Source organism: Hoplias malabaricus, chromosome 4 (assembly GCF_029633855.1).
Source record: "Hoplias malabaricus isolate fHopMal1 chromosome 4, fHopMal1.hap1, whole genome shotgun sequence".
NCBI classification, from domain to species: Eukaryota; Metazoa; Chordata; class Actinopteri; order Characiformes; family Erythrinidae; genus Hoplias; species Hoplias malabaricus.
This window is the reverse complement of record NC_089803.1, coordinates 22,935,355-23,007,443: the sequence shown is the minus strand read 5'-3', so window position 1 is coordinate 23,007,443 and position 72,089 is coordinate 22,935,355. Positions and strand designations below refer to the sequence as shown.

General features: G+C 39.4%; 3 protein-coding genes across 6 annotated transcripts; 1 reads left to right on the top strand and 2 right to left on the bottom strand.

Annotated features, from left to right (window-relative positions):
- Positions 1-18,485: 18,485 nt before the first annotated feature.
- On the top strand, positions 18,486-25,671 carry fgf18a (fibroblast growth factor 18a). The gene is made up of 4 exons (XM_066668300.1): positions 18,486-18,515; positions 18,666-18,843; positions 23,836-23,942; positions 24,102-25,671. The coding sequence occupies exons 1-4, from the start codon at positions 18,486-18,488 to the stop codon at positions 24,369-24,371; spliced, it is 585 nt and encodes a 194-aa protein (XP_066524397.1). The 3' UTR covers positions 24,372-25,671.
- Positions 25,672-30,311: 4,640 nt separating this feature from the next.
- On the bottom strand, positions 30,312-47,029 carry fbxw11a (F-box and WD repeat domain containing 11a). Of its 3 annotated transcripts, XM_066668988.1 has the most exons (15): positions 46,936-47,029; positions 46,430-46,568; positions 43,641-43,745; positions 39,130-39,198; positions 38,202-38,421; positions 37,552-37,738; positions 36,347-36,437; positions 36,016-36,153; positions 35,676-35,794; positions 34,261-34,510; positions 33,626-33,744; positions 33,190-33,300; positions 32,627-32,705; positions 32,266-32,430; positions 30,312-31,454 (listed from the first exon to the last, which is right to left on the bottom strand). In XM_066668988.1, exons 2-14 carry the CDS (start codon positions 46,466-46,468, stop codon positions 32,269-32,271), a joined length of 1,689 nt encoding a protein of 562 aa, XP_066525085.1. In that variant the 5' UTR covers positions 46,469-46,568; positions 46,936-47,029; the 3' UTR covers positions 30,312-31,454; positions 32,266-32,268. The 3 variants fall into 3 exon arrangements, with proteins under 3 accessions (XP_066525085.1, XP_066525086.1, XP_066525087.1); XM_066668989.1 differs by lacking the exon at positions 43,641-43,745; XM_066668990.1 differs by lacking the exons at positions 43,641-43,745; positions 46,430-46,568; positions 46,936-47,029 and adding an exon at positions 46,314-46,408.
- Positions 47,030-48,940: 1,911 nt separating this feature from the next.
- On the bottom strand, positions 48,941-62,451 carry etf1a (eukaryotic translation termination factor 1a). 2 transcript variants are annotated; one of them, XM_066668167.1, is made up of 11 exons: positions 62,433-62,451; positions 61,833-61,956; positions 58,050-58,225; positions 55,601-55,740; positions 54,513-54,651; positions 54,114-54,304; positions 52,962-53,091; positions 52,607-52,780; positions 52,142-52,206; positions 50,844-50,991; positions 48,941-50,320 (listed from the first exon to the last, which is right to left on the bottom strand). In XM_066668167.1, the coding sequence occupies exons 2-11, from the start codon at positions 61,916-61,918 to the stop codon at positions 50,238-50,240; spliced, it is 1,332 nt and encodes a 443-aa protein (XP_066524264.1). In that variant the 5' UTR covers positions 61,919-61,956; positions 62,433-62,451; the 3' UTR covers positions 48,941-50,237. The 2 variants fall into 2 exon arrangements, with proteins under 2 accessions (XP_066524264.1, XP_066524263.1); XM_066668166.1 differs by lacking the exon at positions 62,433-62,451 and adding an exon at positions 62,303-62,430.
- Between the last annotated feature and the right edge of the window lie 9,638 nt (positions 62,452-72,089).

Sequence of the window (72,089 nt, the reverse complement as noted above, 5' to 3'; positions counted from 1 at the left end):
CAGAGCAAGCCATCTCAAACAAAGGCAATACTGGTATGTGTGTGTGTGTGTGTGTGAGAGAGAGAGAGAGAGAGAGAGAGAGCGAAGAGAGAGAGAGAGAGAGAGAGAGAGAGAGAGAGAGAGAGAGAGAGAGTAAGAGTGAGTATGCATGTAAAACGTCTTAGCCAAAGATCAATAGCCCGAAGCTGCAAAAGCAAAGACATGGGCAATCAATACTCTGGCCACAAGCAGTGTGAAAAGGCCAAAGGAGTGAGAGAAAAAAGACAGAAGGAAGAATTAAAGAGACAGAGCAGAAAGAATGAATGAGAAACAGAATGGGGTCACATAAAGCCGTTTACAAGGATGTCTACTGGGAAGGCACAAGAAGTGCACCAGCTGTGGGCTTGAACTTCTGAACTAAGTTGTTTTAGTTTAGACTCAACTAGGCTGTGAATTAGTAGATGGCATGGCATAGGTAAAGTCAGTGTTATCATGCATGAGCCGTCATGCAAGACAATCCACCTTCATGCCCTGTGTTTATTTTTAAAATATCGTTGCAGTCTAACGTACAATAATGTTTCAGGTAATGTATTTGCAACCATTTCAGTTAATATTTCAGTTAATATTTCATTTTGGAAAATATCTCCACTGATCTAAACATAATTTGGATTCACCAGAATGGAGAAAGATGGTCTTGAGGATTTGACGTAAGGCAGTCCCTAGCCAGTGTCCCCATCTCTGCTCTGGCTGAGCTACTCATTAACGTGGTAGTCTCCTAAATAATACTCCCAAGGCTCCCTGCCAAGGCTGTGACCAGAACACCTGCTGCAGCTGTGAATATCCAAGTGGAGGATGAGGGCACATGGGCCATCATCAACATCATGGTGAAGAAAGAAGCAGGATGGTGTGGACCCATCAGTGGCTGCAGGATCAGCAGATCCTGTGGGAAGAGGAGGTGGGTGGCGTGGAGACGGTGTCTATCCCTGAGGCTACACCAAATGACCTCCTCCCTGAGATGATGGACCAGTGATGTGGACACACACTCACGAAGGCCCAAAACAAACACACACACACATCTCTACCATGCTTTCTACAATGTCCTCATCAAATTTCAGATCAACATCATTCTTAAAATTCAGCTTACTTTGTTCATTTAGATTGATGTTCATTCGTGCAGGGTGTCTTTCCCCCTTCTTTTTTTTCTAGCTAATTGGCCTGTTTCTCATATTTATACCATCTTGCACGCAGCTGGGATTGCCAAGATGATAGCTGAGGAGATGGAGAGACAGCAGTTGGTTCTCTAGGTTCCCTGCAGCGAATTGCATGCATTTAATTCCTTATTATTCAACTGATACACCACTGCTCCTTCACCTTTCATGTCTGGGACATTTACCACTGCAATATTTAAAAGGAAAGCATTCTGTGCCTGGTCTAGCCATGATATTTAGAAGTGCTATCACTGCTGCACACATGGGCGTTTTTACCACATATATTTTACTGCTGCTGTTTGTCTCAGTTGCTTTCATTGATCATAATTGGCATTGCTAGAGAGAGAGGAATAGAGATTTAAGCTGTCCAAGTTCTTCAGAGTTCATATTTGAAAGGGACTACAGATCATTTTTCTGGACCTTCAATTATCCATCAAGTATTGCTATAAATAAATAAATAAATCCACAGTTGATCATTTGTACCAATAAAATTACTAGCATTTTAATAGGTGAACTGTGCAGACTGACTTTATGAGACATGTATGTGATTAAAATAAAAATGTTTTTATGTTCTGTACTGCACAGAGGACATTCATCCATCTCTCATTTGTTTAAGACCGTCTTTCTGGGTCCTGAGTATGGTCAAGAGTTTCTCTCCGAGTGCTGCCCCCTAGTGGTGACTTCAGGGCGCTCTTAAGGCACAGTTGACCCCTGGAGCTTGTGCTTGATAGATGCTGAAAGGACGGTGGGGCTCCGGATCCCTGGATGTCAGGTGAATTTATACTGGACCTTATTTGCCTCCATTCTCTCTGTCTACCCTCCCTTCCTTCCTTTCTCTTTTCCTCTAACAAACAACTTTCCTTCCAACACCACATTCTTCATGAGGCGAGAGAGGTCAGACAAAGAGCAGCCAGGTCACAACGAGGAGAGCTTAACACAGACAGACCAGAGAACAGCCCGGACGGTGTGAGGGTGGGGAGTACCAGAGAAGTGACCTGTGAATCCAGTTCACTGACTAACTCTCCCTGATGGTCCCTTATTAATAACTCCCTTTCTGACAAACACAAACACAACAATCTCTCTCACACACATCTATAGACGCTCGAAGAGTGTGTGCGTGCGTATGTGTGTATATGCGTGAGCGCGTTTGTGTGTGAGAGTGTGAGAAAGACAGAAGGAAGGAGGGAGAGCAGGAGGGGAAAAAGAGAGCGTGTTGGCTTGGCTGACCGTCTGCGGTTCTGTCGCGGTAAGAGGGGGGGTTGGAAGGGGGGGGGGGGGGGGGTTAAAGCGGGCGTAGCTGCCGAATTCCCTGAGAAATGTTCCTTTTGGATCCGACCCTATGCTTACATACCTCCCTCTCTCGCTTTCAAACGAGCCGTCTCCCCTCTCCCCTCCTCTAAAACTGGTGAAGCGGAGTCAATGCGGATTCACTTCAGTCTGCCCCGCAGTCCGCACTGGAGGAGGCCCTCTGCCCACAGCGTGTGTGTGTGTGTACGGATCACCTTAACGAAAAGGCAGGGTTCCCTTGAGCCTCACAGCGTCGCCCTGGTGCTTAGAGCAGAGTGAGAAACACTTGGAGTCCCGGTGGGAGACAGAGAGAGAGGAGAGAGAGAGAGAGAGAGAGAGAGAGAGAGAGGGAGAGAGAGAGAGAGAGAGAGAGAGAGAGAGAGAGAGAGAGAGAGGGAGAGAGAGAGAGAGAGAGAGAGAGAGAGAGAGAGAGAGAGAGTCACTGTCCCAGTAGCAGACTGATCTAATAAGTGAAAGTGTATGTTAAAGGAAAAGAGAGAATTAGAGTGAATGAGAGAGAGAGAGAGAGAGAGAGAGAGAGAGAGAGAGAGAGAGAGAGAGAGAGAAAACAGGGGGTGGGGAAGGAGAGTGGATTGATCTGCCGCTGTTCGGATCTTGTTCTGCGTGTGTGTGTGTGCGTTTTTTTTTTCCTGGAGTCAGATCCGTGCTCTCGTCTCCTCATCAGCGCGCGCGCAGTCCGTAAGAGCTGCAGGGGGAAGACTGCACTGACACCGCGCACACGGAAGACGCTCTCCTCCCCTGTTTTCCTCATCGTTGTCCTTTCTGCCTGTGAATGAAGGAGGAAGGAGAAGAGGAGCTGGCTCGGTGTGGCGCTCGAGGCGCGCGGACGCAGACAGACACCTAAACGGAGGCGCGCAACTGAAACGAAAGAGAGAGAGAGAGAGAGAGAGAGAGAGAGAGAGAGAGAGAGAGAGAGAGAGCGAGAGGTGGATTCTTGTCTTTCGATCTCAAAGAGACACTGACTTTCTGCAGCTGTGCGAGGAAGCTGGAAACTTTCTCAGTTTACGAAGAAGACGCGTCAGAACTCCTAAAAGAGAAGAATAATTCACGAAAAGCTCGGATTGCGCTTCTCCTTCTCCACTTCCAAACACTTTCGCGCTGATGTCATCGCCCTGGCGAGCTGCAGACGAAGCGCGGTGAACGTGGAGAAATCAGGTGCAGTGGAGCCGCGGAGTGGCCGTTGAGCCTCCAGTAGGTCACAGCTGCTCTCCTCCTTAACTTGGACTGGTTTCCTGACCTTCACCGGACTTTCCTCTATCTTGGCCATGCTCGCGTCTGTGATCCTCCTTTCCTGGCTGTATGGGGAATACAGTGGGAATAGAGCAGCAGCCTTTAACTGAACGTCAGGTAGCCTGCTTTGCATGGGACAACACTTTGGATGGGACAGCAGGACGCACTGCTCCAAAAATACGCACAGTGTTTGGAGTGTACTTGGCTTGAAAAGGATTAGGGTTCATATCTGTTCTTTCATGGGGACTGAACTCACACAGGACCTTCAGCTTAACATGGGACAGGGACAACACTTGGAGGAGGTGTGGCTGTAAATGCACTGCTCCAGCGACATAATAAACAGGGACTGAACTGACAGTGCTCTTTTATATTTTATAAATATATATATTAAATCTATTATATTTCCCTGGGGATCCTACATCAGGATCTCCAACTTAACATGGGACACGGTCAGCACTTGGAGAGCACGTGGCTGTGAATGCACAAGGAGAGACTGATCGCACAGTGCTTGGAGTCGACTTAAAAAGATCATTTTTGCATCCGCAAAACTTCTAAGCGATCCTCTCAGCCACCGCAGCCAAACTTGGCACTCTGCGTGGCCAGAGGTGGTGCAGAGCTGCTAGGTCTCTTTGGGGCTTGAACTCGGCTTCACCTGTTCCTCACTCCCTGGAGAGCACAGCTGTTATGCCCTAACACAGCCCACCCGCCCCCCCTTCACCCAAACCTTCCCAATTATCCCACCCCTCCTCTCCTGTCTTCATCCCACCCCTCCTCCTCTCCTCTCCTTCTTCCGCACGCTCCCGCTGCCCCACCTCTACCCGTTTACTGAACGCAGCCCGGTGGCACACACTGCGCCGTGCGCTCCTCAAGCCTTCAACCCAGCAACACACACAGACACACACACCCACACACACCTCCTCCTCCTCCCTCAGGGGAGACTATGCTTGCCCCAGGCCGCTGGCGGGAGACTCCGCTGACCTTGTGACCTCGTGGCCATCCTGTCCTGTCCAGACGTCGGATCAGTCTGTAAGCTGGGGAAGCTGCGCTGAACTCCTACTTCTCCCCCTCCCACCAAAAAAGGCGCACAGAGCGACCAGGACTCAGAGGCAGGGAGCGATGTGGTCCTTTCTCTCCACGCTGGCTGTCTTGTAAGTCATTAATGCTGCAAGTCATTACCTAATGCTGAATGGCTGTAAATGCGTGTTAAACACAAATGGTTTCCTAAGCTGTAATACTTCAAATATTTACTCAGTATGAAAGGAGGTGAGAGAGAGAGAGAGAGAGAGAGAGAGAGAGAGCAGCAGTTATGTGGAAATGCCTGCTTACTACACGCTTCATTTAACATGACTAACTGTAAGCCTTGCATACATAATGATGAGGTGACATCACTCTCTCTGGGTTACCATGGTCACACGTGTCAATCAGACATGTGTCAGGTAAGAAAAGCTCTCCAAGGAAAACAAACTTGTAGCAATGTGCTCAGTACTGTACATGCTGAGTTTCTCCCTTTCATTTTTTTTGTCAACTCCCATGACCAGTTATCTTGTGATGGTTATCATTCCTTTCCTTGACCTGTAAATGGGACAGGAGAGGAAGTGCTGATGACCTACTCCACCCAGAACTTTTATTACGGTCCTGGGAGCGACCACATTTTTGCTTTTCTCCATCTCCACTCTCCCCCTAAATTATCTAATAATGTTCAAGGATGTCTGAGCCTACAGGCATGGAACTGGCACCTTATCTGCTGTCTGCGTAGACTGAGAGCCAGCGAGACACTGGGCGAGAGCAGCAGATGTCTACTGGAGCTCTCCAGCAGGAAACGGCTGCCACATACACTACATCTCAGCTCAAGCTGGCTTCTAGGACTCTCAGAATTAGCTGAGGGTTTTTAGAACAAAGAATGGGTTCACTCTTGATAGATTTAGTTGGACAGATTTTTGTGATTGTGCACATGTGTATCTCTTCAAAGCACTAAGATACAGTGCCAGTGTGCACTCTTTTTGTTTCTTGTCTGGTCTGCTGCAACTGCCCAGCGTTGTTCAATATTTTCACTCAAGTTGAACTGGGTCTGCTAGTGCAAGTAAAACACTAAATAGAGCAGGGCAAGGGTTATTCAAGGACCGAAATAAGTATCATTGTTTAAAACAATATGTACATCTCAAGCCCAATTCCACACAAACTGAGAGGTGCAAACGGATCCATTCATTTCAGTTTAACACTTGTATTTCAACACTCTTGTCTCTAGCGTGTACAATCCAGAACCGAATCCTTCCTTCAGGCCCTTGGCCTAAGCCTGCCTCACAGATGTGAAAGGTGTGCTGTGTAATGTGGCAGTAACAGCACATTGCAAGCTGATTAGTTGGCTTGCAAGGCTGCCATAAAGCTTTACCCAAGACAGTCAGTTAAAATTTGTGTGAGGAGGAGTGGAAGAGAATGAAGTATGTTTGAAGGGTGCAGAGGGAAGAGTGTTAGGGGTGATTTGGGAAAGCACTCCACCTCATTGAGCTTGACTCTGCACACAAACACCTTTAGGACAAATCCTGTCTCAGGTCCGATGATGTCACACCGCTTTGCTTGTCTTGGCTTCCGACCACAGAACACAGTAGAGTAAGAGCTCCCAGCTACTCTTTCTCTCTTTTCTCTTCCACTCCCTCTCTCCTCTTTTCCCTTTTCCCTTTCTCTGGCTGTCTGTCTGCAGGCTCAGTGTGGTTTGGGAGGGATAGGGAGAATCCAAAGTTGCAGCCGAAAGGGTTTTTTTTTCCCCCTTTCTTCTTCTTTTTTTATCATTCTCCTTCTTTCAGCGTAACAGGGTTGTTTTAACAGCTGAGAATTCTTACCGAGCTCAGAGTTGCTTTCACCTGCGCTGCCAGTGCTGGCAGGTACATGAAGCATATATACAGCACAACAGGCAGCCAGTGCTCATATGTCTCCAAGTATTATGCAGAAATATAGACATAACATGCATGAATGAATGAATGAATGAATGAATTATTACTATGGAGAAAATCCCAGTAAGAGCAGCCAGAATTATTTCCGTATAAAACATAAAATATAATGCTTACCAACTGAGAAATGTACAGACTGAATGTGTGCAGAAGGCCAATGCAAGTACATATATTGTATATATATTGTAGTATATATATTGTAGACTATAGATATGTAGTATAAGTAGATCATGCTTTGTATAACATTCCATAGAGCCCTCATGTCTACATTTTGACAGCATTCAGACATATGTCTGTGTTTCACAGTTTTGGTAACTTTAATCACCATATATATGTTGCTTAATGTGTCGTGTCACAAGTCACAGATTTAATACCTATATTGCACTCTACAGTCTACACAAAAGAGTCATCTGCATGGTGAAATTTTTATTCAGACTGATGGTGAATGTGTTGTATATGGTTTTATTCAGCACCTTTTTGAAAATTCCAAAAAGTTGGAATGTGGTAAAATAAGAGTCACACTGTTTTGAAGCATTTCATTTTTACCAATTATTCATTTAGCTAAGAAATACCAATGAGTTCTCTGATCTTGGACATCTAATCCAAAAGACACTGGAAATACGTTCTGTGGTCGGACAAGTTTCATCTTGGAAAAATAGACATAAGATTCTACATGCCAAACATGACAAAGACCGTTCAGACTGTAATCAATGAAAGGTGCAAAAACCAGAATCTGTGATGGCAGGGCTGTGCATAAGAGCCCACAGCATTATGTGAAGGTACCATTGATGTGGAGGCTTACACTGGTATTCTGGTGAGACGTACGCTGGTATGCTGTCAAGACATCTTTTACCAAGATCTCTATGTCTATTTCACAGGGACAGTGTCAGGCCTCATTCTGACAATTCCACTTGCCATTCTTGAATTATTTCCAATAAGGTGCTGTATAGAACTATTTTTAAAAAGGTTCTGTATAAAACCATTTACATTAAAATCTCCATCTAAATGGTCTAAAGGACCATTTGATCACGAATCCTTGAAGCACCATCTTTTTAAGACTATAGGCTGTAGTATTGTTTTGAAACATCAACAAAGCACTGTGAAAGCGAGCCAAAACATAGTGCAGCATCAATATGTCATGGTTATCTGTGACCACAAATTTCAAGTAATTCCATACAAGTCCCATGTATTCTCACTGTCCAAAGAAAGACATGTATCTCCAAAATAGTAACTTTACAGAAGGAAAAAAACTTTTAAATTTTCAATATAGGTCAGTGTAAATAGATTTTGTTCCAAGTCATTCTGGAGCATTTCTATTGGTCAATTCCTCATGAACCAGTGAAGGACAGCAGATATATTCACATGATGGAGTAAACTAAAAAGGGACAAAAATGGAGATGCGTGTTTTTATTTGGAAAAAAGCCATACAAAGGGAGTTACCCCACTTTTGGGGGTAACGTGCAATCACCCAGATTTAAGATGTACTAGTACAGGGGAGAGGCGGCACAGTAAATGCAACAGGTAGTGTCACTGTCACACAAGGGATCTGGGGTTGAGAATTCAAGCCCTACTCCAGGTGACTGTCTGTGAGGAGTTTGGTGGGTTTTCCCTGTGTCTGGGTGGGCTTCCTCCAAATGCTATAATATCTTCCCACTGCCCAAAAACACAAATTGGTAGGTGGATTGGTGACTCAAAAAGCAGTTACAAACAATGAATGAATGAATGATACAGAGGACAAAGTTTAGGTTTTCATTTTTACCACAGATGGTAGATAGCCTGAATTTGAATAAAATTATACACTTAAATACTTTAAAATGCACTGAACAAACTCAAAATGTGTTAGCTCCTGCTTCTTCCATACTTTGGGTCACATGGATTTAATATATTGTAACAGTTGCCCAGACAGCATGAATCAGTGCACAAGCAGTATGCATAGACAAGCAGACAGCAGTGATAGATTGAAGACCTGTATGTACAGGTGTACACTTGGTATTGTAAACCACCCCATTATTCTGCAAAGTGTAGGAATGGTCAACATATGCAGCCGAAGCCTTCAAGCACCTGGCCGACACACTCCAGTACCCTTGTAGTCTGTGCCTGCAGGTGTAGAATGGGCACACACAGGTGCAGGCAAATCGCAGACATACAAGCAGTCTGTCAGCAAATACCACTGCTCGCCCCATATCCACTGATCACAAGCTGAACATTCCCAGTGTGCACACATATTGAACCAGTCTGTGGGTCTATAAACGAACTATGCACAGCTATATAGCCAAAAGATGTTTAGTTCTAGGCCAGTTTGTTGAGGGAAAGATGACCAGTGGGGAACTACAGAGACGACCACCCTGTAAAAAGGAAGATAGCCAATGAGATAGAAGGAGACAAACAGCCAGTGCTGTTCACCTCAATTGGCAGCTTGCAATTACACATGGCCTATGAAGGTATTCCCAGCTACACAGTCAGAGTGCAAATACACATTGGCCCAGCATGGGACCGTGTGAGGACAGGATGAATAAGCTAGGTTTGTTATGGAAAAGAGACGAGGTCAGTTCATTCAGACTATTTTCCAGCAGCACCATTCAAACATCTGAAGCATCTGTCTGCCTCTCCTTCTCCCCCACTTTGACTTCCTCTCCCTAATGCAGTTCTGAATCCAAATAACTCTCCCTCATTTTTTGTCTCAGGGAGTCCCAAGGTGCCATTTAAGTCTGAGAAAGATAAAGAAAGAAAGAAAGAAAGTAAGAGAAAGATAAATAGACCAGACAGGAATTAGTGTTAGTTTCAGTGACTAAAGAAATTTTGGAAATTCTGGTCTTGGAGAGATTAAGTGTGTGTGTGTGTGTGCTTTGTTAAGGCTGTCTAATAAGTAGATGTCTACTATAAAGTCTCTCAAAGCTACTTTATAGGGCTGATAAATAGATAGTATGTAATCTGGCAATGAGTCATAATGCCTGCATGTAAAGACACTGATGTGGTTACATAGCCTCAAATGAAAACTTGTAGATATCTTCTAAAATAGCTATTGTAACATTACACACAAATACAAGACTGTTTACAAGAAGCTACAGAAAAAGAGAATGGTACAAATACAGGTAATGCCAGAAAAAAACATCCCTTCTAAGTTCCATATGTAATCATTGTCATGTTAAAAATATTTCTGCATTTCTTCCAAACCCACTTTAGATCAAACAGGATTCTCTTCTTGGACAGCTGGAACTATTTAAAGTTAAATTGAATAATGGTCCATTTTAAAAACTGCAGCTCATTAGTTGTAGTGTGGTTACTAAAGATACTTCCTTCATATTAAAAGAAAAATTCTAATGAAGGAACTTTCTCTATTAAGTAGGTGGAAGAGTCATGTCTGGGCCTGTCACAATAATCATATAATGGCCCGTTTACAATTATTTATTCTGACTGTAGTTATGTTTCAGATATTTCACATTCATATGTATACATCACAACAAACAGAATGTGAATTTAAACAAAGACGATAGGAAACACATTTATTGAGATATGCCATGGTCTGACACATGGCCAATACAAAAAATGTGGTGGTATAACACCTTTAGAGGGCAGTGAGTAAAGTTAGTTTATTTGAGCTCAAACGCAAACTAAAGTAAGAAATGAACAGATTATAGGTCAATTTTGTGGTCTAATTGTACTTTAATAATTTCATTAAATTAACAAAAAAATGTAAATTACAGCTATTTACAACTAAACCTCAGCTCAATGTAACTCTATATATGGAGTAACACTTGTTAATAACTAAATTTCTATCAAACAATATGTAGGTCAACATAGGTTTTAAAAATGATTATTCTTGCGAAAATCTAGCAAAAAAAATTGAGCTCCATTCATACTTTGAATCAATATAATGAATTTTTCATAAAAGACAATCAAATTTTCAGTTTATATGACAATTACAAATATTCATTCATCACCTGTAACCGCTTATCAGGTGATCGCGGGGGTCCAGAGCCTACCTGGAATCATTGGGCGCAAGGCAGGAATACACCCTGGAGGGGGCGCCAGTCCTTCACAGGGCAACACAGACACACACACTTTGGAGTCACCAATCCACCTACCAACGTGTGTTTTTGGACTGTGGGAGGAAACCAGAGCACCCGGAGGAAACCCACACGGACACAGGGAGAACACACCAACTCCTCACAGACAGTCACCCAGAGTGGGAATCGAACCCACAACCTCCAGGTCCCTGGAGCTGTGTGACGGCGACACTACCTGCTGCGCCACGGTGCCGCACCAATTACGCATATAGTAATTAATAATCAGCTAAAACCTCATGACTGTGAGAGGCCTAGGAGTGTCTCTGGATGTTTAAGTGCAGCTGTGGTGCTGGATAGGGGAATGTGTGGTGGTTTTCTATTAAAATCAAAGTGAGTGTCCTTATGGAATGTAGTCTGGAAAGTGCTAAGCATTGTGTGCACATCTGTTATTTGGGAATTACAGAAATTCTGTGTAAAAAAATATGGGTGATATAATTAGTTTTAGGTGGTATTGTTTCATGCTAAATTAATAGTATATACACTATATTGCCAAAAGTATTCGCTCGTCTGCCTTTGCACAAATATGAATATGAGTGACATCCCATTCTTAATCCATAGGGTTTAACGTAATGTTGACCAATTCTTATCATCTATAACAGCTTCAACTCTCCTGGGAAGGCTTTCCACAAGGTCTGGGAGTGTGTTTATGGGAATTTGTGACCAGTCTTCCAGAAGCTCATTTGTGAGGTCAGATACTGATGTTGGACAAGAAGGCTTGGCTCGCAGTCTCCACTCTAATTCATCACAAAGGTTACGTCAGGACTCTGTGCAGGGCAGTCAAGTTCTTCCACACCAAACTTATCAATGTCTTTGGGGAACTTGCTTTGTGCACTGGTGCACAGTCATGTTGGAACAGGAAGGGGACATCCACCCTTCCCACAAAACTGGTTGCATTAACTTGTCAACAAATCTCTTGGTATGCTGAAGCATTGAGATTTCCTTTCAGTGGATCTAAGGGGTTGAGCCCAGCTCCTGAAAAACAACCCTACATCATAATTCCCCCTCCACTAAACTTGGCAAACTTGGCACAATGCAGTCAAACAAGTACCGTTCTCCTGGCAACTGCCAAACCCAGACTCGTCCATCGGATCACCAGATGAAGAAGCGTGATTTGTTACTCCAGAGAACATGTCTGCACTGCTTTAGAGTCCATTGTCACTGCACTTTACCCCACTGTATCTAACGTTTGCGTTGTGTCTGGTGATGTAAGGCTTGGCTGCAGCTGCTCAAAGAAACCCATTCCTTGAAGCTCTCTACGCACTGTTGTTGAGCTAATCTGAAGGCCACATGAAGTCTGGATGTGTGTAATGACTGACTGCAGAAAATTGCCAATCTCTGCACACTATGAGCCTCAGCATCCGCTGACCCTGCGCTGTCATTTTACGTGGCTGAGTTGCGGCTGTTTCCCAATTGCTTCCACTGATGGTTTACTTGGGAATATTTAGTAGGCAGGAAATTTCACAAGTGGACTGTTGCACAGTTGGCATTCTATTATGGCACCAAACTGGAATTCACTGCACTGAGCTCCTGAGAGCAGTCTATTTTTTCACTAATGTTAGTAGAAGCAGTTTGCATGCCTTTTATACACCTGAATTGTACTTTTTGGATGGTGAGTGAATACTTTTGGCAATATAGTGTACGTATATTATTTTACAAGGGAAGGGTGTCTGTAAGGAAAGTGTGTGTATGTCATCTTTGATAAAGTTGATATATGATATAAAAGGGGTGTCAATGTATGTGTGTAGAAAAAAGTCTGATGTGAAAAGGAGTGATTTGTATGTGTGTATGTAACTCATTACAGCTGTGTGGAGGGGAGTATAAGTGTGTTGAGCATCTGCGTGTGTGCTTTGCTTCAGCGGCCAGCTGCCGAGATATTTTCTCCTTCTCTCTCCCTCTCTCTCCCTCTCTCTACCTGCATACTGTTTTCTCTCTCACTCACTCTGTTTCTCTCTCTCTCTCATATCTCTTTGTGGCTGGGACAGCATGGGGGAGTCTTCCCTTCCTCCTACCACCAGACAGGGAAACAAGCAAAGAGAAAGGGCGAGGAGGAGAAAGGGATTAATTCACGACAAGATGAGAAACACTTGTTCAATTCCTTTCATATCTCTTCCATTCTGCCCATTCTGGAAGGGCTCCCTGTGTTTTTAAGCACTCTCTGTGTCTCCATTGACCCTGTGGAAATGATGTAATAATGAGGTGTGAATATCTAAGATGTAAACAAGAAAACGAGTCCAGAATATTTGGAAATAAATCACAGACTACTGACTTATCAAGATCGCAGAACCATCATTAATATTTTTCTGAAGCCACAGCCCAGCTACATTTCAAAGCAAATTACATCGTCATTATAACGTAACAGACTAAGAATCTCCCAGTGTTAACTGTCTGTTGCCCTATTACGTCAGTGACCAGTGACTGAATGCCTGGATGTGAGTGTGAGAGAATGACTGGACGTCCACTGATGCAGCACTGCTGGAGTCACAGGGCTTCTTAAGGACACCCAGCATGGACTTCTCTTAGAACACTGGACATACTCATAGATGCTCAGCCATAGAGAGGTCAGGGGGTTGCTGGTAGGGAGGAAAAGCGGAAATGATGAGAGCAGTTCTTTGCTTGTTTCTCTGTCTCCCCTTTATTTCTTTTTCACCGGTCCTGTCAGTTCACTCCCACTCCTACTGCCCCTCTGTATCAGCGCTGACATCACACTGAACACGCCACCCAGAGAGACAGAGACACAAACAGAGAGAGGGGACGAGTGAGAGAATCTCATTCTTTAATGTTCTCATTCACTCATTTTGCCAAATACTGAGTGTACTAAGAGATAAAGAAAAAAGAAAACAATGTATGACAAAGATGTATGAAGGAAGAAATGAGTGAATGAGGGAGGAAAACAAAAGGGAATGCTTCTGATGGCTTGTTTGCGTAGCGCACTGCCAGACACAAGGCAGTGGGATTAAGGGCTCAGTCTCCGATTTTTCCTCTCTTGGTGAGCAGAGCAGGCACTTAAATCTCAAACACACACACACTGCACTACATAGCACAGAGCATGTGAACACAATCACACTTATGCATGCTACGTGTGTACACTACACACAACCCTAGAGCCGTCACATTTACACAGATCATTGGCATTGACACCCTGATACACGTCGTTTGAGCGCACCCTCCTCTTGTCTAACTGGAACAGATCTCAGCAGGATTAACCAATCAATAGGTTGATAAGGGATCAGTTTATTCCCCCTCTGCTCTGATCCACTATTCAGCAAACTTCAAAGCTGACGTTGAGTCAACTGTAAGATGTTATTAATTAACCATATACTGTATGGATTGAAGTCATAATGGCAGTTCTAGTGTACTGCTAATAACAATCAGATTCTGAGAATTAATGCAATTGATCAGGTAAAGTACGTACACAATCTTTTTCAAAATGCAGTGTGGGACAGATTTTGAAAACTGTAACAAATTTAAAACTAAATGGTACACTCCAGCAAACACATGAAGATTTCTATGCTACTTTCCCAGCAGTGTCAATGAGATACAGTATCAAAAAACACAAGAGCACTCTAGGAGTGATACAAGAGGGAGAAGGATACAAAGATGCAAAGAGGAACCTGAAAATGATGGCATTACTTAACAAAAACTGATTAATTAAAAACTATGTTTTAAATGTGACAGGATAATTAATTGAGCACTCAGTTTTTTTTCTTTAAAATAATTGTGTTCGTCTGATTTGTGTATCTCACACTCAGGTTTGATCAACTTTGTCTTTTGTGCTCATGAAACTTTCTGTACTCACACTAAGGTTTTCAATGCAATTTCTCTGCCAAACTTTGTTAGTCAGTGGGAAAGAGTTTGCAGAATTTAAACAATGAAATTATTACTGCCTACCTACTTTCATTAGTTAAGCAGAACACGGGAACACCCCTATACATCTGCCTCATTCAACTTCGGCAGATTCAGCGGCCTTAGTCTAGTGAGTGAAAGTAACAAATATTAATTGTTTAATAAAATGGGTTAAAAAAATGCATTTTAAATCAAATTAGAATTAATACAAATGTAAATGAATTGGAAATGTGAGACATTTAAATGCATTCAAATTCATTTGATTACACCAGTGCTGATTTTGTTAATTAATGACCATGTTTTATGATTTATCACACACAGTGCAGCAGGGCAGAACTAACTAATATTCATTCATTCATTGACTGTAACCACTTATCCAGTACAGGGTTGCGATGGGTTCAGAGCCTACCCGGAATCACTGAGCACAAAGAAGGAACACAGCCTGGAGGGGGCACCAGTCCTTCGCAGGGTGACACACACTCGCACCTATGGACACTTTGAATCCCCAGTTCACTTACCAATGTGTGTTTTTGGACCATTGGAGGAAACCAGATCACCCGGAGGAAACCCACACTCCTCACAGGTCCCTGGAGTCACAGGTCCTCACTGTGCCACCCACTAAATAATAGTATTTGAGAAAATTAAACATTATTACCATGCTTGAGAACAGAAAACTGTGGCACAGCAGGTAGTCACACAGCTACAAGATCCTGGGTTTATGGGTGTGAGCCCCACTCTGGGTGACTGCATGTGAGGAGTTTGTTGTGTTCTCCCCAGGTCCGCATGGGTTTCTTCCCGGGGCTCGGGTTTCCTCCCACAATTGGTACTCCAATGTGAATGTGTGAGTGTATGATGCCTTGCGATGGACTGACACCCACATCCGGGGTGTGCTAATGTCTTACGTCCAGTGATTCCGGGTAGTCTCTGGACCCACTGTGACCCTGAACTGGATAATATAATGTATATCCTATTTAATATCTTTTATCTTTTCACTCCAGTCATTTTAACATACCTCATTTATTGTTAAACATGAGTGATCATCATTTTTTTCTTCCATTTATCACATCAAATGCATCATAGCTGTTTATTTTGTTCAATCAAAAGTGGTTTAATCAAACAAGAATATCACACAAACTCAAATGCATTTTATGGATGATGTTTTAACACCATTTTTCAGTTAATATTTGAAACCTCCACTCCTTATGACCCGGGGCCACCGAATTTGTAGATTTTTAATCATGCTGGCAAAGTGGGTGTGTTCCAACCAATGAAAATAAAGAGGAAAATGTCAATCTATAACCCTTTCTGGACTGATTGAGCAATACTGGCAGAGAAACTGTAGTAAAGTTCCAAGTGTAAGTAAGCACAGAATGGTTTCAGAAGACACACTCTGAACTGTAGCTCTAGTGGTACAAGTCTAAAAATGCGCAGTGAAAGTCTGAGCATGGGCAGTGAAAATCTGGGCATAAGCCATAAAAATGGGAGTGCCATCAGTGAAATTATGGAAGCGAGCAGTGAAAATCTGAGCATGAACAGTGAAAATCTGGGATCAAGTAATTATAATCATAGACAAGATAAGATGTAAATACCCTATGCCAATCCATTAGAGCTTCACATAGGGCCCACCACACTCTCTTCCTACCTGCAGCCACAAAATTTCCTGTTGAATCCTACACCTCAACACTAAGGTTTCTGTGGCCGTTTATGATCCGATCAGCAACCGGCTATCCTTAATAACTACGGTTACTCATTGAGCCCAGCCCATGAGTACCCAAACCAGCCACTGTATCTCTTGCTCTTCACAGAGGTCATCAGGCAGCCACCTCTTCTTGTTGGTGTTTAGCTGAATTAAGCCCACAACACCTCCAGAGGCTCAGCAGTGATGTCAGGTGTCCCAGACCCACCGCCCTCAAAGTCATCCATCCATCCATCCATTATCTGTAACCGCTTATCCAATTTAGGGTCGCGGGGGGTCCAGAGCCTACCTGGAATCATCGGGCGCAAGGCGGGAATACACCCTGGAGGGGACGCCAGTCCTTCACAGGGCAACACAGACACACACACATTCACTCACACCTACGGACACTTTCGAGTCGCCAATCCACCTGCAACGTGTGTTTTTGGACTGTGGGAGGAAACCGGAGTACCCGGAGGAAACCCACGCGGACAACACACCAACTCCTCACAGACAGTCACCCGGAGCGGGAATCGAACCCACAACCTCCAGGCCCCTGGAGCTGTGTGACTGCGACACTACCTGCTGCGCCACCGTGCCGCCCTGGCCCTCAAAGTCAAGAATTTTAAATCTGAGAGAACACATTTCCTGAGTTTTTCATGAATAGTGCTTTCACATTTTAATTAACACGCTCTCAACAGCACTGAAGATGATGCAGAGAGGCTGGTACAGATTCATGCAGCTAATAAACAGCAAGTTCATCTGTTGTTTGTACTAAACAAGATTCATTACAGTTATATGCAGCAGTTGTATGAAGTATATGAGGTATATGGTCTGTTATAATATATAGGTTTAGGGTTTAATAAAGAGTTTATGTACCCAATGTCAGTTTATGTAGAAGATAGATAGATAGATACTTTATTGATCCCCAGGGGAAATTCAAGAAATGTACCCAAAACCCTAACTAATTCTAGACACTTTTCCGGACTTAGCAGATAGAATACACTTGGGGAAAGGGGATGAAATATTCATCTATGCCATTGATGGGACAATGTCTCTGTTGTCAGTATTTTAGCAGATGCAATATGCTTTCAAGTTGTCCAGTTTCAAATAAATTTCTGATCTTGATACAGACAATTACTGGACATGGGTCAAAGCTTCCTTCATAAGGCCCTTATCGTAACTTCTGAAAAACTGTTCTGATCAGAAACCCTGAGGAGAACTTACAGACTATCCCAGCATCACTAGGCTCAGGGGCTCCTGCACCCACCTTCACAGGCCTGCGCTTGTCTGTTCCTGTTCACACTTAAGACAGCACAAGCATTTCTCGCACCAGCCACTCTCCAAGTTTCCATGCAAATACGAGCTATGCTTCAAATGTCAGCTTTTTCCTCTCCCAAAGAGAGGAGATTAAAGATGGCAGACAGAAAAGGAAAGAGCACAGGGTTTCGTCCAAAATCACAGCACACTCCCTTCCTTACCTCCCCCACCTCCTGCTCAGCAGAGATGAATAGGGAGATTATCACACATTCAACATTCTGACAGAATCAACATCCTGCTCTCCGGGAGGTAGAAAAGGAGTTGCTAGCTTTTTATATCTAACTTTACAGCCCTCTCCATTCTAGGGAGTGAAACTTCAAGAGATTAGAAACTGGAGAAAACATCCCAAAAGTGTAGTTGTGTAAAAAACACCATATAGTCATTTTAGGAGTCACAAGGGTGTTTCCCTCAAACCATCATAGTAAATGATTTTCACAATAAACTATGATCAACTACCCTGGAAGAAACACCATGAATTGAACTTAAGTGACATACATAGGGATGCAACATTTTAGTACTGAAACCCCTACAGCTAGTGGTATATAGGACAGGGGGGTGCTAAATTTGTGACAAGTCAACAATTACATGTTTGTTATATGAATGTATTTATATTGGGCTGTAACAGGGGTGTATGCAGCATCGTTAAAAAAACGTTAGAATATCTGAACACTATGTGTTGCAGCTTGGTGCATTCTGGAGTGTAGTATTACTAATTTAGCTAATAAGTAGTGCAATCATACACCCCACCCAAACAGCTTAAATTAATACGCACTTGCTTCAACTGTGTATAGTATATCCAACAGACTTACTCACATATTGTCTAATATGCCATGACATTTCACCATTCAAATGGATGAAGAAGTAAAATCACTCATTAATCTTTCTTCTCTCTGCTCATAGATGTATCCAGATGATGCTTGTGATGTGCAATCCCCTTCAGGTGAGTCAGGGCAAGTAGGTTCAAAGAGATTTCATTATACAATTAATAATACACAACATGTACAAAACTTTACTTTTGTGAGAACCAAGGGTGACTTGGAGATAGCTAGATAGAGATAACACACCTGTGTGTATGCTACTATCATTGCAGGTGTTTGGAGTGGACGGTGTGAACTTCAGTGTTCATGTAGAAAATCAGACTCGTGCACGAGATGGCATGAGCCGGAGACAACCCCGAGTCTACCAGCTCTACAGCCGCACCAGCTGCAAACACGTGCAGGTGCTGGGCCGCAAGATCATTGCCCGCGGGGAGGACGGGGACAAATTCGGTAACAACACACGCACATCTGTTTACCCACAATGGGATTTAGAGACTCTCTATTCACTAGAATGACTAGAACTCATAACTTAACTTTACTTTGTCTCTGTCAACTCAGCCTTACACTCCCTCTCTTCTGTCTGACTCATTGTCTATGTCACACTCAATCTCATTCACACAGTACATACAAGGGCATAAAAAATAATGAGATCGAGAGCAAAGCATGAATGTATGTACAGAAAAGATGCTGGAAAACTGACTATAGGGCAAACAATACCGGGCTTACTCTATGGTACACAAACATACACACAGAGAGGAAAGCGGCAGCAAGGAACTTGTGCATGGAGAACAAAGACCTCAGTGACTGCTGACACTGTGATTCAATGATGGAAAGGGGAGGGCAAGTGAAAGAAAAAGGAAGAGGGAGTGAGAGATGAATAGAGCACAGTCAGCGTTGGGTGTTAGACCGAGTGTTAGAAACTCATCTCCTGATCGATCTTTCCATTGATCCTGCCTTCTGCCCATGGTCGTTCCCTCAGCACTTTTAAACAGCACGTTGACCATCTCCTCCCCCTCTCATTCTTCCACCTTCAACTCATCCTCTCTGTTGCTTCATTCATCCATCCATCCATCCTCCCCCACTCTCTCTGTGTCTCTTACTGCAAAGTCAAACAATCAATGGCAGAGGAAGTTGAAAACTGATCTATACTCTTTGTATGTGAATTTACTACAAGAGTAATGCCAGTTATATTTATTTACAGTAGAATTTTTAAATAGAGCTTTAAAAATAAAACTGGATGCAAAAGGGCCTATGTTTAATTCTTTGTCACAAAATGAGATGTTATCCATGTCCTTTTCTGTCAAATTAGTAAAAAGCATTTTACAGTTTTGTAAATGAACTAGGCCAATCAGAGCATAGCTCATTTACATGTATTATACTTAAGACAGTGTAATAAAAACTTGTTTATTTCTAAAGTTCAGAAAAAAATAGAAACGGCATTGTAAAAATCATTTTCATTGTTTGGTTCACATACAAGTTCAGTGTACAGTACTAACTCATTGAATTATAGCAGCAAATAAAGACAATGAGGGAATAAGAGAAGCGAGCCAAGGGGAGGGGAAAGATAAGTGGATAGGGAAGAAAGAAGCGAGTGACAGAGCTTATTGATTTGTGATGACCCCTGTGCTTATAAAAGGTCATCTACTGCCCATTTTAGGGCTTTATCTTTAAATAGGCATGCTCCCTAAAAAATCCATGCTGCATGAAATAAACCCACATCTAGTAAGTACTTACTAAATAAAGGTAAATTGAATTAATTAGAAAATGTTTGTGGAAAAGATTTACATATATAAATATACAAATCAAAAATGCATCAAACTGTCACTTGGGTTCAATTTATAAGTTGTATTGGACTGACTCCATGAATTATGTTGCTAATCAATAAACATGTTAATCAGGAAACCAATGTCAGTCATACTGGGGCCTAATCTGCTTAAAAGTGCCAGGTTATTGCTCCTTCTTTACCTCTGTTCTGTTTTAGTCTCACAACTGCTGCTGACAGTGCTAATGCCAGGGGCAAAAGGCACTTCTTAGAACCACAGCAATCATTAGAAGCCATTTGGTCAGGTTGTTTGACTCAGTTCTCAAATTACACCAGTAATTTTTAACAGATTTCAAAATTTTGTAACTCCTGCCTTTTTTTTAAGGTCAACTGAATATTTATTTCAAGTACAACCTTAGACACAATTAAAATCATTCAAGTGCATGTATCATGTGTAGTACCTCAAAACAAACTTTAGATTACAAGTTTACCATCACATTACCTTCAGGCAAAATGTTATATTCTTATAAAATAATAGCTTAACATTAAACTAATGCCCTGTTTCACTAATCTGTGCTCTAGCCCATCGTCAGCCAATTACCATATTGCTACATGTTAAGTGATTCACTGACATGCAATAAGAAGGATATTTTAACTAAGCCCTAATCATGTGCTCAGCAAAAGCAAAATTGCAGCATGGCAAAATCTTCAGTCAGAGAATCCTCAATCACAGGCCACCTTAACATTCATATCTAGCTAATAAACATCACTAGAAAGATGACATTTGTTAAAATAAATATTTAAGAAAATATGAAAACATTATTTTATGTATGTAAAATATTATGCTAACAGTCTGAACAGGCTGATGATGCAGATATGCAGGTTTAGATTTTTTTTTTTTTTGTATCATAGTAACTAAGTGTGAGCCAAATTATCACTCATCTGTCGATACCATTTTGGTTTTAAACTCACCTATAAACCAAGTGAAATTCTCACAGATCCCTACAGAATAGTGAAAAGATGCCATATCAAAATAGCTTAATTTTCCTAATAACTCCACGGGCTTTTCTTTCTGTCTGTTGCCCTGTCTCTCACTCATTGTGTGCATTGTAGATTAGATGGGTATGCAGCATCCCAAACAGTAAACATATTTTGGTCTAATCTGTGTGACTTTTGGAACTTGTGGCTTAGTTACAGCACTGACACATGTGGTGTGGCCCAGATGTCACAAGCCATGCTTGACTTGGTTTACGGCACATGTTGTGTGGGTCATACGTGTGTCTGTGTGTGACACACATGACGCCTGGACCCCTGGCTTTCAGTCAAAGTATCATGACATTAAACCAAAACACCATTATAACATACGGTACGACAATTCTGCTGTCTATGCTCATTCTCCCATGATGTGTGTTTTTTCCACCACAGCTGGAAAGGTGGAGATAGCCAACATAGAGCAGAGCAGTGCTGTGTACATAATAATGAACAAGTAATGGCAGAATAATTAATTTAATCGACTGTCCTAATTTCCTAATTGATTTTTAAAGTTTCTCAAATAATCAAACAGCCATGCCTATTGGCCTAGTCATCTATCTTCACTGACAGATGTGAGCATTTTTACACTGATCATATTCTAAACAGCTGAAAGGATATAAAATCAGTTATGGGACTGAGATTTTGTATTCACTGCTGCAATTATAAGATCATGAACATGCCAATATTAAATAGAAATATATATATTTTTTTGCATATTTCATGAGCCCTTTGTACCTGTTCTTCAATAACCAGGACACCCACAGAATCACCGTAGAGCAGGTATGATTTGGGTGGTGGATAATTCCCAGTGCTGCAGTAACACTGGCGTGGTGGTGGCGCGTCAGTGAGTCAAACCCGTATCGACTCCTGCAGCTGCTGTTTGAAACAGCACCCTACTCACTGTGCCCTATATTACTCACTATAGCAGTGCTCTGTAATAGGGAACTGAATTCAGGAGGGTACTAAACGATATCGGACACTGCCGCATGTGGATTTATATAAAAAAACGGAGTGGATTATGAATATCCGTTATCCACTACAGTGTACAAGGGATATCTCTGTAGTACTTTTGATATGTAAAAATAGTGATTTTTTTGTGTGCACTGAAATTTTCCATTATGGTTTGACAATACTACAGAATGACGGAACCGCAGAACAGTACGCTGTAGTGAATAGGGCACCATTTTGAACCCAATATTCTCAGACACAGAATATTTAAAGACGTTATTGTCAATGCTAGACTGACAAAATGAGGCCAACGGTCCTCTTGTCCGTGCGCTTTCTAACTTTTTTTTTAATTTAAATACTTGAGCATTTTGGTATGTCTTTTCAACTTAAATACCTGGTATCCTGAACTAAACATTTTGATAGTAATAATAGACCAGGGAGGTGACTATCACACGGTTAATAACGTTAGCTGTAGTTGGCTAACATTCAGAGCTAATTTAGTGATAACTTACAGGGAGTTGGCTAATATAGGATATTTGCATTTAAATAAATAAAATTATGATATTGTACACGGAAAAAAAATACTGCATTTCCCTTAAATATGCTTCAGAACTTTGTCCCGACCTGCGGAGTTTGTAGAAGTGTCCTTTGGTTCCAGTTATCTGTTTATTTTCCGTTAACATTTGAATGTAAATGGCGTGCTCGTGCTCGTGCTCGCGCGGCTGGCGCGTTGTGTGAACCGTTGGAAGAAATATTGGAATTGGATTTGTGCCAAGAAGAAAATAAATAAATAAAATAGTAATAATAATAAGAAGAATACTACTATTAATAATATATAATAATATTTTATTTTAAATGTAAAACCTAGAACTTGCAAATATCCAGCTTTAACTATTACTGTTGTATGAATACTACACACTCTGAGGGAGTTCATTTAAATGCATTTTGTGAGCTTAACTACTACTTCAGCCATTATCACCAGAGTACAATGATGGGAAATAGGCTTTTCCTTTGCATGGCTCTTAATTTGTTTCCAAAACAAAATAAACAATTAACATATTTAAACACATATGTGACCAGCCAGGTGACATTTTGTCGTAAATTTCAATTTTTGAATTGAGTTAATTGAGTTCAAGTCAAGGTCAAGTTCAAGTAAACCCACGTCATAGAAAATATGCTGCCAAAAGTCTTTAGTACTTAAATAATTTATCAAACACAAAAAGATGCATGAACTTTAGTTTTGGGATACATTTGGTGTCAATATAAAAGAAAATTTACACATAAAAAAATCTGTTCTGTGACGATTCAAAATAATTTAGACCATTTTTACTACTGTCTAAAAAGCCCAGGCTGGGTTTATGTTGTCCTTATTTTACTCTCTTTTCCTCTGCTTCTGAAGGATATTTATTTATGCATACTAAAAAAACTGTGAAAGTACTAGAAACAACACTCCTGGCATAACACTCATATAATATATCATGATTTTAACCTCTTACATTATTCCAGCAGTGCTGTCGCATTAATCTATTGCGTACTACACTTTTTCTGGTAAACAACATTGTTTTGTAACATACCATTATGTCTTAATAAATTTTTGTAGTACTACTTTCATAGATTGTATTACCATTCATCTTGTTTGTAACCTTGCTGTATTTCTTTTAATGTCTGTCTGTCTTTGTGTCTGTTTGTCCCTTCACAAGCCCAGCTTGTAGTGGAGGCGGACACATTCGGCAGCCAGGTGCGAATCAGGGGGAAGGAGACCAACTACTACCTGTGCATGAACCGCAGGGGCAAGCTTGTAGGCAAGGTGACACATCTCTGTGTTAGCTAAATTCTTCTCACTTCATTGTGTCAATGACCAGCTTTTGTTTTTACCAAACTGACAATGTGTTTAATTTTTCTCTACCCCCCACACCCCCTTTCTCTAATTGTGCTGCTTTGTTTGAATTTCCCGGATTGTCCCCAGAAGGCCAGTAATCGAAGTGCAGACTGTGTGTTTGTGGAGATGGTGCTGGAGAACAACTACACCGCATTAATGTCTGCACGATATACAGGCTGGTATGTAGGCTTCACCAAAAGGGGGCGCCCTCGTCGTGGGCCCCACACACTACTCAACCAGCAGGACGTTCACTTCATGAAGCGTCCCCCTCCCGGAGAGCAGCCTGACCATACACCCTTCCGCTTTACTACAGTAAGCAAAAGGAGCAAGAGGGTCCGTGCTGCACGGCCGCGTTAACATACGCCAATTAACCACCGTTCCTCCTTGGGACCATGCAAACATTGACATCAGGGCCTACTAACAAAAGACAAAACATACCACAGCCCTGCTAATGGGACCATGCTAATGCAAACTACAGAACCTGGTGTGGACGGAAATTTGGAAAGTTAAACTTTTGACTGGCTAACAGACAATGCTAAATATGGAAGGGTCATCCAAGTTGTTGTGTAACAACCTGCAGTAAACAGGACCTAAACTGGACCCTGTAGCATACCAAAGCACCTGTTTCTCCTCACCAGATCCTTGATTGTTCTGGGGTTTACAAATTAAAGCAAGCTCAAACCAACATGTTTGGTAGAACATAATGCAATGACAAGCTCTAGCCATTTTCTGTGGTCTAAAGAAGCAAAAATAGACAATGGTAAAATATAACAGCCCTCATTGCAGAATGGGGGGGACACCAACCCAGTAGCCTACTAACCCAGCTATCTCTTCCAGTTTACTTCAAGAGGGGAGTAATCCTTTCCCACATAGGCTTTCTCAGGATTCCCAGAAGAAAAAAAAAGATTAATCTGAAATGAACGGACATGGCTGGAAGAGAATAATGGGTCTCCTTGAGTCCTGTAGAGGGTTGTAAGTAAATGGTTCTGGACTGAGTCCTGCTTAAGGACTCAAAAGTGGTAAAGAGGAGGGATTACATCTGAAATCTCTCCCTTTTTTCTCTGCCTGCAAGCTAGTATGAATTTATGAATGAGTGTGCGTGTATGAGCATGTGTGTGTGTTTGAAAGTGTTTCAAGTGGCACCAAAGACCACATTGGATGCTATAACAGATGACTCTAAGGAGTACATCGGTGTGGGCAATCTTAATATAAAATGTAGCCTACATATGGCTGGAAGAAAATACTAAAACTGGAATGTAATGTAAAAAAAAAAGGAAGAAACACCGAGAAACCCCTTAAAAAGCTGCACCAAAAACAACCTAATGACCAAAGACAACCAGAGACCAATGATGAACTTGACAACCCCCACATCCTAGAGCCTCTGAAGCCTATCAGAGTAGAGCACCCAGCTGTGGGACAGGAAAGAGACGGGGTTGCTTTTGGAACGACACAAGGAGCAACGTTCCCATTTGGGTTCCAATCGGAATGCTGCTAGTGGAAAATTCAGTGGAGTACCAAAGTCACTTACATTATTATTATAAAAGGGAAAAAAAAGAACAAACATTACAATAAATAAAACTATATGAAAAGAGCAAAGTTTAATAAGCGATATTACTATGACTGCTACTATAATTGTTGTTACTATAAAGTTTATTTCACTTATTTATTTCATCTCTGTGTATGGCAATCTTTCTAAAGCCAGTAAACTCTACAGAAATTGTCTGTGTTTTAAAATATATTCTCAGTCTCCGTTTCTCTCCATTTTCACTTTTGCTGTTGTCTCGAAAACTGCAGTCTGTCTGACATGTGGCCTTTTTTGTTCCAGATTGCGACACACAGTTTAATCTTTTAAGAGGAGTGAAGGGATATAAAATAGGCATGGGCAATGAAAATATTACTATATTACATGTGTCAGACATGTTCTTAAAGAACACTGACTAAAGAATTCCAAAGAAAGACTAACATATTACAAAAAAACATGATCAGCCCAGTTTCATTGGGTTTAGTTCAGCATACCACATGAGACGGTTCCTAGATTTGATTAATCTGAATGAGTACAAACCATCCAATAATAAAAGACTGAGCAGACAAAATACATGTTTTCAAGGTAATGACAAAAATAATGAGTTAACATTAAAACCTGCAGACACCCAGGGGAGTTCTAACATGTCATACAATAATTCCAGTAAATGCACTCACACATCCCTATTACCCCTGGTGGGAAACATAGGCCTGTTTTCTGTGAATCATTAAAGGACTCTCTCTCTCTCTCTCTCTCTCTCTCTCACACACACACACACACACATAGAGCCATCACCTCCAACCTGTAATCCCGGCAATCCCAGTTGGCTGACTCAGCGGGAAAGTGGAGCATTCAGAGAAGGGGGTGGCAGAGAAAAAGAAAGAGAGAGAAAGAGAGTTTTGGACGCAGAATGGTGGAAAGATTCCACAGCCAAACCCAAAAGAAGGTGTATGGTAAGGCTGCAGCAGTAAGGAATGCAAAAAATGTGTGTGAGAATAGAGCAGTGACCTGGGACATGTAGGAATTATTTTTGGGTGGGGGGGAGACATCCCTCAGACCCATAGGAAACACACTCATACACACAGCCCACCAGCAGGTCACTGGACAGATGTACAGATCTTAGAAGAATTTGTATTAGACAGACAAAGCATATATCAGAGAGATGCCCTTATAAGAGATAAGAACAGGGCTCTGTTGCAGTACTGCCTTGGGATGCCATCACTTTTTAAAAATGTGTCATATCACACAAGTGTAGGGTGACCAGACGTCCTCTTTTACCCGGACATGTCCTCTTTTTTAGACTTAAAAAAATGTCCGGGCGGAATTTCACAAACGTCCGGGATTGTTTTTCTAGAGCTTACAGAGAACTTCGAGAAGCGTTTCGTTCACAAACTAGCCCCGCCCTCCCCTACTCCGATTGGTTCGCTTGAGTGAGAAGGGGGCGTGGTGAAGTGGCCTAAAATCTTCTGATTGGACGGTCTGACTGTAGAGCTACCGTTATTGGTCGATAACCTTCTCTGTAAATATTTAATTGGTCAGTCTGCACGTCAGTAGTCCTTGTTTACGTCAGGAAAAGCTCATGTACCTACCCTCATCTCGAGCAGCTATATACGAAACGTAAATGTAAGTTCTCAGATGAATTAAAAAGAAATGTCCATGTTTTGTGTAGCAAATAAAAGTGTAAAGGACCTAAAAGCACACAAAGCAGATGTCTCAGATTTGGTGGTCACCCTACACAAGTGGCAACGGAAAGGAGAGGACAACAAGAAGTAGCTCTTTAGATCATAGCATACTTGCCTTTGGCATGTCATAAAATAATACCATTATTAGACTCTGATCTATGCAGTTGCCGTACAAAAATCCTAATGCAAGATATTTAGAGAAGGTGGAAACCAACATACATTTTGTGCATACCTACTTGTTGTCAACTCTAGCTTTGTAAATTTAGCTTGCTAACCGCAGATCAGAAGAATACAATGATGAATGATTAATATCAACACTCGTGTTTAACATATAGTGTACGGTGCATATTCTAAACAGCAAATTGAGGATTTTTGTTTGAAAATATTTAGTCTTTGCTGATTGGCCTAAAAGTAACCTTTCATTTATATTTCACGTTGTTAAAATTTGAAAAATAAAATGCGTCAAATTGTAACGGCTACTGAGCAAGTAGTCAGGGGTCAGGGGTGAGGGGGGCTGTCGCTACCAGATACCGCTGCCTGATTTGGACTGCGCATGCGCAGAATATTATGCTTACGTACCCCCTGCTGCTAGCTCTGATAATTTACTGATTTCTTCTTCGAGTATAATTGTATTTTGTTGTTTGTGACAGACTCAGCCAGACCCTAAATGCTCAGTGCTACCTAAGAATGCTACAGGAAGCAGTGTTCCTATCTATTCTGAGCCTGTAGGGTCTTTAGGCCTTTAAGACGATGTTAGGGATGCCCCCGAGTTGAAATAGTGAAGCCCACCTAGACAAGTGAATGTCAAAAGTAGCATATCACACATTTTTTCCATCATATCATACATTTTTCTTCCATTTTTAGATCATTTAATTCAAATGAATGCTGAATGAGAATGTAGCTGAATATCTTGTATTCAGAAAGTGATCATATTTTGGAGCAGGATAGATATGTACAGAAAATATATTTACAGTATATGTATTATTGTTAAAAAAATGTTTCCAAAATATGTCAATATTGGAAAATCTATAAATCTACATCTACGTGTAATTATTAATGTAGTTATTTTATGGGCAAATTCTTTATGACACATTTGTAATTTTCTTTTATTATTATTTTAATTGATAAAATGTGTAAATATTGTTAAAGTTTCAGACCCAGCTTGTACAGTTTCAAAATGACTGCAGTTAAGCCCACATTCCTGTTTTTGTCCCAGAGTTTTTTTGAATGAGCCACAGTATAAACCTTAAAGGCAATTAAATAAAAACATGTTATTTAAATGTATAACAAGTGGTTGGATGTTAAACAGGTGGCAGGTATACACAGCAAAAATCTGTCACTGCTATAGTGCTCTATGTACAAACACACACACACTTAATAGGGTTCCATAAACCCACTGTGTAGCCACTAATACTATAGTGTGCTGTGTAAATTCAGAGTATCACTCAACACAGGCAACCACAAATGCATGACCGCACACACAATCACGGTAAACCACTACTATACTCAGGCTCAACAGCCAGACCCACAATGTAGAACAAGGATTAAACATGCGCATTAAATGCCCTCATTCTCACACCACAACAACCACTGACACACTTCTCTCTACTTTTCTCCTCCTTCCATACACAACAAAAACCATGGCCCAGCTCTATTCAATGAAACTGAAACGCTCTTTAGTTTTAACAACAAATGACTTGTCCAAACATTGGCAAAAGAGAAAGGAGGAAAAGGAAAGAGGGAAAAAATCCACATACACTCACACACTAAATAAATAAATAAATAAATAAATAAAAAATCCAAAGACCTGGAGAATCACTACATGCCACAGTTTGTATTTTCCCTGCAAACCTCAATATGGCATTTAATTCATCAGCGCCTAACTAAAAACCTATTGGAGCTGGTTGTGTAGTGAGTCTGCACAACAGCACTGAAATATTCCTGCATTAGTTCTTCTGTAAGTATTTGCTTCAGTTTAAAATTACTACCACTTCTACCATTGTGAATATTTTGTATTCAATAATTTACAAAGTGTAGAGGGAAAGACTGAGTTAAACACCACATTTTTAGGTATTTTATTTAATATTTCAATGACTTTCTTGTTAGTGGTTTTGGGGCTGCCATCAAGAAATAATTCAAGGATACATAGTTAACTGTAATTGCCAGCTGTCAATGGTTTTCATTCTCCTCAACATTGTGGAATCCGCAGCTCTGTTCATCACCGTGAACACACTCCACACAGAAGTATTTTTTATAGAACCATGTGATATATTTGTTTTAAACAATTCATTTTATATATATGAAAAGTGATTCTGACCTCATGAATAGTTGATTTAATTGGTAGCTGAGCCAGTAACACTGTTGGGGCTGTGGTATCAAAAAAGTCTTTGAACTGAGCTGTACCTGGACTGGCACACTGTTGGAACTTGTCTAATGACATCCGAGAATTGCACCTATAGAGTCATGTCTGGAAGCAGAGGAAATAGGCACTAAGAGAATTACCTCTCCCCGACACACACAATATATATATATATATATATATATATATATATATATATATATAAAGGTGTAATATAAAACACTGCCTATTAGGTATCTCTGGGCATTTATACTGACAAAACCTTAGCCATAGCTGTAGGGGGATTTTTATTTATTCACTGTTTCTAATTATCTAATCAGTCAAATGTCTTTAACAGGAGTCACAGCAGTTAAGTCCAGGCTTGTACTGATATGAATGAACTCAGCTCGTTTAATGGAGGTTACTTCACGAGCCACATGATTACAGATGGAGCAATGGCACCACCTGTGGGCCATTAAAAGAACAGTCTATCATTGGTTTCACAATGGTATGCGGTTCATAACTATGATTGTGGTGGCCCTGCAATCTCAGATTATCTCTTAGGTGCAAAAGGGTCAAATGTCACATTTGGTCACTGAATCAATTGGGATTTACCATGTTCCAAATTCACCCCACACTAAATCCCCTCTATTGATCCAGAATACATATGCACATGCACCCGCACACACACACAAAACCTCTCAACTACGTGACCAAAGGCAAAGCTTAAGCACAAAAGCACACATAATACAATGTCAAAACATCGCAATAGTCATGTACTTTATTCACAATAAATGTCATTTTTCTTTAAAAAATAATAATATACAACACAATTTGTGACAAGACAGTTCTGTTAACAACTAGTTTCAGCCCTCATACAGCAAGCAGGCAGAGAGACGAGACTGTGTTTGAGAGAGACAGAGAGAGAGAGAGAAAAGACAAAAAGAAAATACACTAGCCATTGAGTGGAACACATAGCTCTACAATGCCTAGCGCAAGCATACAATGGACAGTCCAATTAAATAGAAAAAAAATAATATAAACAGTAAGAAATTAAAAGAAACAGAAACAGGAGGAGATGCTTTAAAAGAGACAGGCACTCCAGGCTGTCTCACATGCACAACGCTAGTCTCAGCCAAAAGACCAGCACAGGACAAGGCGAGACTGAGAAACCAGACTCAGTTCTGCCAGTTTAGAGCGGTCGTTCACCACAGTTTAAAGATGGGTGTGCATCCCTGGTCCAGAAGAAAAGCCAGGGGACAATGGAAAAAGAGGGGTGGGTGCAGACACCCTTGTGCATCTTTTCTCCACCAGTCTGTCCTTATAGCCTATTCACTCCATCCTCCTATGCAGATTTGTCAAGTCTCTTTCTCGTACTCTGCAGTAAATTCATCCCTCGTTCATCAGCGTGTCCATCCAGTACTTTCAGAATTGAGGCAGAAGAGTAAAATTGTCTTTCGACAGTGTTTTCTGTGTACATACGTTGTGATTAGTGAAGATTTTGAGATTAAGTATTTCCTAACGTTATATTCTAAGAATTTGAGCAATACTGTGGCAATAGATATTGTCTCAAGCTTATACACTTCATTCTGAGTGTGTGCATGTTTGTGGATATAGAATTAATGCAATATCATATAGCAATACTGTTACGTCTGTGCTACTTGTGTATTTTGTTTGTGTGTGTGTGTGTGTTAGAGACAGTGTTTCCATTTTGGCTCAGAGTATTTATGTGAATGTTTTGAGGCAAAACTCTGAGAGTGTTACTGGAGAGATTTCTCATCAGACTGGAGTGATGAAAAAGAGGAGGTGGTTCCCTGGACACCTTTCTGTGACAGACACAGCCAACAACCAATCAGCTTTCAGCTTTCCCAGGACACACTGGCACACATAAGAGGCACCTGGACGAGGGGAGAGATAGACAGTCAAAACAGTCTCTTGAGATAAAGCGTGTGTGTTGCTTATCTTGAATTGCACGGGTAAGGGTGTTTATGTGTTGACAAGTGATATGATGCTTTAGGATAAGAACGTACGTGTGTGTGTGTGTTATATGACAGATGTTTATTGGAGGAGCACAAGACTAAATTTTTTCTTAAATTATTGTCAACTCTGGTTGCATGGCTCCATTCCTATTATTTCACTGAAAAAAAAGGTCTTTCTCTGTACTTCAGCTGAAAAAAAAAAAAAAAAAAAGTACAACATACTATAACATGTTAATGGAAGCCTAACCAAAAAATGCAAAACTACAGAACGTGTTTGTATATATTTGTACAATGTAATAATGTACAGATGAATTTTGTAAACACTAAGGTAGCTGTATAACTCAGATGTTTGGACTTAAACTTAGAAGAATTGCACTTTATATGTGAGAGTTATCATCAGCTAAACTACTTTGTTCCACTATACACTCCACTAAAAACAGAGTGAGCTAAACCGCTACATATAATTGTGATACGTTTAATTTAGCATTATGATGTTAGCCTGCTTAGCTAACACGAGCATGACCCACAACCTATAACTAAAGTATACCTTTGTTTTTAAATATGGCCTCTACCATTTAAACAGATATGAGGAATGAATTTGCAGATATGGTTATGCATATGCTTAAAGATTAGGGGTAGTGGATAGAGTGTAAATACTTGTGCTGAGTCCAGATAGTGACAGCAATATTTGTGTGTGTTTGTGTGTGTGCGTGTGTGTGTACATGGCTACCCGCTATCTGGAGATGTATGTGTAGGTGCGTGAGGGCGATCGTCCCTCTGGCTGCCCATTAGGGGAGACATTCAGGAAGTCCCATATGAGGATGGTATCATCATGAGAACTGCTGATGATCTGGAACTCATCAAACTGCAGACGGAACACACGCCCAGAATGCTCCTGCGAAAGGTACCCATGACAACCCACACTTAGTACACACACAGGAAGATCACTGTACAAGATGGAGGGTGTTAACTGCTTAAAATTCTGACCACAACACTGAGTAATTCAGCCGTGCAAGTACTTCCATCTGCCATTAGACAACTTATTCAGCTAGTGCCAGAGACGAGACATAGGTACACACACACACACTCACCACTAGTGTGCGCAGACAGAGTGTGCTGGCTGGAGCGCGAGGATCCAAAGCAGCCTGCAGGTCCCAAACTTTAATCTTCCTAAAAATGAGACAGCAAGGGAGTGTGACACACTGGTGAAAAGGAGTGTGTTGGTGTGTTTGGTGACAATGAATATTGACATCAATTCTAATTGATGCACGCTCAGTGTTTTGTAAACTAGGTGGTACGCACCGTCTAAAAGGTCGGTTCAAAATCAAGCATTCAGTTGGTTTAAGATATGCTGACTATGGCCAATTTACATCATTTTCACACTCCTCAAACAAAGCAGGAAATTCATATTAAGGAATATGTGCATGAGCCCACATCCTGTTACTGTATAAAGCAAATGCATGCGTGTGATGGATGGAAAAAAAACAACAGTTTGAGAGCCCTTGACAGAATGAGGCATGAGCCATTACTCAGTTCACGATTTTAACAGCCTTCTGCTTTACAGTGTGGTTCAGTCTGTCAGATCCAGCCGCTCTACTGAACAGCAGAATGTCAGCACCAAAAGGCCTGTGTGTGAGCAGTGTGTGTGGGTTACCCGTCGTATGCTCCACTGACGATCCTTTTGTTGTCAAACCGAATACAGCGAACAAGTTCCTCGTGACCTTCTAAAACACGCAGACAGGCCCCACACTCGATATCCCACAACCTGCATGACACAGATAAACACAAATAGAGGTGTCAAGAACTAGTCCACCTTTCCTAATGCAGTATTCCTAGTGCCCCAGTTCATTAGAGCTTCCCCCGAAAACCATCATACATTTTTAGGAATACACTGGGCCCTAGAGAGACTTCCGCTCATAATTCGACAAGTCGAAACTCAGCTCATAGGATACTGATGTAAGAAATATTTTGTGCCAGACATACTATATCTCTCTCTTAGACACACCCACAATTTCCATTCCCAATATACTTCACTGATAAGCAGAAATACCAGCATTACATTCACACACAGTAAAAATACACCCACATACCGTATGGTGTTGTCTGAAGAGCCACTGACCACAAGTCTATCTCTGTACTGGAGACAGGCAATGCCTCGCTTGTGTCCATTTAGTGTTCGAACAAACTCACATGTACTGGTGCTCCACACCTACACACATGCATACATAAACAGGCCATTAGAACAGTAATAATAGCATTTTAGGCCCAAATAAAAACAGTCTACCAAAATATAAAGACGAGTAACACTATCCAGTCACTCAAGGAACACATAAATGAAATAACAGTCACAGCCTGTGTTCAATATCTAAAAACTAAGACTACAACCGCTACCAAAATAAATTTAGAAAAAGTAAAATAACATGGAATATACATTTAAAATATGCAAGCTATGCTTTACATAGTAAACTTAATTCATGAGCAAATGTCAGTGTTTCTATGTCATAAAAATGATATTCAAAATTGTAATTATAACATTTCTTTTTAAAAAATGCAATGCAAATTCAAATGGAAACTTAAAATAAAAAAATCTAAATTAATTCAGGGTTAAATTATGCAGAAGTGTATTCTCTGTCTAGCATGTGTACATTGATCAAACTGATTTTCTGCATGAAATTAAAGGTGGAAAATCTTCTGGATACAACTGTATATTTATAACATTGTTTACTTTTATAGTTCTGTCTCCTGACGCAGAGACAATATATTTATCATCGAAGTCGACGACGTTCACAGCAGCTCTGTGACCCACAAGCACACGACGGAGACTGATATCAGTAGCAGACGCCATGTCCCACACAGCAATTGAGCGGTCCTTTGAACAAGTCACCATCAGTCCGTTACAAAAACGTAGGTGCAGGACTGCCTCGTTATGGTGGATTAGAGTGTTCAAAACCTCACCAGAATTTGCATCCCACACCCTGAAAGAGATGAAGAGAAAAGAAAAGACGAGAGAGCACAAAATGAATGAGAAAAGGACCAAGTGTTTACATGTAATTTTAAGAATCCTAACACAACATTCCAATTATATCATAGAAGCTGTGTAAAGTGTTATAGGAGTGTTTTTAAAAAATTAATTAAAAAGGTTTGCTGATTAAGTAAGACACTGACTGAAATTCATCACGGCAGATCTGCTATTGCCATTAAATCAGCTTTTCGCAGTCTCATCTGGCATGTCCAGAGCTGTCAGTCTGAGTCGTAATAAAATCTGCTTCTCAATCAGCACCTCACTGATGATGAGTTAGAGCATACAGTCATCACTCATATGTGAAGTGATATGAGATTTTTACATGCATTTATTTGTCACTTAACAACGTACACTGAAACACACACACACACACACCCCCCAGCGGGCAACCATCTCCAGTGTTCGGGGTGCAGTGGGGGGGATAGTTGTTCAAAATGTAAGGCTGCAAGCACTAATACAGTAGCTTCTTTAAATACAAATGCTCTTTCACAGTATTACATCATATAATTTTGTGCATTTCAAAATGTAAAAACTACGTGTAAAAGTTCTGAACCTACAAATGGAAACATTATCTGACGAATCAAGTTACAGGGCTAAACTGTTGCTAATAAAAAAGAGAAGTCTCTTTTGGGAGTTCTCAGTGCGAGTAACAGTGTACAGCCTGTTAATGTGAGAACACGAGACAATGTTCTGTGTTCATGCATGACCAACTCCATAACTGCAAAGCTGATTATGATGTAGAAATTTACCAAGAGTTTAAAAAATAGTGTGTTAGGACAAGGACATCCTAAACTATGCTGAGGTCCAGCAAAGTCAAACAAGATTTTTTTTTTTAGTACTGGGTCTCTTCCTACTGTCTAGTGTGAATCATATTTACAGCACTGTACTGAAATCAGTGGGTGTGGGTAGTGGTATCCTACCCTCTGACAAAAGTTACAAGGTTTCCGCAGTGCTGAGCTCAGAGTATGACACAAGCTCGATCCTCCTAGTAATATTACATGGTTTTCCTTAAATGTAATACGGTGATATCAAGAGCAATGTAAACGAGGAGTAAATGTGTTCATTAATTTTTTCTGTTTTAAACAATTTATGCACAACACAATCTGTTGGATGTGTACCTGACAGTGGAGTCTGAGGAGCCGGTCACTATGACTCTGTCATCATACTGTAGACAGAGAACTGAACCAGTATGGCCCGTCAGAATCTTTAGACATTCCAAAGTGTGCTTATCCCATATCTGAGAGAGAGAAAGAGAGGCAGGGAGGGAGGGAGAGAGAGAGAGAGAGAGAGAGAAAGAGAGGCAGGGAGGGAGGGAGAGAGAGAGAGAGAGAGAGAGAAATAAGAGAGAGAGAAAAGAGAGAGGAAAAAGAGAGAGAAGAGAGAGAGAGAAATAAGAACAATAAGAAAATAAATACAATATCCAAATATCCTTTAGTGAGGATTCGGATGTCCACAGACCTTTATGGAGTTGTCTCTGAGGCCGCTGATGATCTTATCATCGTCATACTGCAGGCAGTAAACCCCTTTACTGTTCTCTGATCTGCACTGGATCCTCTGCAAGTTGTGTCTGCCACAGCGCCAATTCGCCTCGATAGTCTTCACACGCATGGGAAAACAAAACACAAGGGAAATATACAGCTCTAATTACTAAGTTCCATGTTAAAATGATTGTTACAGAAATCTTTACACTAAATAAAAAGATAAATTACCTAAAGCTGGAGGCAAATCCTACACAGACAACAAAAAAAGATTAATATAGAGAGTTTAAATAGTGAGATTAAATGCTCACCTCAATGTCCTGTATAATTTTGGGGTAGAGCGAATGATAATATGAGTTGGGTGGGATTTCATTTGTGCGGTTCTTGAACAAGTACTTCTCCCTGTAAATGACAAGAAAACAAAAACGAATTAACTTTTTGTTCATATTACGCCAGTCTGTATTTTTCCCCCATTTATACAGCACTTGAAAAAGATTTTTTTCACAATCTTGGACTCTTTCACTATAAATAACTAAATATTATTTATTTATAGTTACTCTAGACATAATTATTCATAGTCATTTGTTTATAGTTATGATGGATTAGTCTTAGAGCTTTAGTGTGTGGTGTGGTAGATCTCCATTAGCAATGTGGGAGAGCACTCAAATAAGTAAATAATTTTTCACATTTAAATCCCAGGCACTACTGGGTTCATTTTACCAGTTTGGCCTCATTCACACAAGCATCCCTTTTAATGAGATGTGCATGCCCCTACGTGCCATGAAAGTCTAAGTAAACAGGAGTGAAATCACGTTTTAATCCTGTTGGAGTTCCTGTTTAATCACTAATAAACGCTTTGGTAAAACAGCAGGTGTGAAACGGGTTCAAACAAACTTTTCTTTAAAGGGAACTTCCATGATTGTGGGGAAACGCAGTTCTCTCTGGATTGTTTACGTTCAGAAGCTCTGTCTTTTAAGGAGGAATGGTATGTTTGGGGGTGGGGGGGGTGCTGTTTTGTAAGCGGCTGAAGTTGAACTTTTCTGTAAATTTTATTCCGAGTTTGAAGTTTAAATTTTTAGCACTTTCGGTAACACTGTCAGCCATCTCCCGAATTTGGAGACATTTCCACCTTAATCCGAAACAGCAAAAATAAATCAATATTACCAACCTATGGAGCAGGAATAGAGCAATATCCTCATCACTGTTCGTGCTTTTCAAAGTTTGGAGCTCTCTCCGTTGTCTAAAATAACTCCAGATGCCTCTGCCATGAGCAGAGAGAGAGAGAGAGACAGAGAGAAAGCCTAGCATACCGGACCGAGACTGCTTTTTTTTTTTTTTTAACTCATTTACTGATACTGGGGCTTTGTAAACACATTAGATTGGTTTTCAGTGTGCAAACAGACTGCAGAGCTAGCAAATGTTCAGAAAACATCTTTTGACTTTTATAAAAAGTATTTTTTGCTAACAATTGTGAATGTGGCCGTTAAGAAGAGTCAGAGTGTGTGCTCTTGCTCACCACTGATGTCTCTCAGAAAGGCCTTTCCACAGTGGATCGGTGCGCACCATTCTCTCTATCAGTTTCTTCCAAAGCATTCCTTCAGAGATCACCCTCTGCCACTCTCGACAGACCAACTCAGCCGAGCACAGAGAACGCGCATCCAGGAATGACAGGATGTTCTCAGCTATGTGGTCCAGGCCCTGGGCTGGATGAGAAACACAGAGGGAGAAAGGCATATGGGCATATTTTTAAGCATTTCATTAATGGAAAAGATATTTTTAGACTCCCCCTTTTCAGCCCAAGTTGTTGATTTCTAGCCAAAACATATAAAAGTACAGAGTACTGTAACCTCTAGTATTATTCTCTGAATATTCTCAGACCAGTACCACAGAAAAACAGCTGCACAAATCTCAAATAAATCATGGAATCACAACATGACGGAAAAGAGGAACCATCAACAAAGAAACAAAACAATCTCTAGTCAATTCACTATTTATCTGATTAAAATGTAGATTTAAAAGGTGTCCAAAAAAATAATTATAGCATGTACTAAATATTACAGTACACTTTGTTACCTATTATAGAATGTCACATGTCTATATATTTTTTTTAATATAAGATATGTTTTATAGAATTACAATAATGCATGTGTGGATTTGTGCTTGTACCTGGTAGAGCAGTTATGAAGTCTCTCTGTAGCATGGGTTTGAGGTAAGTGTTGATATGGCCATGTTGGTAGTGACACATTCGTGAGATGAGATGCTCCACAAACTCCACCTGGTCAGCCTCTGACCACTGCTCAAACATCTGGATACACATCTCCTTCTCCTTCTCAAAGCTCGCCCGTGATGGACGTTTCCTCAAGCCTGTCAGGGTACTGTTTCCTAGCTGAACAGCAGGGGACACACACTGGTGAGCAAGGTTTTAGTATTACCACTGCCCCATGTTACCTCAGTTAGACGGTCAAGTAAAAAAAGGCAAAGAAATCAAGTTATGGTCTCATATAATTGACAGATATCAGCCATATTCTACTGACAATGGCTGTTAATAAAAATTTCAAATAATATATTCAAACCTAGGAAATGTCACAAATCTACTTGGCACTTCAGTACAGTGGCCACTATTATATCACCTGATTATTCAGTTAGAGACTGTTTTCTTGTACATGTTGTCAGCTACACTATGCCCTGTTCCTCAGAGAACACATTCTGATCACAGGAAAACTGCTAACTTTAGCCAGCAGCAGCCGTAAAATTGACATAGTAGGTGCATGGTCATATGTGGGGCGAATACGAATAAGCCATAGCAGTGCTGCTATGGTTTTGAAAGCAGTTCAGTGTCACGACCACACAAACATGTGCCTTTTCAAGAGAGATCTGTGGCTAAAAACTGACCACTGATAACGGCCAACAGGAAGGCTAGCCATTTCTCAATGCACAAGGTGCTTATGGCGACAAATGGGCTTCTGTCATTAACATCAGACCTATGAGGTTTGCTTTTCTAGTAAAGTGGCTAGTAAGTGCAATTAAGCAACCAACGTGCACACCCACACACACACACACACACACAACAAGAACACTCTTTTCACAGACAGACCTTAAACACTGTGGTCTTCTTTGGCGAAAGGTCATCCGTCAGATTCTGAGGCTCCATAACTGTCAAGTTCTACAGGGAGAGGGGAAAGCAAAGAGACCATATTTTTTAAAACGGCATGGACAGAGGGGGAACGTGTGTGTATATGAAGGCTTTTGCATAAAACAGAGAGAGAATGATAGGGTTAGATGGGTGAAATCCAGGCACATTATTCATGGCGAGCACAATCTCATCACAGACATTTGAGGGGAGAAATTTAAAGCAAAAAAAAAAATAAAAATCACAACACAAAATGTCTATCGCCTGCTCAAAGCTAAATATTCTAGGCTTTATACTGAGAGTCAACAATTTATAAATAACACATGATGAAACTCATCCCTATGTGGGTGGACGGCAAGCTGTTTTTCTCTGAAGTGAAACCTTGGTCTGTGGTAGTGTCTTTATTAGACTAAACTATTTTGAGGCCCACATGACATCTCTTCAGAAATATGAATAAATGTTGGGCAATATGACATAAACTAGACATAGCACCACTTGGAAACATTTCCATGACACATCAACTGCACAAAATTCACCAGTAAGAGAGTTAGCTGTAAATGTATTTAACACAACTGAGTTTTCTTGATTTCTTTTGGTTTTTATTAATCATCTGCAAATGTAAACTAGCCAAAACCAATCCGTCTTTATAGACAGACAGATTTTTATTTATTTACACAGCTCAACTGTTCAGTATTCCAGTCATTCTAGATGCTCACAAAGACAAGTCAGAACGGTATGTCATGTGCATCATGAGAACCTGTGGAACACTGAAGAGACGTGATGTTTTCTTTCCTTTTCAATAACATCATATTGTCAAATGCAAACCCTCAGGTGTACTTCTGCTATTCCTCAATCAGGAGAGCTGTACAGATGAAGAAACATGGGAGAGCTGCTGAACTTGAAGAGCTTTTAAGAAGCTGTTTAGTGCCTACACACTGTGTGGGTGTACAGTGCATTGCGTACTGCTGCGCTGCGCACTGTTTCTGTGTGTGCCAATAATTAGAGCTGCCCACTCCAATTCGCAGTCCAAACTCTCCATCTATCCATCATCTCACAAATACATGCTGTTCTCTCAGGCTAAATAAGAAAGTAACCCTTAGGTTAATGTTTTTGAACATTTTGTACATTGTAATATTTTCACACAAACACACAGGAGTTTCGACACACAAAGCCAGATGCATGCTCCAGAAGAGTGGGGGGGGGTGTAAGCAGCAGGCACAAATACAGGTACAAACGTGCACGTTCACACGAACAAAAGGTAAATCATACATGTACACACTTGAACAAATGAGGAAAGCAAACAGAACAGATCATTCTACGTCAGTGTGCTGGGGCTTAACACCACCCACCGCAGATAAAGCCACAGCATAAAACTGCACAAAGCATTGGTAGAGATGATTAAAAATGTTCATGAAATTAAAAATTTAATTATTTTTTCTAATAAGTTTCCTTTTAGGATTTTATTGTTTTCAAAATGAAGCAGGGAGTTCAGCTAATCTCTGATTGGGAGTTAATCGCTGTATTTAGTGACAGTTCTTAAGAAAATAAATCAAGCCTAAAAAAAATAAAATGATATTCACAGTAGGAGTGGGTGATATGGCCCTAAAATAATATCACGGTATTTCAGGGTGTCTTGGTGATAACGATATCCTTGGTGATATGAACAAAACATTGAAAAATACTTTCATTAATTTCAAGAAAACATATTGCAACAAAATAAAAAAGTTGTATTAATATTAATCATATTAAATTCAATATATATTAAACAAATTAATGTTTCTATTTATTTAAAAGTTTTATTTTACTACAAATGTTTTAAATATTCAAATATAAAGATGTGACAAAAGAAATCAGTAAACATTTGGTTATTTTGTAAACAACAGTAATTTACCAAGACTCTGATTTTGTATAAAATAATGTAACATTAAAAATCTACCACACAAACAAAGTGCAGAAAACGTAGTGTTTGCATATAAACATCAAAAGGAAACAATTATACAAAAAGTAACCTTAAAGTTTGACAGTAAATAGCTAAACAAACACAGAATAGTTGTTGTGCAAACAAGTCATAATATCACGATTATCACAATACTAATTTTTTTCTTCATTGTTTTTGAAAATATTACGATATTATCGTGACCGATACGATATGGAACAGCCCTAATTCACACTATTCTTTTCCAAACTTATTGTGGAGCCAAGAATATATTCTTAAGAATTCAGCTTCATGTTTGACAACAAAAGGTAGTATTATTAGTCTTATTTAGTCAGTGTTTTTTCTGGAAAAGATTTCTATTTTTTCCATGTAGTACTACAGGTGTTTGTGAAGTTGTTCTATTATAATTGTTTTATGATGTAGCACTATTACATTGTTTAAGAATATAGACCTGTTAGATTCTACTTGCTTAACTAAGATCATGAAAATCACCTCCTCCAAGATGAGTTACACCGTCTTTTCAAACTGTCACTAATAAAACATCATTTGATAAGCCATAGGGGTAAAAAGAGGACTCCCTACTCTTGTATAAAAATTAACAGATGCTGATTAAAATGATTGCACTGATTAATGGGATGGAGAAGGTAGGCCGTCCTACTCAACCAGTGAGAAGAAAACTATATATTTTTGAATATTATTCTTCTCTAAATTCATAGACAAAGCGCTATAACAAAAATAAAATAAATTAATTAATGAATAAATAATAATAAAAAAAATTGCAAATACACTTTGGAGATCAGTTCGCACTACGTAACTGCTCCAGGATTTGTGGGGGCTGGTGTTGCAGCCTAGTCTCTTCCAGTGACATGCAATGACCCAAAAACAAAGGAGACACACACAAAAGCACTATTGTTTCAACAGTGTTGAGGATCATTACAACAATGGAACAGACAATGCCATTTCCAATTATTGTTAGGCGTAAGTGTGCATTAGGTTTTGTGTTCTTCATTCAGGCACATGACTAAAGAAATGAGAGAGGGAGGAGGGAAAAAGACAGGCAGATACATACAACAGAGCAACAAACATTACACATCCGCATGCATCCTCTGAAAAGAAAGGCTCACTACTGAAATATGGCACATGTGATCTCAGATCAAATTGACTGATCTAAAACTATGTATAGACAGATTTAGGTAAAGTAGCCACAATAATAGATACGACAGCGTAGGTCATGATACATTTGGAGCTGTTTAAAATTTCGTCCTGAAATTTAAATAATGTACACTACAATAACAAAACAAGAGTTTATATGAGTGGAAATGTTCATCAAGCTCAGAGACTCTCCCTCTGCAGGGTTTCCGAGATGTCATGGTGGAAAACACTTCCAGACTTCCAATTCACTTGACTTGGATTTAGGTTTTAAACACAGCTTGCCATTGACAAGAGTTAAGAAATTCTGGTGACATGGTGTGCTCAGGAAAAAGTACTGTCACATTTTTTGTGATTCTAACAACATATTTCCCACCCTTACATCACACACGTTTTGGATTTGAGCTGTGGTAATGTTGTAATATCACTGTCAGAATTATTTGAGTACTGTTGCAAAAAGAAAGAACAGCACCAGCTCAAGGAAATATCAAGGGACAGGATGAATGCCGTTTACAGTGTAAAACGCTGATGGCATGGCGAGCCGTTCTATTGTATGAAAGACTAATAACGCTGAGCCAGGAAACTAGACCCAAGGTTGTCATTGGAGACTTGATCCTTTTTAGCATGCCCTCTCTCTAATTATCTCTAGCTTTTCCTCTCTTGTGCAGTTACTCTCACAGACAACACAATCAGAGCAAGGAGGGACAAACGCACAAACAAAAATATTATCATAGGAAAGCGATTTTTTATAGGTCTATATATTACTATACATAATGAATGATAAATATGAATAGTGTATTTAAAGCTGCATTACCAACATTACCATCTTCAGAGCAATTTTGTTTACCACCAACTGCAGCCAACCGTCACCTGGTCTAATTCTGAATAGTTTACTGATGGGTGTCTCTGTTTCTAAGATTATAATTTTGCAATATTTATTTCTGAATTAAATGTATTATTTTTTTATCATATAATTATATCTCTATGGTGGGAAGACATTTTAAACCCATAATTATTATTATTATTTTTGTTTTACCTAACCAAACTGAACCTTAAATGCTTAGATCTAGGCTACTCGAGCAGGCCCGGATCTGGCCTAACGTGGCTATCCAAACCAGAGCAGGGGGGGTGAGGTGTGTGGGAGTGGAGGGGTGGGAGGGATTGGAAGGCCGCAGAACAGAGACATAAACAATGGGCAGACAGCGGAAAAACAAGGTTGTAGCGAGTAGAACAGAACCTTGTGGGCCAGACACTTTGGTGGGTGGTGGAGGGAGGGGCAGCATAGACAGGGAGAGAAGAGAGAGAAAAGCAAAAGGAGATGAAAGAGAAGAGGTAAAAAAATGTTTAAATAAAAGCAAAACAGAGGGAATATTAAAGAGGAGAGCAGAACCTGGTTGTGGGCCCGGGAGGTGGGGAGGCTCTGCAGACACCTGAGAGCACAGAGGCTCTCTGCTACCGAGGAACAGCCCAGCCAGAGAGAGCGAGGCAAAGAGCACTGTGTGAGAGAGAGAGAGCGCGCGAGAAAGAGAGAGAGAGAGAGAGAGAAAAAAACAGTAGTGAGGGTAGGAAATGAGGCATGAAAGAGGAAGTGTTAAAGGAAAAGCAAATGGGTAGATAATATTGAAGAGGAAAATAGAGTCATAATGTGTAGGCATTTTTTTATGAGAGGATTAAGAAATAGTGGGCAAGGGAAATAAAAAAAATACAAAATGGAGGTAGAAAAGATAAAGTGAGAGAGTGAGGGGAAAAGGAAGGGACAAGAGTAAGTGGGGGAAGAAGAAAAATAAATAAATAAATTAAAAAAAAAAAAAAAAAAAAAAACAGTATTAGAGCAACGTACAGTGAGTAAATACATAAACATACGCACACACCCAGTCAACTGCAGACAGTGCTAGACACACAAGACATTTAAGCATTTGGCTTATTCATTATAATATGGGAGGGGTGTGGGAGAGGGTGTGATCAAACCAATGGTTAGAATTTGATAAAGGCGACCCACTCACTTCCATGTTCAAACAGTGCAAAGAAAAGTTAATGTTCATGGTAAAGGAGAATTCCATAGATTTTCGTGTAAACAAATGAAAGAAGGAACCTGATGACTTTGTGTTTCTTTACAATAGTGGTATTAGAATGCAGCAGTCACCATATCTACAGAATAAATAAACAACGTTTTTTCTCCCCCAAGTTATTATATGTAAATGTGGGAAGATCAAATACATATTGGTCCTATTTTTCCTCACAACACTCTTTCAGAAGAGAGGGGTAACTGGAGGGATGTTTAGAAAAGAACTGTATTTATTCGCCAGTGTTCAGATATTAATTAATTACACCAAACAAAAACTTAAAAATAAACTATGGCATTCCCCTTTAACATTAAAACTGCACGCACACACACAGCCCCACCCAGAGTCAAAACACACAATTAAGCAAAGTCGCCATCAGGCACAGCCGTGTGTGTGTGTGTGTGTGTGTGTGTGTGTGTGTGTGTGTGTGTCAGTCAGAGTGGGTTTACTTGGCGAGACAACAGAGCTTCTGTACAAATAAGAAGGGACATGACGTCAACTAGTCCATTCTCAACTGTGCTAAGAGTAAAACGTGTTATCAAGTTGTAAAGTTAGTATTTTGTAAAAACAGCAGTCGCCTTGTTGGATTATACTAATGTCCTACTGAAAGAGCAGTATTGTAACAGATGCAGTGCTACACATGGCATAGTTTGGTGGGGGTTGGGGAGGTGTTAAGGCCATATGTTGAGGTCAGCCTCTATAGCACTGCTGAGGATATTAACGACAAAACAACAACAACAACAGAACCATAAAATCACCCTTTACAAGACTGTACAGAACAACCTGCAAAAAAAAATCATTTTACAAAACATTCAACATGTTCAGGATGTAAAAGTAGCCACTGGGGAAATGTTCCGTTGGGGCCATTTCCAAACAAATTTAACAACTATTCAAAGTCCCCAATCATGTAAACCTTTAATTGTTTGTTGGATTTTGGTAACAGTTCACACAATACAAAACAAGGTCTAAAGTTTCAAACATAACTTTCAACCTACAGTCCATGAAGTCCACATAAAAAGTCCTACTAAGCCTTTTTGTGACATCATTAAAAACTGTGCATTAACAGTGGGTTAGTTTCTGAACGTTCACACTGAAGTTATAAGACGTGTGTAAGCCTGGACTGCTTTTTGAGAGAGTCAAGTCAGAGGTTATTTAACATATTAAATTGATCATATTAAAATTACCTCCTTAGATGAAACTATTAAATTAATTATCCTGAGATTCCAGATTAAAGACACTGAGAGATGGGTATTGACAAATAGTACTGTTTTGTAGGACTGTTTATTGGTAAGTAAACCCACATAAACGACATCAGTAATCAAATTAAATATAAGACAGAATTTAAGAAGTAGCCTTCAGCTTATGGGCCCTTTAACGTCCGTTAAACTGAGGCGCTCTCTCTGACTGAGACCAAAATCACGTTCACACGGTCCTGAGGCAGAAGGAAATTAAACCAAAACCCAATGAAGAGACGAGCAAAAGACAAATGAATAAATGAAATGACTTGACCGGGTTCAGGAGATTAGTCTAAACATCTTCCTAACATACAAACGAGATACAAACGAGATGGTAAAACAGGACTTGAGCAAATGGCGCAGCAACGCCGCAATGACTGGACGCTTCCCTCAAAACTGACAACCAATAACAACACCGAGGCGCTGAGCAGCACTTCTGCGACACGGTGTATTACAAACAGACGAATTATTACTGCGTTACATAATACAGGTTAATATGAGAAATTTGATATATTACTAGATCCACATTTTTATAGAAAACACTAAATAATCCTCGTCCATTTACGAATCTTAAACTCGAACTGTCCGTTCCACCTTAAACCGAGCGCCGTTACATTTCGAGCTCTGCATCCAGATTGTTGGACCTGCACTGTTTAAGGTGGAACGGAAGAAATTCCAATAAAAAGCTGGCGAATGAGGAGCCAACTTCAGCTTCACCATCCATCATCTCTAGGCCCTTAAAACACAGCCAGCTAACCGACTCACCAGCTTTAAATTTCCCCCAAACAACTCGGGAGCTCACGGAGAAGCTGGGACACTACCACTCATGCTTATAACGGCTCATAAGAGTGTCTGTGTCGGTGTGACTGTAGTCCACTGACCATTAACTCCAGCGTTTTGTCCTCCATCTCCGGCTCCATATTGTTGTTCCCTCTGCCTTTCGCTGCGAAAATGGAAACCACTCTCCCACCACACACAGAGAAAACAGACACCACACATCAACAAGGGCAAGCTGGACCCCTGTCAAAATAAAGTACACCATCTAATCACATTAGTACAACACGTTGTACGTGTACTATGTATAAACAACTCCAATTACAAATGTGTAATATTCGACATATATTTTCTGGATATTTTTATAGATTTGATTGATTGGTTGGTTGGTTGATATTTCTGTACACTACAAAAAACTACATGCATTGCAAGTTTTTAACATTTTAAAATCCACGCCAACAACCTTCATTACTAAGTTCTGAAGTTGCTAAAATGCAAACGTCTAAAATATTCCAAATGTTGTAGATTTGACTTAAAACATGGCTTTGGAAGGAATAACAGGTATTATTTGTGCATGCATATATTTTAAGACACAATGTTGAAAAACACGTACAGGTGTTATCCCCGATAACAGTCTTTAAACGATGGAACTTTTATTCTGAAAAACCATGTGCATTATAAAATGCTAGTTCCTGTGTTGTCCGTGTGTGGTCGGTAGTGGGCGGGGAACTGACGGCTCTATGTAATAAACCGTCTCTGGTCAACTTAAAAGGGGCGTGGCTTAGAGAAGAATGTTTATTTGTGATTGGCTGCTTTTGTTGTTGGGGCGTTTGTGAGCAAACAAGGGGAGAATGTAAAGAAATAAATAAGCAAGCAAGCGCGCGCACACACAGAGGCAATACCATTTCAGTTAGCCCACCCATCAGCGTCTCTCTCTCTCTGAAGATGATTCTAAGGGGACTATCACAGCGCTCTTCTATTGTAGATGTAGTAACGTTGCGGAGTAGTAGAATTTCCAGAGTAACACTTCTGACCACACTCCTTTATATGCTGTTTAAGCCAAGTGCTTCTGAACGGTTAAAATAACACCTGGTAAAATATGCTCCTGGCGTTACCCCTAGTGTAATTCATTTTTACAGCACTGTACTGAAGTCAATGGGATGGGGGAGGTGGAGAGAGGTTACAGAGTATAGTATCTGCGGTCCTGAGCCAGGAGTAACAACGACAGAGGCCAAATTGTCTCTTATACAAGTCTGTGAAACATCACAATGATTTGAATGCTGTAATTTTAAGATACTTATTACGTATTTTTAATGTCAAAAAATACTGTGAAGCAAGCCCACTCAAAACCAGTGTTTTTCTTTATCATCAGTGAAATAAGTAGTCAGTGCCATGGCTGATCATTTTCACTTTATAGTAGATCAAGCATCATGAGAATTCATTTCCCACCACCCCCTGTTCCAAAAACCTCTTGCGTCCTGCATCTACTTGCCAAACAATGTAAACCCTTCTTGTCTAAAATTTAGTATGAAACCTTAAAAAAGTGTGACCAAGAGACCGCAGAAGAACGTCAACTGATGATTTCTGTGCCCATGTGGCGTTGGAACCCGCACAAAACCACAACCAAAATACAAACCTCAGACCACGCTTCCTTTTCTATACTATGTCTAAAAACTAGTTTATAAAAAGTTAATCATAACTAAATGTAATAGTAATTTTATAAAAAAGGTCACCACACATTTTAATATTGACCTTTCGTAGAGGAATTAGCAAACAGGGCAAATAACTGCCTTTTGGAGGGTGTGGGGCTATAAATATATCACACCCTATATAAAAAAAAATAACACAGCCACACCCTCCAAAAGGCTCTCATTTGGAAAGCCTTACCTGCCACATTCGTTTCTCAAATATATCTATCAGTTGATTGCATAACCCAGAGAAAATTAAATCCATGGCAAAGGCACCATTAGTTCCAGTCTAGAGACCAACGCAGCAATCATGACATTTACACAGCTCTAAATGACACCATGGCTCTCTCCATCTCGGTTTAACAAAACACTGACAAATTGAACAGTTTCAAATATTCACCAGTCCTCAACATCAGGACGTACAGTCGTCTATTAATGAGTGGAGATGTAGTACAGAAAAAAGTACAGGCTGATTAAAATAGTAATGCTCCAAAGAAAATCCTTTGTAGTCCTCAGTAAAGTCATAACTGTCATGAAACTCCTTCCACATGTACGCAATCAGACCTAAATTACTAAGCTACACAGCAGGTTCGCTGCCTTTGTTTCTGGCCAATATCTGCATCTATGGTTCATATTGCTTTTTAGAAATACCCAATATGCCTAATTCAGATGTTTAAATGAAAAAGATACTACTGCTGAATCATACAGTGATAATACGCCTGTATTGTCTGCCAGTAATATCAGTTCTTACAGAACATACAACCTATGGTAACTTAGTCTGAGTTCACATTAACAGGCTTAATCTTGCATTTATTTTAATTTTTTAAGATTTTTTTATTTATTTTGCCTTAATATGATTCAGATATAATATTTCCAGCACTGTGTGTACATGTTAAATATGATTTAGTTAAATCTGATAAATCACTTTCTTTTATTGCCTTAGATCAGGTACGTATCCAATTTATGAGCTTTTTTGATTTATGATCCAATTTATAATTGAGGGAGACATTTGGGATTCAGCTGATTTCTCCGTGCAGCAGTAAAAGCTGGCTGGCTTTTTCCTTCTCATCCTAATCATGTGCAGTGTACGAGCCGTTTGCTCCCGAGTAAAATGCGAGGCACACAAGCTACTACTGTGTCAGGTTTTCCAGTTTTACTGCAAGTCGCCTCATGACGGAGGCAACATGCATAAACAATGAGAGCACGTGTGCAGTTTCAAGGACAGATTTGTTCACATTAAATCAGATACAGGTCACTTACATTTCAGCACCGGAGCAAAAACATCTAAACTGACGAATGAGGCTTGTAACGTGAACACAGCCTTATGGCCTTCCTTAATTTGAACGAAAAATAATGAAAAATCGCGACCGATTTCAAAAGCAATTCTACAGTCAACAAAGTAATAAAAAAAAAAATTAAATAAACAAAAAATACAATGAACAGGAAAACAATTTTCTGCATTCTAGAGAGAGTGAGTAGACAACAAAGATGCAATCTCTAATGCAGATATCTCTCTTTCACACACAATGATCTGTTTGAACAAGTCAAAACTTTTGAAGGGGCTTCATTTTTATACCTCTCAAAAGAAACAAGAACAGAAATCAAGTCAAATGAATTAATATTGGTTTTAAGCAGTAAAATTTAATACTTTTTGTCCCCCCCCAATTCGCTACAGAAACCCAGGTAAAAAAAATCCCACACTGTCATAAAATACAGCAGCAGCAGTTGCCAGTAAAAAAAAAAAAAAAAAAAAAAAAAAAAAAGAGAAATGCATAAGGGACCCAGAGACAGAAGTAGGGATGGGGTAATGAAGAGAGGAGGGAGGGAAAATATAAAGAAAAATAGATTTCTGTATAACAGGAGTGAGTCCAAAGACCTTTCTTTTAAACAAGAGCAGAGTTACATCCTGGGCACAAGCTGTCGCTTTAATTCAAGAAGGAAGTAGGAAAAAAAAGATTAACAAAAAAAAGAGGCAAGGTCCTATCCAATCAGAGCGCTCTAAGGCAGGGGCATATTCATTAATTCATGAAGGCTCAGTCCCTCATGTGATTGACAGACAGACAACTCCTCCTTTTCAGCATCTGAAACTGTCTGCATGTGTGTGCATGTGTTTACATGTGGGTTTGTGGTTATTTAGGGTCCACACACTCTTGCTGCAAAAGAAAGACACATTTCTTTCCATATTTCTTCATTCATTCATTCTTTTCATTTTTCAGTCCCCGACTACCTAGTAGTCATCCAAATCGAAAAACTCATCATCCTCTCCCTGGTATTCCATCCCCTGAAAATCCACTCTGTACCGCAAGATGCCTGTGAGAGACAGAGCGAGAAACACTCAATGTCAGCGAGTGAGCATGCACATAGTAATGGCTTTCTTTTTAATAATTCAGGCGTTACAAGCCTTAGAGTCTCTGGCAGTTTGCAATTAATCCTCGTCAAATTGAATAAAACTCTAAGGGCATAACTTAAACAATTACAACATGAACACATCTGAAAAATAAATTACTAAATATCTGAAATATTTGAACCAAGGAAACTGCTAAAAATACCAGGATATAATGGATAAAATACAACCCTAAATTTGGCAGATGAGAAATCCATTTATGTACAGTTATATAGACCTTGCTGCTGCTTTACACATCCACTAGCACGCTAGTGAACGCACTAGCATATTTTTCTCATAAAGTTAGAAGTACTGAAAATGTTTTCAATTGAGAAAATGAAAATATTTTCTCAGATTTGAGCACATCTATAAAACCAAAATAACAGATGTGAAGGAAAATACTAAAATAAAGGCTGCAGAGAATTCCCAATAAAAGGTCAATATGCTCACCTCCAATGCCTCCAAAGCCCTTGACAAACTGTGAACCCTCCTGACTCTTGTCTGTGACAATCTCCAGCGTGGCTCCAAATTTCTTATAGCTATTAGCAAACCACTCCAGCAATGGCATACACTCAATCAATTCATGCTCCTGGCCCGTCTGTGGTGCAAAAAGGTAATGTTGTAGGTACACAAATGATGAGTTAATTAGTGAATTTTTAAATGGGTATTAAAACATGCAGAATAAAACATTTCTATTTCAAACCGCTTCCGCAACTCAGCAAGTTTTGGTCATAGAAACATACCCCCATTAACCTTAAAGGATCTACTCGTACATATGGAGGTTGAAAAGAAACTTAGTTGTAGCTTGTTTTTATAGAATGTTAAGTAACAAGAGGCATGTTTCAGTCTGAAACTCAAATCGCGACCCTTGATGGCCCACCCCTTCATATTCATACGATAATAGCATGCTATTGGAGAATTACAACCGCAACACGTGAAAATGCTAATTTTACTCATATAAACAGAAGCACATGGCTGTGTTTTCACACCGAGCGTGAAGCTCCAATAAGGCACAGTCACACTTCAGCTGCCTGAGAAGGAACGTCTTCATGTTGTGATGAGTAAGTGAAATTTGTTTGACTTGCTGTTCTGCAGCATGTTTGGCGCTGATTAGCTTCTACGCTAGGCAGTTCAGTAGTATATTCCAGTGGTGGAATTAATGTTTTGCAATTGCGCAGAAGCAGAGATCAGCTGATAGAGAAAAGAATGGATTTTAGGATAGTTTGGATGCTGCTTTCAAGCAGTCATCTGAAGCTCATATTTATGTCTTTTTGCTCCAAAACAGTCTGTGTTTTTGCTAAATAACTAAAGTACCACCATTTACAACCAAACGATCCAGTTGGTCTCACTGATTGGGTGGAAGCTAATGGGCCATCATCTTTGACAGCGGGGAGGCAATTTCTCACCTGTGGTTTCACATCTATCTCATGAATATTCAATGTGTGAGCCACAGGTGTTGAGAAATCCATGTTTAAAGTTAATTTAAGAAAATATAAATGAATGTTGCTGGGTTTCATGTGTAGCTTTTTGGGAACAAACTTTTTTAGGTAGGAGAAATTTGTATACATTTCAAGGCATGTCAGATTACGTCAGATGTGGCTGAAAGTCCTCAGACTCCAGAGGGTTAACAGGACAAGGTTTCTTTCCAAGAGTAATACAAATTTTGCTTTGATGCTTAATTGTATGGACAACACTTTTGACATGACTTTTTAACATGGATTTGCTCTGGAAAAAATGCGGAAACACACCTCTTTGTCTGTGAAATGAGACTTATCCTTCTCTTGCTCTGGTGTCAAATAAATGGTCTTCTCATCTGAAATAAATGCAAATGTGTATGAGTAAATAATGAAGGAACGGTCAATGAGATGAGGTTTATAAATATTTATAAATAAATAAATAATAATAATAAAATCAATTGTAGGGTACATGTCATGATGAACTGGATATTTCTTGCTTATAGTACTTGAGTTGTTAGTTATAGTAGTTGAATAATAGGTGTGTATAATTTGTCATTGTCATCAGGACAGGGTATATGTGATAAGTAACATTCCCTGATGTACTCATACTTGGTGTACATCCTTATGCTGGTGTACAGTATTTATTAAAGAATGCACAATATTGCAGTAACATGTGTTGTAAAATTCGGAGGAATCTCCTTGAGACGCATACCAATCACTCTTTTGTGTGTGTGGGGTGTGTATATGTATCAATACCGTTCTCTGCTCCATTTCCTTCAGCCCCATGTACTCGTAGGATGTATCTCATGGTGTCCAGATTCTCGTAAACGATGAGGATCTCAACAGCTCCCATCTCCAGTGCCTTTAGTGTGTCTTCCACACCAAAACAGTATTTTCCCGTATCCTGACTTATCTCATCAAAATACCGACCTAAGGGTCAGAGGAAGCACATTTTTTAATGTAATAAGTGGCTTACCAAAGCAGGCAAACCATCTGTCTAATCAACATCAACATCTGACTCAAGCTAAGAAATGGATTAAAAGATCACCTACTATTACATTTTTACAGTATTACGGCAAACATTTGCATACTTGCAAGTTCATACACGTACCTATTAGCTTCTTTTCTTGAATGAATTTAACATTTGAAAGGACTTCAGCTGATAGTTCAATAGCCTGGTTAAAACCATTTTCTCCACCATAAGAGATATCCACCAGCTTCAAAACCTTGGCCTGTAACCTCTGTAACCAATAACATACACAGACACAAATCTTAAACACAAGCACCCATAGGTAGATAGACACTACTCTTTATAGTTGGAAACATACTTTGGTTTGATTTTATAGAGTATGCGGGCATGCTGTTTTCATAGTGCTTATAGGTGGAGTTCAAGCTTCCAATACTCGTTGACAACATTACCCTCATAGCTCCAGTGTAACCCTAAACAAGAAAACTTCACACACACACTAAACATTTTTTGGTTGACTATAGTTGAGGTCATGACAGATATACTGTTGTACAAGTTAAAAAACTGTATATTGTAGAAACTGTAAAATGGCCATTCAGGAAACAGTCATAAGCATTGATGTATTTTGTGAAAAGCATTCAGAAAGTTCAGAATAGAGAGACTCCCAAGCTCAAGGGGAAATGACTGACTGATAAAGCGCTGTCTAGATAAGGGCACTGAGGTCAGGCCAAAAGAAAAGTACAGCCTCCACAAGGCAGAAATCCCAAAGAGCAGGTGGAATGCTTGGCTGCTTCTCTGACGATGACGTATGTGGGGCCAGCAGGGGAAGTAAGAGGTGTATGGTCCAAGCTCAAATGATTTGACAAGTAAATGGAATCAGAGCCATATGAAGAGAACTGAGTGTCAGATAATTAAGTGTCACTAACTGATACTGAAATTAGTGAAGTTCAAGAAAGCCTTTAGATCAAATGTGTAAGTGAATGGCAAAAAGTAAAACTGCCCGAGTGCTTTCACAGAACATGTACATGTCAGGCTAAGACATAGTATGACCTGCAAGAGCTCTTTCCATGAGTGTATGAAGAACATATTTGTACCATAAGGAGGTGAAGGACATATTTTAGCTTCTTTGTCCAGAATGGATATAGGAAGGTCAGAATAGATTATATTTGATTTATTGATCAGAGGCTATTCAATCATCAGTTAATATTGAGAAAAGAATTTGTCTAATAAACAGAAATAAATATAGAAGAATAAACAGAAACTCATTGTGCATTATCAAATGGTTTACAGTCTTACCGGATCAAACATGTCAGACTGGCTGAGTTCAGTTTTAAAGTCTGCAGATCCAGCGAGCACCATGCCAGCCACATTGACCTTATCATTGGACACAAAGAGCTGCACTGCTGTCTCAGCCACTTTACGCACATAGTTATGTCTCTTCTCCATTCTCAACCGCGCAAAACGCAGCGCAGACTGTCCTCCTCGACCTGACTCAGAGAAAGGGGGTGAGGGGGTGAGAGAGAGAGAGAGAGAGAGAGGTGTGAGGGATATTGGCTATTCTCCTCATCAAAGTCTTTGTAATCAAAGTGTCTGCCTAAGTTCCAACACAGTAAAAATGATTAAAACGAGATTACATTTAGAGGGCAAACAATGTATTCATTTATTTTCTTGTGAAATACATTTTTGTTCCAGTACCATGTTTTTTGGGAAGGTCCACTGTAAATTTGTGCAGCACTTCTCTAGTGTTGCCCTGTAAGGTCCCAAATAGTGCGCCGCTACCATCAATCACTATGAAGCCAAATTTACTGTCATCTGACAACAATGCTGTCAGAGCCTAAAGGAGGGAAGAAGAGAGAGAGAAATATGACAATAGGTGTAAAACTCAAACATTGTTGTATACTGGTGTATACTGCCAAAATATTCAAAAGCACAAGGAGAGAACAGATGAGGGTGGAGAGGTCACAAACTGAAACTGCATGAAGATGACTTGTGGGACCTAAAACAGCTGAACACAGCTGGTAATGTGGCCATGAAGAAAGGTCTAACTGCTAAAAACCCAGAGGGGGGGGGGGGGGGTATATTGCACATTAATATCAGTGACCTTTAAATCAAGCAGTGCCATGTACAAATAGTTTTTAATGTGTATCATATATATGGTCCCTCTGAAGAACCCTCCTTTCTCTGTAGACCACAACATTAAACCGCAAAAATATACAAAGTGAGCTACTTAGTTGTTTCATATTTTACTAAAGAGCACACAGTCCAACTGAAGTCTCGCGATAGGCACTGATTCCTCAAGGCAAACAAACAAGAGTGTTTGTACACAAAGATAATAGCACAAGGAGAACCAGCCATAATATTGTGTTCAGATGTTACAGGCTTTCCAGAAAAGACACTCTGTAAAAACTGAGGAAGTATGTGTAAAGGTACTAAACTATCATATTTCTTTTAAATATGAGAAAATGGCATTAGTGGGATGTTTTGGCAAAGCAGTTTAACGACAGATATTTCATGTCACACAACTGAACGCACAACAACCGTTGTAAGGAAGGTGACTTTGACAGAGCTGTAGAACCACTGTCAAGGAGAAATTTGACAATGAATGTTAATTCCTGAGCGATTTGCTTCAGTGATTTACATGGGTAAGGATTTCAGAATTTGAACCAGTGAACTGTGCTAAAAGGGTATCAATTTGCATCTCAAATTTACCTTTGCAATATTACAAGTAAATTTACATGAATTCATAAATCTCAATATCTTTCATACCCCTACAGATTACTGACCTCAGTGTGAAATTTGTTGTCACAGAGATAGAGCGAGGTATTGATGGGTTTGAAAGGCTCAAAGTCAATATTGACTTTTTTTTCTTTGCCCTCCTCTGTCACAATGGTGCCACAGTACACTACGAGACCATTAGGGGGCACTGCAAAAGAAAAAGGAAATCATTTGCACAATGTGACACTTTAGAACTGAAAAGGTTGAAAGAGGGACATATCATTAAAAAAATAAAGAATAAAAACAAACAAACAAAAAAAAAAATATTGGACTTGTTTGACTCATTAGCACATTAAATGTGGGAGATCTAGATTTCCTACCAACCCACAAACTGATATTAAACAAACCAGTGAGTTTTTTTTGTATACGCCTGAAGTCTGATTTAGTGCTGCGTCTTCCATAGACAGCAGCCACTTCATGTTGTCCTGTCTCCCTTCTTTAGTCTCTCCAATCAGAGCTCTAGACACATCTGAGTCTCTCCAATTGCAGCGCTGGACCTAAATTTATGTGAGTGCGCAAAGGAGCAAAAGCAAGTATGGAGAAATATGCGTACTGATTAAACACAGTGAAAAAGAGAAGAGAGAAGAAAAAAATAAATAAATAAAAAAAAACAAAACTGCTCCTGGTGTCTCACTGCTGGACATATTACGCTTGAAATAAACAGTTACCAGCAGTAACTGAAACTAGTCATTCTGAAAAGGGTTGTTTAGACAGGGTTAAAAAGTGTTGTCGTTTGATCCTTGTGGTATTTTGAACCAAGCATGTGAAAGACTATTTATTAAATACCCACGGAAGTGTGTTAAATAATTGAAAAAGGGGGTATAATATGTCCTCTTAAATCAGGATAAAAGCTAACTGTGATCTTTGATGCAATGCCTAGCTTGAGCTTAGAATACACTTTTTAAAAATTATAATTCATTACATTACTAGGCACATTACTGTCAGACTTCTGTTAACAAATGAACCACAATATTAACATTTTAAGAGGTTCAATAAAAGCACAAGTTTCGTATGTATACCCAAAAGTGCAACAACGTACAAATGTGTATATTAAACATATTTTAAAGTTTTATATATAAACTTTACCAGAGAAACAGGGTACATTTTAAACATTCATTATTATTACTGTTATCATCAATATTTATATTATTATTTGAAAACTTTAGACAGGGATTAAAACTTGGAAAATCAAAAGATTTGAGAACAACATGTAAATTTTCTTGAATGAAGCTATTCGTAATATCTAACTGGCAAGTGTCAGTCAATATTCAACATATTCCCGCTGAAAGTAAGATTATTGAACTAAGGCAAACGAAACTGAAAGAATGATATTAGGAAGAGGAATAGTTACTGTGTCAAAAGTGTTTTTTCCATCCACTGTGCTTTTGAGAATTATGAGAATGCATATAAGAAAACCTGAATTGAAAAGGCCAATATTCGGACTAAGTGGAAAAGTCAAACTATCGCTGAAGCGTATATGCGCAAGAGAGAGAGATGGAAAATGGTTTTACTTTTTAAATAAGCGATAAGGTTTCAGCTGGTTTACACATAGTGTGCATGCAGAACACCGCGTGCCACAGTCCTGGACTGACCCTGTGACCAAGGGCTTTTAACAGAACCCCCTCCAACTCATCTTCCTTTTCTCTCCTATCCATGCTTTAGGACCGCTCTGTTTTCATACTCTGGCTTCTTATTTTATTGCATGTGTAGAAAATTGTACACTCATGCAGCACTGTGCTGAAATCAGAGACCTTACATTTATTTATCCTCATCTCAAAACATTAAGAACCACGTCTATACCACAGAAACAAAACACACCTTAAATAAATATTAAATCAAGATTTTTTTTTTTATAAAGTGTGTTTTTAATATAAATGATTGTAAAAAGGATTCTGACCAAATCAAAAACCCACTCAGATCTCTCCATCTCCCACACTTCAATGCCAATGATCACGGGAGAATAAGTCTTCTGAAGTTTATTTAAAAAATGTAGAGGATAATTTTGAAATTTTTATGCCAATATTTCTTTATTGCACATAACATTTGTGAATGTTTTGGATGGAAACCCAGCTACAGCTTCACAGTAAAAATATGAAAGTTGGACAGTAATACGACTGTACATTTTCCAAAATTGTCAAATACATTTTCAATTTCAAAACTCAGGTTTGCTTAACTAATGGTTCTCAAGATATTTAAGCCCTGACTACGTGTTTTTAGTTCAGTTTGCACATTTTTAATAGCAGTCCGGCATACTACAGTTTGCATTTAAGCTTCAAGAGGCTACAGGTTTTTCCTTGCCTTCTTGAGTGGGAAATATTTTTTGATAAAATGGGTCTTTTTACTAAATTAATTCAGCCCTACACACAAAAGCTATGAAAGACCTGAACAGGCAGCGAGATTCTAATTAAATACCTATGGTAAAAACTAAAAATGCCAATTAGTAATGGGCTTATCTACCTTTGTTGTAGAGTTTAAGTCTCTGCTGTACTGAAGTGATGGCTCCCAGCACAGAGAGTCTGTTGACTCTACTTTTGATGTTGGAGGCTGTCCCAAACTCATCAGCCAGCATTTTGGCCACTCTGGAGATCTGATCCTTAGGAGGGATGATCAACGAAATCATACTGGTTCCATTCCTGACAGAGAACGAGAAAAAGGAAAAAAATCAAGTTTCAATACAATCGACAGGTGACAATCGGGATTAGTATCACTCTTAAACCCAGACCCAACTGTAACTCACACAATCAGCTGGGCACACATAGAAGATGAAGACAAACAGATGAACAAGTGAAATGAAAATATTAGGTGCGTTCAAGACACAACAAGAATAGCTCAAATGTGAAAGGAACATGGAGAAGGGAACAATGGTTAGAGAAGTCACTTAATCAAAGGTGCATAACTAAAGCGTCACTTTTTAGGTTAAAAACACAAACTAAGACTGAAATTACATATTCCAAAGAGGACCAAGTGTTTCTTGGGAATTAAATGCATCACCGGAGTATTTTGATTTATAAGGTTCCCACAGAAACACTAATAATATCTGATATTGGTCCAGTGAACAGGCTGTTTAGAGCAAAAACTGTTTTTTTTTTTTTTTTGTTAATTATACAGTTTTAGAGGGCAGACCCTTGCCTTGTAAAATTTCAGTGTTCCACAGCAAAAGAAGAGCAAATTCAGCTATTGTGATACAGGTGGTTTGTAATAATATTTTGCTGATTGTCTTGTTCTTTTTTTGAGGGGGGAATTAGTGAGGTATGTGGCAAAGCAAAGTTTTTATAGGACTATGTCACTTTGGGCAGGTTTGCTTTGTACAAGAGAGTAGCTGATAGAGGGGTACCTTGTTGTAACTCCCCATTCAATTAGTAAAATGAAGCAACTATATTTTTTAAACTAGGGAACAATCTTTCTAGCCTTTCTTGTGTGTGAGAGAGTGTATGAAAAAAGAAAGGCTGTTAAACTTATTTGTGTCCTCTAACAAGCTGATTTTTTATAATGTAACTAAAATGCTATTCTCAAAGGGTACAAAGGAACCTATGCATAAAGGGAAATATATATATATATATATATATATATACACACACTAAAAACCACCACACAATATTGCACCATTCTCTCAAGACACAGTAAAATACTGAACACAGCTCTGATGCAATAACAAAGGGGAGTAGTATGCTGTTAAATCCATTTATATATTAAAACAGTCTATCAATTGTGGGGTCAGTAACTGAGAGCTGTTAAAAGGATATACTGTGCAACAGGTGCAGATAGAGCTAGACACAAAAGACAAAATTAATGTTTTTGTGTAAATTTTACACACTGTTTTGGCAATTTTAAAGAAGAAGAAACACTGCAGTTTTGCCATGGTGACTCTTCCGTAACAACAAGGGATATATAATCAAGAACTGTGTTTGTTATTCACACATGGCTCTGAGAAAGGACAAACGGGATCATGTTTGTGCCATCGCTTCCCAGATGAAAGAGAATCTGGTCTCCATTAATTTTGAGAGAAGAGTACACAGACCTGTGCCAAAACACACAAGGTCAGTTTTGGACACAACATTTCCCATTTTTCTTTCACACAATGTTGCCAGACTATATCCATTACAAACTCAGACTTGCTCCAACTCTGGCTCCCAAATAAACAAAGCCTATCTTAAGCTTTATTTTAGCTTTATAAACAAGATTAATCATTAAATTAAATGTGTCGTATTAGTGCCTTTTAAAGTCAAGCACAAATACAATAGCTGTCCTTGAATGAAGGACTAAACTGTTGTGACAAATTCTGTCCTCAGCCACAACTACCTGAAAGAGGGTAAGGGAGGAGGTGGGGAAAAAAAAGCAATGGCCCATGCAAACGGTCACGCTGACGTTGCATTTACACACATGGAGGGGTTGTGTTCAGAAGTCCATGAACGAGTGCCGTTATCAACCATTTCAAATGACAAAATTGTAAATACACCCAAAGTTATAACAGATGAAGTTAAATCTATGGTGCAATAAATATAAAAATGTAAGAAAGTATACAAAGGCATTTACCCAGGTAATAAGAGATATTAACTAAACAAAATAAGAACAGAAGGCATAAGAGCAACTGTGAAAGTAGTTCAAATAATGATAAAAAATAAGTAAATATGAAATGATATAAAGTATATTACAGGTTATGAATATTTGTACAAATAAATGCAGGCCAAGAGAGTTATAGCTAAATACAAAGGGAATTTGCAAGGTTCAGTTTGAGGGTTAAAACATTCAATGTAAAAAAATAAACAAACAAATAAATAAATAAATACATACAAAAACTTTCCACCAGCTGAAATTTATGTCAGAGAAATTGAGAGACAAGAATTACCAATATAAAATTAATTCTCGGATGTTAGCGTTGGGAGCCAAGCTAGCGTAGATTACATTTTAAAATCCTAAGCCAGTAACTCTTACATGCAGTGACTTGCCTCCCAGTTACCATAACACATCACAAACCCTCCATTAATGAAGTATCGTAGACCCTCAAAGTTGCTGAGCTTGAGACATTCTCAAATGCTTAACATGGATTATTGTATTTAAAACTCAAAGAACCACCAGCTTTCTCTCACTTATTACTGGTGACAAGTACCAAAAGGAGGAAAAACTTGCTATTTCAAAATTAAAGAGCTCAAACAGCTACAGAAACTTTCATGACCACAGGCCACTAAGACATTTCATTATTTTATTCATTCATTGTTTGTATCTGCTTATTCAGTTCAGGGTCACAGTGTCCCTGGAGCCTACCCAGAATCCCTGGGCGCAAGGCAGGAACACACCCTGGAGGGTCACCAGTCCATCACACACTCACACCCATGGACACTTGAGTAGCTAATCCACCTAACAACGTGTTTTTGCAGAGTGGTAGGAATCCAGAGCACCCCTGGAGGAAACCCACATGAACACTGGGAGAACACAACACACTCTTCAGAGACAGTCACTCAAAGCAGGGCTCAAACCCACCACCCCAGGACCCTGGAGCTGTGCGACAGTGACACTACCTGTTGCGCCACTGTGCTGCCAGCCGCTAAGACTTAATATGGGTTATTTTTTTTTGCAACAGTATATATGGAACACAAACCCATCTAACACAGTAGATGTCGAGGGGACTCTACTGCTGACTGGACAAACCTGTGAGCTAAAGAAATGACGGTCAGCTTTTTCACCGCTTCAGTATAAGCCTATTAAGAATAAAAGCCAGAATATAAAATCTACTGGCAAAACTGAGGAGTGTGTAATCTGAAAATAAAACAATCATCATTACATACACATACACGTTTTTTTCGTGAGGAGCACTTGTGACAGGACATAAAACTAATGTATGAAAGTTGACATCAAGTTTTTTTTCTCTTTTACCCTCCATCACAGAAACCATATATAAAAGGGGGGAAATATTTAAGCTTTTTCCATAAAATGATTTTTTCAATTTAAATTAGATGTGCTCCAGTGGGCACTGCGGATAGTCCAGGACCAGTAATACGGGAGAGGTCTTGTCATTATAGCCCGCATTTTTTACTACAGTAAGGCTTTTCTTACACGTTAAGGTTTCTTTTGAACGTTAAAGGTTTTAGGACCTTCCTCTAACGTTACTCCTCCCAAGGCCCGGCTAACAGCCATTAGCTGGACATCCGTCGTCGTACCCCGATGTAAACCAGCAGCTATCGAGGCTAAAGGGGGATGAAAGGTTATTGAACGGCTTAACAAAATGCTGAAATGTTTACACACCCTCTGGCAGCCTCCAAACTTTTAATCAGCTTCTTAATTTTCCAGATCTCCACGTTCCTGTCCGCGGCGCTCGGGTCGTCCGCCATCTTCACTGCTGTAACGTTAACGTTAGTCGCTTCGGCTCCTGGCAAAAGGAAAGAGGACGGAAGCTCGTTAAACCTTCATTTATGTTTTACATTTCCAAGACAAGCCTCGAGAAAAAGTGGCATGTCCCCGATACCGCAAATTATTCAGATAAAAGCGGCGCCTGAGCCGCTGACACGAGGCTAAGTTTAAGTTAGCTCCTCATACGAATGTTCCATTCCACCTTAAATAGTGCATCGGTTGCATTCTGGCGCCTCAGCCATTTAAGGGGGAATGGAAATTCAAATTCTGCTTTATCTTCCAAATACAGCCAGTGAAGTGTACGGCTTTAACAAGTGACCGCCGCATGATTTAAGGTGGAACAGAATTTTCCCACCCACACTCACGAAAATATAACTCCCTGCCCTTGCAGACAACGGAAAGCCAACCAGTTCCAGTCGACCCTAGCGCACCGACTCAACCCATCATCTGGAAGAGGTTCACAGAGATAAAAACACATGTAAATAACCGCCGTACCTCCCGCCACAGACTCCGCCGCTCCTCTTGGTTGTTTTTACCGGACCGCGGTGTGACGTTGCCTCTCTGCCGGTTCCGTCCCTCACCGACAACGCGTGGTGCAAAAAGAGGGCTCACATGTGAGGGGCGGGATTAAAAATTACCTACTTTTCACTTCCTAGAAACGCTAGTACAAACCGCGACCACGCAGAATCTCGTTGGTCTACACCCGCGTCCTTCAAGCGCGTAAGAGGACGTGCGTGGAAATCACCTGCCGAGGGAGAGCTGGGAAATGTAGTCCACTCCACCAACTCTGGTTACAGTGATATGACGCAGAGATACGTTCATTTAGCTAATTCATTCTCACCCTTCTCTTCTTCTCCACCACGTCTTTATATATTCTTTATGCTTTATTTTTAACGGACTCTTACATACTAAATACGACTTTTTAGATCTGTGTGTGTTTTAGTTCACACCTGCTCTCCCCTGAGCTCAGTGCTCGTGTCCATTTGTGGAGGACATTTTACCAAATTACATTTGAAATTGAACAAAACGCTGATGATAATGGTATTTTATGCTGATATAATTAGGATAAAGACTGCAAACGAGCACATTCTTGGGCAAAACAAATGTTGTTAAACACCATAATTGTGTTAAACCTGATCAGGTTACAGAGTAAAGGGCATATCAACAATGTATATTTTAATTTCAGTACACTGCTGACTAAAGCTAACTAATAGCAGAAATCCTGTACCAGTCTCTCCCTTGGATACACTTGCAAGTACACAGGACTCCTGCCTGGTATTTTCACATATTTTTCAGTTTTCATGATAGGAAGCCTGTTTCTCACATGCGTGCCAGTGATGCAAATGCTGTAGAAAGGTCTAGTTTTTTTTTTTTTTTTTTATGTTTCCCTAATTCCCAGGTGGTCAGTTAGGCCTCAGTGCCCCCAGAGTCATTTATTCATTCCCTTTTTCAGTCCCTAGCCTGAGAAGGCTGTAAAGTACTCAGTAATACCTGTCCTCAAGTGTGTTGGAAATGAGAGTGTTTAGCAGTGCCCTGAGGAGTTGGCTGACAGCATCTGTTCTGGTCTAGTGGGCGAGGTTCCTAACCATTAGGTCCAATAGGACATGCAGTTTGAACAGGACATTTTAAGCCTGAAAGCTAAGAATCTGGTCTTCTGTTTGGTCCTGTTTCAGCCCCTCCACTGTGTGCTGTCCAGCCAACGTTTTTTTTTAACTGATTTCCCAGGCTTCTCTGCCAAATGCTGAAGGGTTTTCTACTGCTGTTATCGCAACAACAACAATGTTGCAAGGCCATTACATTATGCCTTACAGCTTGCTTTGAATGATTCCAAAGTCATGTCCACAATAATAACAATGATATTATAAGTGTGTGTACATATGGACATTAGAATCAGTTGGAGTTTAGCCAGTTGTTTAGGGAACATATCAGACATACCATTTAGGGCCTCTAACTATTAGTGTTGTTTAAATACATTTTACAAAAATAATACAAGTCACCTGAATTGGCGGTTATAAACCTCTTGGGCCCCAGAGAGGTATTCTAACACCCAACTTAGTTATTACTTTGTACTACACCTGACAAAAATCTAGCCTCTTCAAATATATGTTTTGTAGCACTGTTTGATAGTTCAGTCTTAGCAGTCGAGATACAGTTTTTTTTCTTAGAATGAGCATTACATTTAAATGGACAAATACAGAATATATATATATATATATAAAAAACTGAACAAATGCTTTAGTGAATGTTTTATTTTAAGTAGAGGGCACCAAACAGTGTCATTTTAGGCTTAAGAAGTGCTTACAAACATGTCACTTATACAGTAGGGTTCATCATTCTGAGGGCTCACTTATGGAATCACACCAAACTCCACCACAGTCTCGTATTGTGTCTTTAGCCATGCCCCCTGCCCCTGTGAGCCCACAGTGCAATCGCTCACAGGTTTTACTCTTTATGTGTTCCCCTATTTAAAGTCTGTTCTCTGAGTGTTTGTTGTGGGTCATTGTCATTGTGCTTTGTTTTGTGTCATGACTATTAACTCATAATGCACTTTAGCATTTACCTCTGTGACAACATGGAAGTGTGTTCTCAAAGATGTCCTCTGTTTGTGACATCACAACATTTCTGTGAACAACTGACCATCCTGGCTGGCCTGATGATGAAGGTTGAGTCTCTGTCCTGATTGGGGTCTCCACTACACTCTCAGAAAAAAAGGTACAGTAGAGGTACATTATTGGTCACTAAAGGCACAAACAGTATAAATGTCCCAGTGTGAAGGTACAGCAGTGGTTTAAAAGTCCAGTTGCATTCCCTAAAGGTACATTACAATCTCTACTCCAGAAGGAGAGGTAAATAATTGTAATCATTCAAAAACATTTAGCATAATAAAAAGTGCTTGAGAATAAATTGGGCGTATGAAATGAACACCATTATTATAGTATGAAACCTACAATTATTATAGAATAAGGTACAATTGAGTTCCCTAATTATTATTAAAGGTATTAATTTGTACCATTGAAGGTACCATCACAGTTTTTCTGACACTGTACCAGCCTGATAACAACATAACACCTACACACCATCTAGAACAAGCCGCAGGAATCAGCTTCCTGCTCACATCCCATGGAGCCATCTGAATATGCCAGAATGATTCACTTCCCGACCCTCTGGTTGACAACTTGGCTTTTAATTTAACTAAATCTGCTCATTGTTCACCTGCCTCAACATTTTATATAAACACAGCTCGTAACACTCAGAACAAAATGTAAAGTGTACCCTACACCTACTGTAACTCCATAATTCATCATGCATACTGCTCTTTGTTTATATACTGCTCTTTGTTTATATACTGCTGTGGTGTCAGGCTGAGTTCCACTTTTGCACATTAGTGACTCTCAAGATATATTCAGGTTACCGATGGTGGTGGATCATTCAGTCCTGTGGGACACAACCTATGGCACTCATTACTACAAAATCTTTTCCTCTGCTCTCCATTTTCTTCTTTTAAAACTCAGCTAAATCCTAAATTTTTATTTCTCCAAGTGTCTTTTTTAAGCTCTCTATATAAAGTGACCTTGGGCATTAGAAACGCACTATATTAATACAACTTAAATAATAACATTATTATTATTATTATTATTAGTTCTAGTAGTAGTAGTATTAAGCTTCCCTTGTTCTAGAGAAATGATTTTAACTGAAATATGATATTCTAGTAGGGTTTTTTTTTTTGTCTAGTGCACTACCAAAAAAAAATTCTTAGCATGGAGTAAGAATTTTATGGTTGATTTGGGGACTTTGAAAAATGCCAGGGTTCTTGTACAGTGTATGAATCATTTTTACCACTGTCCTTCAGCATGCATCCTCTTCCTCACTCACACTAGACAAATCTTTTCAGGTGTCAGTATTTTGGCTCTTGCATTTTGAGGAAATATGTACACTGTATACACGCATTACAATTAAGGTGTCAAATCATCCAGTACAGATAAGTGTTTATTTGTGCAGCTAAAGGCCTCCATAAGGAAACACAATCCAGAAACCTAACTGTACCTGACATGAAAAGAAGTGTATCAGGTTTAACAGGTGCAGATAGAATGTGAAAAAGACATCAGCAAAATCACACAAATGATCTCCAAGCACTGTGTTTTCTAACACTTCTGAAGAGTGATTCTTAGCAAGAGCTCACAGAGGAGCACAGTGGAGTTTATCTATTCATTGAAGAAGTGAGGGTCATCTAATCATGACAAAGCCTTAACTCGGGGAAAAAATGGGGTCAGATATTTTGAAAGCAATTAAAGAAATAAGCAAATTAAAAGTCATATTTACATATTTGTTTTCCAATAAACTATCAATAGCGTGTTGAGTTTAAGACTTACTGAAGAAATGTAATTAATGGTTTACTTTTTCCCCCAAGTTAGTCCCTTATCTCCGGCTCTATTTTAATGTGTCATTGTTTTAACAGTAGAGGCTACAGCTACATTCTGGAACACAGTTGTAATATGCTGTAGCTTCACTGCAGAATTAAAAGTGGCAGTTTATTTGAAATACCTTTCTTGTAATTCTACTCATTGGCATGTATATGTATTGTTGGTCCAGTGTGCAGCTGTACTGTGGTTTGTTATGCTGTTTTACAATGTAAACAGATATAAAATGCATGAATGCCCATAAATTAAATGCATTATATTTTCTAATCAAAAGTTAAGGGCATATGTCATGCAGGCCCTAAAATGCCATAGCTGGGAGAGGCAAACACTTGTGGGCATGTGGAATGAGTTTGTAGTGAACACTGGCAATCATGCAAACATGCACAGCTTGTTCCATTCATTACTTATGAAACAATAATGTGCAGGACTTTCCCTTCTTTCACTCAAACTCTCTTTGTTCTGCTACTAGTGACCAGCAGCAGCGCTATCTCTCAATGTCCAAGCATCAGCATGTGAAAGCAGCCCACTCAGGGTAATGAAAAAAGGCACACCTTTCATTTAGGGGAACATATTATAAATAATTAACTTTTTGAGAAAACATGGGATTTAAAGAGCCATTGTCCCAGCAGGGGTGGGGTGAGCAGAGGCTCATTGTCATTTAAAGGAACAGGTGATCTTGTGAAAAGGTATTGTTTAGACAGGAGGAGCGCAGTGTTGTGGTTCCTTGATCTTTGTGTTATCATGTCAAAGTTCCATTAAGACATAGGGAACTGTGTCAGCTTGTTAAAAAAGGTTATGTGTCCTTTAAACATATTTAAGTTTATATGTCCTTATGTTCATTTCATACGTCCATTTAAGTTAAGTTCATGTGTCCCTTAAACATATTTTTTCAGACTCAACATGTTGTAGCTCCTTGCAAATAGTACATTTTCACTGAGTAAAATTGTTTTAAAATTTTTATTCTAGGCAAATTTAAAATGCTATTTGCTGAGTATTTCCGGACTATTTTTATTGGTCTATTTTAGAGATAAAAAACGATTTTACTTCCAAATGCAAAATTATGCAAAGTACATACTGTGACATCAACAATGGTCTCCATGGCTCTGTGGAGAGCTCCGAGGGCAGGATATAGCATTTGGTATGCCTTGCACACCCTATTAAATCACGCTATTTGGTTATTAACACTTTAATCTTTTTAAGCGCCGAAAAGAGCCAACTATTCCCAGCTAACCAGTCAATCTGAGATAACAGACCAACTCCACATTATTTGTTTGAGGATTCTTGACTGCAGTTTGCAAAAAAGGTAACATGGTAGACACTTCCGGGTTATTGCTAGCTAAAATACCCTCACAGTTATTACCATAGCAACAATGATAACCCTTATGTGTTAGTCATTTTGTAATTAAGTTGCTAAAGCATTTCTCTGAACATCTGCATTTCAGCTCAAGGAACTCATTTTGTAAACTTGTAGACTCTCTTTGCTTAGAAACAACCATATTTCTCAGCATCTTAAGGTTCATATATAGTTATGATGTCAAATTGTTACAATAGAAGCCTTTTGCTGCCATAGAGAACCCTTTTCTAAAAGGTGCTAGCTATATAGAACCATCTGTGGCACATTCTCCATCAATCTGAAGAGCGACTTAATGATGCAAAGAACTCTTTAATCATGCAAAAGGTTCTTTGAGCGCCATTTTCTTTACCAAAGAATTATTTTTATGCATGTACATTAGATTCAGACTGTGCATTTGGACCTGTTCCTTTCTCACATTAACTGTTTATAGCATACCATCAGCTCAAAAGCAACACTGATTTTCTGTTTTCTTCTTCCTGTATTTAGGGTGTAGTTATGCCTGTCAGACTTCACAACACATGTCAGTGTCCTCCATATGGGGTGTGGAAGGGCCCACAGAATTTAATGATCATTCAAAAGATCATTTAAGGTGAAAGGATTCATATATATTTTGTTTTCACATCATTATTCGTGTACCGATTGTTCATGTCCTCTAAAGTGCACTGACTCAGCCCTGCAGTCCCAGACGAAGAAGGCTGATGAGACAGACAGCAGTGGACCTTGAGTAAATCAACACAATGGCAGTTGTGCACCTTGTACAGATACAATAGCCTGATATTTGTGTTGAGTCTGTTTATTATTATATTTATTACTATTGTTAGAGTATTCTATTTGGATGTTATTCATATCTTCCTGTGTTATGCGTATAATTGTCTTATGCTTTTGGTAAATACGTTCACGTTTTCAGAAGCTTTCTTACTATTAACCTGGTTCCACCAGTTGTCTCCACTTGATAACAGTAATCTGATCAGGGTGTTCTCTTTTATGCTGAAATTCATTTACCTTTCTGTATTTAAAAGGCTTATTGGGCATATTTAGAATACAAGGATCCAGTTAGATTTCCTAAAATATTTTTAGTTTTTGGTTCCGTGTTTTTTTTCCATAAATATTATTTTTCATGGCATATTTTACAGATTACAGATCCTGCAGGCTTTTATTAAGTGGATCAAGCTGACTGATTTGTCACTAAACCAAAAAACAAACAAACTATAATTCTGGAACTAATTCTTAAAAGATGAAATTAACGCACCTTCTGTAATGACACTCTCATCCAGTAGATGTCAGTAGTACATAACTCTCAACATTAACAGCTCAGCGCTATAAAGTTCTGGAGGGCAACACAGTGCGAGGCAGTTTCACTCCACGCTTTCACTCTATAATTTTGCACCCCCTGCTGCACAAGGCTCAAATCAGTGCTGGTAAAAGCCTCGCCCGTTATATATATAAACACTGAAGAGTAATACTTACCCAGCCATATTCACACAGGTCAAGAGGGCTTGGGAAAATGAGAGGCTGAACATTCTGATGATAATATTTATGATTAATACTGGTTATTAGACCTGCTGTGCAAAATACATTACGAAGTTGGGGTGGGCATGTAAAGCTTGCTGAGCTGCAGTGGTCTGACCTGTGTTTAGCCTGAAACTTCTCTTCAAATGCCACCCACCATTTTAATTGTCTAAGATTTCAGTTTGGCAGCCTACAGCATTATGGAAGGCACTATTTCAGAACCAGGCTATTGATGGAATAAATGGAAAACACCTAAGTTTCTCACTAGCCATATATCAACATCCATACACTCATTTATATCTGAATTGTTCTGATCTGTTACAAAAGTTTATTCCATGTATTCAGTGATTTAAGGAGGTGAAGCAGGTGTTAGTCCACTGCCACCGTTTGTGGTCATGGCTCTACAAGATGGAGATTACACAAGCTATAATCTCCTACAATGTAGATGAAGCACTGGATCCTGGCCCAGACGACAGCCTGTTCTGTTTATTTCATACTTAAACATTTTAATTGTAAGGGGAAAATGATAATGGTAAATTGCTGCACTGAATTTTTCTGTTGTGCTTGATTCGGTGAAGCGTGCCGGGTCATTACAAAGGAGACAAGGCTGTTCTGCCAGTTCTGAGAGGTTCTCTAGGCTAAAGAGTGGAACACACTCCAATTCCCCAATAACAACCTTATCTAATTGGAGATTCAAGCTTTCTTTTTTCTCGCTCTCACTCTCTGACCTGCAGTTACTTTGTTGTATTTTAACAGTTGTTTTATCTGATCTGTTAAATACTGTCAGCCCAGTTAGTGTTCTTAAAATAAGCCTTTTCTTTTCTGAACATATCTGGGTATACTTTATTCTGAATATTGTTTTTTTGTATTGATATACAATATTATGTCAGAGGAATGGTTGTATGTTTTGACATTTACAGTTTTATTATGATATATGGTGAATACAAAAGTATAAAATGTAATTTAAAATAAAAAAAGTATAAGTAAAATGTGTTATTTAGAACATTCATTCATTTGACTTCTAATTCACTAAGTATTGTAAAAACAATGTGTCTGCATTCATTAATATATTTAACACCATTATGGCCACCCAAAGGTGATAGACCCACTCAACAGAGCATTCAACAGATTCAGGGACTACAAAGCAATCTTATTCTTCATCTCATGAGTTGCTTGTTATAGAAATTAATAAGTGAATAAAACAAAATCACTCTTACAAATATAGTTGACTACAGAACTCTCTAATTGTGACCTTAGAACATTCAAATATATTTGTAAATCTTTAATTGGGTTATTTCACATTTCAAATAAAATCTTTAAAGACAATGTTAATAAAGATTATGTTTTCCACTTTCACTGATACAAATATACAAACCCTATTTCCAAAAAAAAAAAAATGCATTATACACTAATATATTCTGAAAAATATTTGCCTATTATGAATTTGATGCAAGCAACAGGTTCCAGAAAAGTTGGGACAGGGCCAATGTCTACAACTGTGTTGCATCACCTATTTTACCAACAATCTGTGAGTGTTTGGGAACTGAGGAGAACAATTGCTGTACTTTGGAAAGATAAATATGTCTTGCGTGTTTTTGAATGGCAACATGTTGCTCTCAACCATATATCTTGTTCATCTTAAATAGTGCCTTCACAGATTTGCCAATCTAATTGCTAATCTTGGGAACTGTGCACTTATAACACGCCAGATGGGGCCTCTGCCCTGCAGTCCAGAGGAAGCATTTCCAAATAAATAAATAAATAGAAGAAATTCCATTTTTCGTTTGTTGGATAACCGGATACCTTTCAACTTGCACTGAATCTATCTTAAATGAGCTCAGGCACAGACAAGGCAATGGTGTTTCTGAATCCAGTTTATATGTAGTTTTCTCTTAGCATGATAGAATTTAACTTGCATTTGTGGATGCAGCAATGAACTGTGTTCACAAACAATGGTTTGGAAAGTGTTCCTGAGCCTATGCTGTCATGTCCACTACAGAAATGTGTCTAATGCAGTGCCACCTGTGGTCCCAAAGATCACAACCAGCCAACAGTGGTTTTGAGCTTTGTCCATGGCATATAGATAATTCTCTAAATCTATTGATATCAATATGTACAAAGATTGAAAAAAAAAAAAAAAAAATGTTAAACTTTTGTCTTTGAAATTTTTTCAGTTATATATAATATTTAAATAATTTGCACATTATTGTATTCTCTTCTTTTTTTTTTTACTGCATCAAAACTTGGAAATTGGGTTTGTATAAGTAAATACAAAAAATATATACACAATTATGCTTTGGCATAGCAAACATAGCATGACAACAATGCTATAAGCAGCTAACGATTTTATAATTCAGACAGCACAGACTTTAAAATTAGTGATAACTGATATTAAAGGCATATGGTAATTAAGAAATCTGACCCATATTTTAAATAATAAACATTAAATTAAACAGCTAGTTTGAACTGGACATAACTATGTTAGCTGCAGTAACAAACTGCTCAGACATAAATCACTGAAACTGTGGACCTTTACATTTATATATAATTTATTAATTTGATAGAGCCCCTGCCTTATTAACACTTTACATTATTGATGTTGCCTAAGTAATGGTGTAATTTATTTGGAAAAGCTAATAAAACAAATAGTATGCATATTAAAACTCTGCTATGAAAAAGTTAGTGAAATGAATAGAAACTGAAGTAAATTAATCCTGTTACACACCAAATGAACTTCTGATCACTTTCTCCATAGATTGTGTCCAACCTAACTGAGCTAAACTGGTTAGTTTCAGCAGGTTTAAACCAAATGGAGCTAATTCAGTTAGCTTCACTGGTATAAACCTAATTGGGTTAGAAGACATGAGTCAT

Excerpts from the sequence above, each read along its gene's own strand:
- fgf18a (XM_066668300.1), top strand. The coding sequence starts at position 18,486 with ATGATGCTTGTGATGTGCAATCCCCTTCAG. Across the intron at positions 18,516-18,665 it reads TGATGTGCAATCCCCTTCAG|GTGTTTGGAGTGGACGGTGT; the intron begins GTGAGTCAGGGC and ends CTATCATTGCAG. Across the intron at positions 23,943-24,101 it reads GGGGCAAGCTTGTAGGCAAG|AAGGCCAGTAATCGAAGTGC; the intron begins GTGACACATCTC and ends GATTGTCCCCAG.
- fbxw11a (XM_066668988.1), bottom strand. The coding sequence starts at position 46,468 with ATGGAGCCGGAGATGGAGGACAAAACGCTGGAGTTAATG. Across the intron at positions 39,199-43,640 it reads CCTCCCGGGCCCACAACCAG|AACTTGACAGTTATGGAGCC; the intron begins GTTCTGCTCTCC and ends CTCTCCCTGTAG. Across the intron at positions 37,739-38,201 it reads CTTCATAACTGCTCTACCAG|CCCAGGGCCTGGACCACATA; the intron begins GTACAAGCACAA and ends TTTCTCATCCAG.
- etf1a (XM_066668167.1), bottom strand. The coding sequence starts at position 61,918 with ATGGCGGACGACCCGAGCGCCGCGGACAGGAACGTGGAGATCTGGAAA. Across the intron at positions 54,305-54,512 it reads GGACCTTCCCAAAAAACATG|GTCGAGGAGGACAGTCTGCG; the intron begins GTACTGGAACAA and ends TCTCTGAGTCAG. Across the intron at positions 50,321-50,843 it reads GGGCTTTGGAGGCATTGGAG|GCATCTTGCGGTACAGAGTG; the intron begins GTGAGCATATTG and ends TGTCTCTCACAG.